General features: G+C 48.6%; 1 protein-coding gene across 1 annotated transcript; it reads left to right on the top strand.

Annotated features, from left to right (window-relative positions):
- Positions 1–14,197: 14,197 nt before the first annotated feature.
- KIAA1755 (KIAA1755 ortholog) lies at positions 14,198–52,809 on the top strand. The gene is made up of 14 exons (XM_043479975.1): positions 14,198–14,474; positions 26,691–26,888; positions 30,967–32,311; positions 32,795–32,992; positions 35,894–36,017; positions 38,893–38,986; positions 40,036–40,122; positions 41,294–41,410; positions 43,559–43,657; positions 44,540–44,688; positions 46,407–46,545; positions 47,750–47,872; positions 48,512–48,730; positions 51,541–52,809. Exons 1-14 carry the CDS (start codon positions 14,472–14,474, stop codon positions 52,237–52,239), a joined length of 3,594 nt encoding a protein of 1,197 aa, XP_043335910.1. The 5' UTR covers positions 14,198–14,471; the 3' UTR covers positions 52,240–52,809.
- Positions 52,810–71,268: the final 18,459 nt, after the last annotated feature.

The following is a 71,268-nucleotide window of genomic DNA, read 5'->3' as shown; positions in this document are numbered from 1 at the left end:
TAAGTTTAGCATTTTTTTTCCTCCTCCTCCTCACCACTACCACCCTCGCCCCACCCTGGACTCCAGGCTGCCATCTCCTCCCACCTGGACCACCATAGCAGCCTCCTCACTGGTTTTCCTTGCTGTCTGCTCTGTTGTCTAAATGGCAGTCAGGAGGACCTTTAAAATCTACATTAGGGTGTCCCTGGTGGTCCAGTGGTGGAGAAGCTGCCTGCCAATGCAGGAGACACAGGTTCGATCCCTGTTTGGACAAGATACCACAGGCTGTGGGGTAACTTAGCCCGTGCCCCACAGCTGCTGAGCCTGCAGCCTAAAGCCCACATGCTGCTCCCACACACTGACTCTTTATGCCTAGAACCCGTGTTCTGCAACGAGAAATCAACTCAGTGAGAAGCCTGCACACCATAACTGGAGGGTAGCCCTCGCTCTTGGAAACTGGAGAAAGCCAGCATGCAGCAGTGAAGACCCAACACAGCCAAAAATAAAATTTTTTTAAAAAAATCTACATTTAAGCTCCTTCCTCTGCTTAAATCTTTTGCTGATTTACAGTTTTACGAATAGAAGAAAAACAAAATTCTTAACATGCTGCATAAGTTCCTCCTTGACTTGGTCCCTGCCAGCCTTTCTCCATCTCACTTAAGCCTCAGGACCTTTGCACTTGCTATTCCCTCTTCCCAGAACACGTTCCACTCAGATTCTTTATGACTCACTGCCTTGCTTCTTTTAAATCTCCACTAATGACTGTTTTTCTTTAGGAGGACTTCTTATCTGCACCTCAGGAACTAGGAACCCCCAGCCTCTCACCTTGCTTTCTATTCCTTCACAGCATTTATCACCTCATGCAAGTTATGTGCTTGTTTGCTTACCAGTTTGTGTTTTTCTCTCCTTCCTACTAGAATGTGAGGCCAAGGAAGGCAGGGATTTTGTCTGCTTTGTTATCTATGCCCAAACCCAGCACCTGAAAAAGGTCCAGCATACAGTAAGCACTCAAGACAGATAAAACCAGTGAGTGAAATTTCTAATTCCTCCTACCTCAGATTTTGGGCTTCAGCAACACTGAGCTGGTTTTGGCTGCCCATACACATCATTGGAGAAAGAAATGGCAACCCACTCCAGTATTCTTGCCTGGAGAATTCCATGGACAGAAGAACCTGGTGGGCTACAGGCCATGGGGTCACAAAGAGTCGGACACGACTGAGTGACTAACGCTACTACACATCACGCTGTTTATCACCTCCAAGCCTTTGCTCGAGCTGACCTACCTACCTGGAGAGACTTTCTCCACTACGCTGATATTCCATAGACTCTTCCTTGAAGAGTCTGCTTGGGTTATCACCTCCTTCAGGTAGCCTTTCCTGATTACTGCCCCATTGCCTGGTTACATAGCCTTTGCAGGGCTCCTGCAGTATCTTGGATGTCTCAGTGGTCAGATTTATCACTGTGCTTTTGAAGGACCTGTTTATTGCTCATTTGCTTGTTGTGAGCATCTTGTTAGCAAACCTTCTTTCTGGTAAATCCTTAACATACAGCCTGATAGAGTCAGTGCTGAGTGAATGCTTTTATGACTGAATGAATGAATGAGTTGGCTCGGGTCTAAACATAAAAATTGCTCTGTGACTCTGAGCAAGTCCACAGCTCTCCGTGGACCCCAGTTTTTCTCGATCTGTGTAACCAGGTGTCTCACAACCAGCTGTGTTTATGAAAATACAATTTCCAGGCCCAGCCTTGGAGGTTCTGATTCTGGAGAAGAGAGTGTCTGCATGTAATGCACCCCTCTGGGTCATTCTGATGTGCCAACAGTTGGACACCATGGCTAGGCCCCCTGTTCACTGTGCAGACCTGAGATTCTGCCTTAAAAAGAAACCAGAAGGGAAAAGTGGCACTTGATGGCCCCTGGAGGACAGTCCTGGGGAATCCCCCAGGGCTGGGGGGTGGAGCGCACACAGGAAGAAAGTGACTTCCCCCCGCCCCTCCACTGACTTCCCCCATCCCCCATCAGGGCTGCAGATTGAAAGGGGGGCCAGTGGGGACAAGCACAGCTGCACAGGACAATTTAGCCCTTTCATTAGGAGCTTAGTTCTTGGCTGGCTGGTGGGGAAAGGCCGCAGTGTGACCCCAGCCCCATTGCCACACCACCATCTGCCCAGTTTTTTCTCGATGCTCATGACTTTTCACCCCAGGAAGAAGTCCCTGGGTGTCCTTGGGTGGTCCAAGGGCCTTGAAGTGGGGCCACAGAGGGGAAGGGGGCTTTCTCATGTGAAAAGAGGAAGGAGCTAGAATTTGGGGGACAGAAACATTTTAGTGCTGAGAATTCCAGGGAGGAAGATCAATCAATCAGGCTAAACTGTGGCTGTTGAGGGCATACACGACTTGGGGAAGCCCACTTCCTATTTTTTTTGCAATTCTGCCACTCCAAGGTGATGTGGAAGAAATTCTACTGACCCTTTGAACCCCACTTACCTTCTCTATGAAATGAGTGTTCTATGGTAACAGCTCTGATAATATTGTAAACAGACCTTTAGGTGCCTCCCATTTCCAGCACTCTGAAATTTAGAAGTAGATAGATCCCTGGGCTAACGGTCAGGATAGTGGGTTTGAATCCTGATTCTGCCATGGACACGCTGTGTGGCCTTGGGGAAGGCTATTGCCCTCTCTGGGCATCTTTGCAAAGTAAGTGGGAGTAGAGTGGAGTGTGCCTAAGGCAGTTTGTAACTTAATTACCTTATCCTTGTACATATCAAGAGCATTTACTACCAAGAGGGTTTATCACAGTTGATGTTGACCTTGATCACCCAGCCAGAGGTAGTGTTTTCCAGGTTTCTCCACTTAAAGTTACTCTTTTTTTTCTCTTTCCATACTGAGCTCTTTGAAACAAAATCACTGTGTGCAGCCCACACTTTGGTGAGAAAGTGAAAGTCAGTCTTACAGTTGTGTCCGACCCTTTGTGACCCCAGAGACTAGCCCACAAGGCTCCTCTGTCCAAGGAATTTTCCAGGCAAGAGTACTGGAGTGGGTTGCCATTTCTTTCTCCAGGGACCCTTTAGTGAGAAACTATGCTCTATCCCCTTGAAGGTGACGTATCTACATAAATTATTTGGAATTATTCTGCAAGAATATTTGCCTATTGTCTCCCACTTATTTATTTATATAAATATAATGCTTTATTTTCTTGCTCAAATTATTCCAGATTTGGTCTTTAAAAGCTCTTTCAGCTGGATCTTGTGTCCCTTTGACATGCTGCCATCATTGTGGATTTTTATTTTAGTGCTTCCTTACTTGCTGGGGCTTCCCTAGTGGCTCAGTTGGTAAAGAATCTGCCTGAAATGCAGAAGACCCAGGTTCAATTCCTGGGTCAGGAAGATCCGATGGGGAAGGAAATGGCAACCCACTCCAGTACTCTTGCCTGGAGAATTCCATGGACAGAGGAATGGGACAGACTGCAGTCCATGGACTCGCAAAGAGTTGCACATGAGTGTGCAAATAAGTTTCACTTTCACTTATTTGCTGGCACTGATCCAGGCTTATCTTGTGTATTCCTATCCTAGTCCCGGAAGAATCCACTTCTCCAAAGAGCCCTGGTTCTTTTATTGGAGAACGGCATTAGAAACCAGGATGTGGATGCGAGGTGTGCTCATTGCTACTGGGGTGTTTTTGCCTCAAGCCCTCTCAGCTGATGGAGCAAGGAAATACATGTGTCTAGGCTAACTTCTATGTATACACATATCCATAAAGATTTCTATCTGTATCTATCAATCTACCAACTCTCTATATCTGTATCTATATTAAGCTAAGTATGAGTTCATACTGTCTCCAGCTCTAAACCATTATTACCACCTGGATCATTCTAGTCCCTTGCTGGTCTGTAACTTCTCATTCCAATAGTGAGAAACCTGCCCCATTCTTCTTTTGATGATCAAATTGTCTGAACTCTGGCTAGTTGAATTCCCTTTAAGTTGGCTCCTTTCACTTGACTTCACCATTCTTTGAAGGCTTTCTTGCTTCCTGACACGAGACATTTCAGGTTCACCTCACACTTTCTCTGAACAATCCTGGAATCAGCCATTTCTGTAAGGATGTGAGTCTCTTTTAGTGGGGAATGGTATTGAGGGACCAAGATCCGGGCACTAGATGTGCTAATTGCTATGAGGTTGTTATGGTTCCGTAGTCTACTTAATGGGCAGAGCTAGAGAATATATGTGTGTGTATGCGTGTGAAGCGTGAGCTCACACTGATGTCTCCAACTAAACTCATAACCACAGATCCTTCTTCTGTGCTGTTTTTTATTTTCATCTCCCCTAGTGAGAACCCAGGTTCCCAAGTCATCAATATATTTATTCATTTCTTCAATCAGACAACAGAAATAGGAGTTTCAGAATTACAGCACCAATACCTTTGCCAAGTACGATAAATGAAAGTTCAAGACTTCTTTGTGGCTCTCTTTATTCTTAGAATATATCCTATTAAGAGGCTAGGAGTCAGAGTCCCGTGGCCAAACTTACTTAAATTAATTGTTTTCTTTGTGTGGTTATATTATAAACTTGACATGCAATTAAGCTCATTTTTCCCCCTTTGTTTTCAAGTTTAGGATTTAGGTTTTCATGTTTTAATTTATTTTATTTTTGAAAATGTAAAATATTTACATGGTTAAAAAGTCAAAACTGTATAAAAATATACTCAGAGAAATCTTACTCCCATCTTTTTCTTCTCTGCTGCATTACCGCCAGTTCCTTATGAGAAACTGTTTTTAATAAGTTTCTGATTTATCCTTCCTTGGTTTCTTTTGCATAATCAAATAAGTATATGTAGAAATAAATAATTTAAACTTTTTCTTACATGAAAGGCAGCATGCTATGCACAATTCTTTACATTTTGTTTAACAACGTGTGTTTTAAATCACTGCACACAGGTTCATTGAGCTCGTCCTCCCAGCTTTTATGGCAGCATAACAATCATTGCGTGTCTGTGCGTGTGTGCCCAGTTGTGTCTGACTCTTTGAGACCCCGTGGAATGTAGCCCGTCAGGATCCTCTGTCCATGGAATTTTCTAGGCAAGAATACTGAAGCAGGTTGCCTTTTCCTACTCTAGGGCATCTTCCTGAACCCAGATTGAACCCTGGGTTCTTATGCATTGGCAGGTGGATTCATCACCACTGTGCCACCTGAGAGGCCCCAAACATTCGTTATATAGAAACAAAGTTCATTTTGTTATTACAAATAACAATGAATACTCTTGTATGGAGGTTTTTAAATATTTGCGTAATTATGTCTTTACAATAAACCCTAGAAGAATCCTGAATCAGAGGGTACAGCCTTTGTCATTCTTCTAGATATTACTGAATTCCCCACCAATGATGTGTAAGAGTGCCTGTGGGCTCCAAGGCTATCAGCATGTGTCGTCAAGCTTTTGAACTTTCGCCTAATTGATGGATGAGAAATGGCACTTCAGGGCAGTCTGATCTGCATTAAAACTTAGTTCCATCTGTACATACATTTCAAACAACCTCGGTAGACTGGACTTCAGGGCTGTCCCAACCGCATGTTTGGTTGGTGGCTGTGACTCCCATCACACCCAGGGGCCAGTGGGATCTCCACAGAGATCCCCCATCTCCTCATCCCCCATCTCTGGTTCCCCAAGGCCACTGACCCTCCTCCCCTCAGCCCCACACTGGGCAAGGCAGCAACTGCTTCCTCCACACAAAGAAGACTCTGAGTGAGGAGGATGACTTGGCCTCTGAGAAATTCTGAAGTCTTGACCTCCTCCACAGCTCAGAGGGCCAGCTGGGGCTGAGGAATGATGAAGCCAGGACCTCAGGGTGTGAAGGACTGGGCTGGGACCACTCTTTGAGGATGCTAGATTGGAGACACAGGGCACCTAATCTCCCTAGAATGTTTGACACAGCGTCTTACTTACCTCTTAGACCTAAGGCTCTTTCACTCCATCCTCTCCTACCTGACTGCCTGTGTGACATGCCTAAAACTTAGAGGTGACCATGTGCACGCTAAGTCGCCTCAGTTGTGTCCGACTCTTTGCAACTCTATGGACTGTAGCCTGCCAGGCTCCTCTGTCCATGGAATTCTCCAGGCAACACTACTGGAGTGGGTTGCCATGCCCTCCTCCAGGGGATCTTCCTGACCCAGGGATCAAACCCAGGTCTCCTGTGTTGGCAGGTGGGTTCTGGTTCTTTACCATAGTGTCACCTGGGAAGCCCAGAGGTGACCATGGTACTCCTGTATTGCAAGCTTTTTTGGTTTTCTAGTTCAGATCTGATCTCTACTCACTTTCTGAATGAAATCTCCCTCTCTACCTATGGATGTCAAGGTGGAAGCTACAATGTCTTTTGTGACCTAGTCTCAGAAGTCACATATATAACTTTCTCTACATCTGATTCTTTCCAGGTGAGTCTAGATCCAGCCCACACTGAAGGGGGCTCCCCTTTGGAAAGGCAGGATTGTTAAGAAATTTGCAGGCATGTTTTAGAATCACCATTCTATCCATCCACCTAGCCAATGAACATTAATTGAGTACCTGTTGCTCACACCTGGCCTTGTGAGCAACTCACAGTCTAGAACCTTGAAAAGAGTGTCATCTGGATCATGAGTGCAAATGCAGTTGTCTGCAGGGTCCAAGAAATAGCATGAACAAATGAACCAGATAGGGACTCTGCTGAGCTGGCTACCCCATGCCTTGATGAAGGGAGAGGTTGCTGGCCAGCTTCAGAAGCTTATGTAAAGCTTCCTTCTTTTTAGACATTGACAACAAATTCAGTTTTTTGGTTTTTTTTTTTTTTTAATTCTTCTGTCTGCCTGGTTTGGTCCATATGCCACTAGTTTGCAGCTACACTGAATTTCTCAGTGTTCTTCTCAAACATTCATTTATTCATTTCACAAACATCTGTATGCACGGGGCCCCTCTCACACATTAAAGAAATGACCTGCAATCAGCCCCTGTATACCCCCTTTTCTTGGCCTGGAGTACCTTCTCATCTTTCTCCCTACATTGAACTCCTATTCCTCCTTCACAACCCAGATGCCAGTGTCCCTCCTCTGGGAAACCTCCTTGGACCCCACCTCTAGTGGGTGTTACTGGTTCTCTCCTGTAGGCTCCTAGCATATTTTCCTCCACAGCTCCATTATAGCACTTTTCTGCTTCTTTCCCCAGAAAGTGAGCTCCTGAGGGTTGAGTGAAAAGACAGGTGCTGCTGAGCAGAAGGGGGAAGATCACCTGGGGCCACTGGGCAGGGCTCCCCAGAGAAGGTGGTCCTGGGAGGATGAATGGGACTTGCAGGAAGGGGATCCCCTGGTGAGGGCAAGAGGATAAGCAAAACCACAGAGGCAGGAAGGCGTGGGTCGTGCCTGAGGCTGGCTGAGGCCCAGCTCCTTCCTCCTTGGACCTCCCTGCAGCTGGCGGGCTCTTGGCTGCCTCCCCAGATAGTGATGGGTGAGGTCTGCAGGGCCCGAGAAGCTCCAAGTAGCTGGGGAAGGGGAGACAGCTGGAACAAGAAACCCAACTCCTAGATGAGTCATCTGTGGAGTCAGTCCTACAATAACAAGACAGGGAGGGCTGGAATAGGAGGGAAAGAGAGGGGGCAGGGGGCTAAGGGGTAGACAGAGGGAAGCAGAAAGGTCCTTAGTGTCCCCACCTTAGGGTCTCCAGCCGCAGATTCCCCTGGGGCCTTGGCTTCTGGTTTCCACTGCCCTTGGAGCTAGACCCTTCTCCAGCCCTCTGCAGCCTCCTTGCTGGTGGGTCTCCCCGCAACCCCTGCCTTCTTTCTGCTGTATCTTCCATCCTGCAGCTAGCAGAATCTTGAAAAAAAAAATCTGATCTCATTACTCCCTCTGTAATTCCCTCCATGGTTTTTCATGGCTCTAAGGAGACAATTCTCATTCTCTGTGACCTGCAGAACCTTGCCCACCTCTCTCACTTCTGGTCGTGTCCCTGCCCCCTTCACTCCGCCTCTAATGTGCCTCCAATCCACTCTCCTGCCACAGGACTTTCGCATGTGCTGTTCCCGCCGACTGTAACGCTCTTCCCTGACTTCTTTCACTAGTTCCTCCTTCCTCTCTTGTCAGATCTCAGCTTAAGCCTTCAGGGCAGCCCTCACAGACCTAGAAGCCACTGGGTTCCTTTGACATGGACTCTGTTTTTCCCTTGAACAACAGTACCCACACATGTATGGTGCATTCATTACTAAGATGTGATCTCTTACCATACTATGAGCTACACAAGGGCAGGGAGGGTCTGTTGTGTTCACCACGCCACCCCAGCACACACATTGTCCCTGGAATAGAGCGGGTGATCAATGAGTGCATCTCAGAACCGCTATCCCCTGCAGGACATAAATGCACATGGGTGTTGCCTCACAGCAGTCAGAGGAGGGAGCCAAAGCAGAAGTTATTGGTTCCATTGTACAGTTGAGAAAACTGAGGTTCAGAGAATTTAGACAAACCCTCATGACCCTGCAGGGAGGTAGTGGAAAGGCAGGAACTTGAACCCAGGGCCCTTACTTATATATCAGGGCTCTCCTTCCATGAAGTGGATTTAAAATATATATATATATATATATATATATATATATATATATTGACTGATTGATTGATTTGGCTGCTTCAGGTCTTAGTTGTGGCATGCAGGGTCTTTTGTTGTGGTGCATGGGTTCTCTAGTTGTGGCTTGCAGACTTAGTTGCTCTGTGGCATGTGGATCTTAGCTCCCTGAACAGGCATCGAACCCGCATCCCCAGCATTGCAGGCAGATTCTTAACTACTGGACCACCAGGGAAGTCCCCATGAAGCAGTTTTAAGAGCAGACCTGATAGCTATCCTGGCTGGGCAGTGTGACACTGCGTGAGTCAACCCCTCTCTGGGTGGATCTCCCTGCTGTAAATTAGGACAATTAAACAAGTGAAGTTTTAAGTCTCGGGGCCACTGAGTCATTTTGTTCTCATAGATTTCCTTCCTTGTCCCTGCCACCAGATTGTGGGCATCCTAGGAGAAGGTGGAACAGTGTCTGAGGTACCTGTGTGTCCACAGGAGTCCTCCACTCTGATCCCAAGACCTGGTATCAGAGAGCTCAGTTAAACATCATATTTCCCCCCTGTAAGAAGAGAAGGTCATTGAGGGAGAAAACAATGTCTTTTTTCTTCCTAGTGTTTATGAAGTGGGCAATGATCATCATAGCTTTTGTTGACTTAACCTGTGTTTCCATCTCTCTCCTTCTGGCTTCTTTGAGAAGTTCTCCCAGCTCCATACAGTCCTGGTAGATTTGTCCTTATGTGTTCCCACTGAGGGGTGGGCATGGAATCTGTTCTGGCCAATCAGAATAGCCTTATTACTCTGGCCATAGTGATTGGTTCAGGAATAGACATGTGACATAAGCAAGGCCAATCAGGGTCTTCCTTAGAGTTAGTATATAGAGGCAGGGGAAAAAGTTGTCATTGTACTAGGACTGCTGAGCTGAGACCATGTAACCCTGAAGTTCCTGGAGACCTTCCCTGGCCACGGGAGAGAAACCACCTGAAGAATGATGACAGAGCTCTGGCACCTGTCTCACTTTTAAGACTCTAAAGTCCCTTTTTCCACTTAAGCCAGGTTGAGTTGAACTTCTGTCATTTACAATCAAGAGTCTTTGATGGGTCAGGTCAATTTCATCCAGGAGAGGCCAGGGGTGATGTTCTGTGTGCCCTTCGGCCTCCCTGTTCTGAGTCACTCTTGGCCTGCAGCCCTCACAAGCATTTCTGTGCCACCCCCTCCAGGCACCACCAGAGAAGGGGAGCAAACCACTCCTTTTCAACCCAGACTTTTACAGTTCAGTGCTGTGTTAGTTGCAGCATCTGAGAAACAGAAACTACAGACAGAGTTAGAAGTGCAAGAGATTCACTGGGGGTGATGCCTGTGAGGATAAAGGGAAGAGGGAGCCGGGAGAGACAAGGACTGTGCCGCAGGTCTGACAACTGCAAAAGGAAAGGGGGAGGAAAGGAGGACTGGGTAGAAAGAATTTCAGTCTGTGGCACAGTACTGAGGGAGTCTCAATCAGCCCAGTGGGGAGCTCTGGCATGGAAATTGTTTAGAGAAGAGTCCCACATCAGGCAGAAGGGGTGAACCCTTGTGCAGAGTGTGCTTAGCCAGGGGCTGTCCAGGAAGCATGTGGCCTTGGCCACAAGCGGTGTCCTGAGTCATCCAGGGCTCATGGAACTTCCTGCAACAGGCTCTCGCTTGAAGGGAGATGTAAGGGGCACACTCCATGGCTGACACAATGCCTCAATACATACTCATTTTATTTTTTAAATAATTTTTAAACTTAATTTCTAATTAATTGATTATTAAAAACTTTTCTGGCTGTGCTGGGTCTTCATTGCTGCCCTTAGGCTTTCTCTAGTTGTGGCGAGTGGGGGCTCCTCTTGGTGGTGGTGTGCGGGCTTCTCATTGTGGTGGCTTCTCTTGTTGTGGAGCAGGGGCTCTAGGGTGCATGGGATGCAGGAGTTGCGGCTTGCAGGCTCTAGAGCACGGGCTCAGTAGTTGTAGCGCACGAGCTTAGTTGCTCTGTGGCATGTAGAATCTTTCTGACCAGGGATCGAACCCGTGTCCTCTGCATTGTCAGGTGGATTCTTAGCCACTGTACAGGTAAGTACCCTGCTCGTTTTAATAAAGATGTGTAGGGGGCAAGATTCAAACCCAGGCCTTCTGCATCCAGAGTCTGTGTCTTCTCCAATGTCAATCTTCCTTATACATGAGGGACCACAGGTGGTAAATCAGCTTCATCTCCAATGCCAGCTCATGTTGATTGGAAGCAGTTACCTGGGATCTGTGTTGAAGAGGATTCTGAGGCGGCTTCTAGGTTCAGCAGGATGTTCCATGATTGATTCAGGATGTCTCCGGTGGGTAGGAAGGGGGTGAATGTATGCACGTGTGCCAAGTACTTCTGCTGATAGTAGGAACAAATAAATATTTACTGAATAAATAAATTCTGAATCCCATGACTTTAAAAAAAATTAGGCAACTTTCTCTTTCTCCAAGTAAGACTGTTCCCTGATGAGCTATCCTGGCACCTGGCCCTGGGAATCTCAGAACCGTAGATAGAGCTGCCATTTGCTGGAGACCTATTACATGCCAGGCACTGTGTGAAGTCCTTTCGATGCATTATCTCATTGGATTCTCACAAAAGTCTCAGGAGGAAGAGATTATAACCTGTGCTTTATGCTGTGGATACTGTGGTCTCCATCTGTGCAAGGCCGCACAGCACATCGGAGCAGATCCCACTTGCACATCCCTTCCTGGTTTACTCTACTCCACTGTATGTAAGAACGGTGATGGATTTTGTTATTTCTCCAAATTTAGTGGAGCAATTGGAGCAAGATTCAGTTATTCATTTACCAAAAAGAGAGGAAATGAATACTTGAATAGTTCTTGGAAAATCCTCTGGAAAGTTCCTGGGAGATGAACCAAATCCAATGCAGCATTTAAGCCCGTGTATTTAGAGGCTGATTTCACAACCGTTGGTCCCTAACATAAACAACACCATTTTAGTGTTGTATATTAATTCTGCCATGTACCAGACACAGTGCAAAGCACCTTACACTCATTAACTTATTTAATCCCCACCATAGCTCTATGAGGAAGTAAATATTATTCTCTCTGGCTTACAGAGGATAAAGCTGAGGCACAGGAAGGTGAACTTGCTTGAGGTCACACAGAACATGAGGCCAAGGCTGTATGGATATGTGTGTGTACATTTTTGGTTGCATGCGGAATTGAACCATAAAGTACAAAGTATTTTTGGAAGAATATGGGATGGGAATAAAGTAGCCAAGGATGTCAATGGAGCCAAGCAATGGACTTTATAAACAGCACACCTGTGGTTTATATGCCACTTCAGATCCTTTCCCACCCTTTGTATGCAACTTAATTTTCTTTTGGGTGACCAATTGATCTGACATGTTTGGGGTTGGAGAGACCTTGGGCATGTGGCCCAATGAGAATTTCTCTTTTAAGTCTTTGAAACTGTCAAGGAGAGATACACAGCTTGGGATTCATTGTGGTAGCAAAAGGGAGGTAGTTTATACCATTATTTCTAGAAATGGACAGCCTTGTCCAATTTTGGCTTCCCATGTAGGGCAGTGGTAAAGAATCCACCTACCAATGCAGGAGATGCAAGAGACACAGGTTTGATCCCTGGGTCAGGAAGATCCCCTGCAGTAGGAAATGGCAACTTATTCCAGTATTCTTGCCTGGAAAATCCCATGGACAGAGGAGCCTGATGGTCTACAGTCCATGGGGTCACAAAGAATTGGACACAATTGAGCACAATTGAGCACAATTGAGTCCAATTTTAGTTTCTACAGTTAACTCCTATCCAACTTTGAGCAAACTGCATAACCTCTCATTACCTCATGTTTTTTTCACCTGTAAAATGAGGACAATAATAGAATTTACATCGTAATTCTTAAATAGTTTCCACCTGACACATGGAAAGCTCTACTTTGGTTTGTTTTCTGTCTTGATGTAATTCCATCGGTCATCAAGAGTTTACAACTCATTCCTGCCAGGACCATCCCACTTACCTTGAATGTTTCAGAGGATGGCCCCTAGCCTTCTCACTGATTCTGTGAGCACCCCATACTCCACTAATCTTTTGCCTAACTCACAGTCAGTCTCCGTTGCCTGCAGATCCCAAACACTAGATGTCATGTCAATTCTGTTTCCCAGCAAAGCTGGAACTCTAGAACCTCCAACCTATGATACCCTCAACTTCCAGCAGAATCCTGCCACCTGATATCAACAAGTCTGTTCTCTCCAAAGCTCGAGTCTGGAGTAATGATACCAAAACCATCCAAACCAGCTCCTGCAGGTGGGAGAGGGTTTGATTGCTGAATACATACCATTAAGAGATCCCCCGGGCTGGAGCTATTAGAAATAGGAGATTCTTAGTCCCGAATGAACAATGAACAAACAGAGGTCCAGGGATGAAAAGGGACTTGTAAAAGTTATACAAGCAAGATGAGATGGCTCCTAGCTTGGGTACTTTCTGCAAAAAGACTGGTTGACCTATGTGGGTTGGGAGATGGGCTGTGAATGATGCTTGGACTTTGAACTTAAACCCTTACTACTATACTCGTCCGTTTTCAGTTCTTTGCTTAGTCCCAACTTCTTTAAGCTTAATATTACCTCAGGGCCTTTGTACGTGCTGTTCCTTTTGCCTGGAACTCTGATTCTCCCACTCCATCCCCACTCTTCACCTAATTTCTTCCCCTCTTTCAGATCTAGGCTTCTCTCCTCTTTCCTAAACCACCAGCTCTAGGCTGATCCCCCTACTGTGCCCAGCATTAACATTTGTCTGTTTCCTTCTTAGCAGCTCACACACTCAGGTATTACTTGTTTGTGTTTTTCCCCATCTTTCGCACCAGACTGTACATTACCCAAGGACAGGGGCTCTGTCCTGTTATGGCTCAGTGCATGGTACAATGTTTGATAAAGCAGTGGATGGATCCCAGAGTCACCCGACAAGAATAACTAGCTATCATCTAGTTTCCCAGTCTCCCTCCAAAACTGAAGCTTAGCTGGGAACAGTGGTTTGGCCACAGTCACACGACCGGTCACTATTTGAGAGAAACAAGACTAGTACTCACACACAACCGCCATCTCCTCCAAGCCTTGGGTTGGGAGGTCCTGGTGAAGCATGGGTGGGCTTCACAGGGGAAAGGCGTTGGGACGTATGCTTACTTCTTGCCACCAAATCTAAGAGGCAGGTACTATTGTCACCATTGTCACCATTATCATCACTACCACCATCACCATCCCCATCTTATAGATGAGGAAACTGATTTACAAGATTTCCTGACTTGCTGGAATCCCCCCAACTGGCAAGTGGACGAGGAAGAGTTCACTTCACCCAGCATCAGGACTGTGCCAGAGCCTCGTTCTGTCAGTCTGTACAATGGGCACTTCCTGGGGTGGGCGGGATGCAAGAGGACGGAGGCAGGAGCTCGGCGGGAGGAGTGAGGAACAGGGCCAGATCAAATTCCCCTTGGCAGCCCGCGGCCCTGGGCCGGGAGGGGGGCGTCTGGTTCTCATCACAGGCGGCGGCGGGCGGGGCGGGGGCAAGGCGCCGGCTCCGAGGGGCCGCCGTCGGCCGCGGGGTCCCACGCGGGGAGCAGCCCCCGCCCCGCCCGCCCCGCCCCGGCGGCCGCCCTCGGTGGTGGCCCGGCCCTCTCCGCCCGCGGCTCTCCCCTTCTGTCTGTCTCCAGTCTCAATCACCGTGCGTCTCTCCTGCATCCCCTCTGTCTCTCTGCCCGAATCCCGGCTCCCCTCGCAGATGAGGCGGGGTCGGCGCCCCAGGGCCAGCCCGCTCCGCCCGCTCCAGGCCTAGGTGGAGGGTCTGAGGCTGCATCCGACAGACGGAGGCACCAACGCGCGGACCGGACCCTCTGAGAGTCACCGGGGAGAGGAGCAGCCGTCGCCACCGCTTGTACCCCGTCACCATGGTAACGCCTGCCAAGGCCTGGACCACCTTGCTCTGTCCCCTGTTGATGGGCACAGCCCTAGAGGGGGTGTCCAAGGCAGACTCCTTTAACGTGGAGACCACCTTCAGTTCCTGGTCAGGGGTCTGTGCTTAACTGCCCCCACCAGCAGGGGTGGGGTGGAGGGTGCAGGAACCCATCTCTGGCGATGGCTTCCCCCCTCCTCTCTGGGCCTGCTTCTGTCCTTGTGTGAAGTGGATGCATTAAGATTGGATGTTTGGTAAACTCTGATACCGCACCATCCCATTGCACAGATCAGAGCTGAAACCTAGCTCTGAACCTTGGACAAACTTGGGGTCGTGTTACATTTCAGACCTGAGGCTGAGGGTCACATATGTGCATTGTTGTCGGTGTTTGGATGGGGACAGGGTTCAAGTCCCCTCTCAGCCCAGTCCGGCGCCACAGGGCAAGGTGGGTTAGGGTTCCGAGGGGAGGGGAGGGACTTGTTCACCCCGACTTGCTGTGGTGTTGCTGCTTTCCACTCAGAGAAACAAAGTCAGGTCTACTTATTGGTCCGAGACGAAGTGCTCCCATGGGAATCGGGTGGGGCGGTAGGCCTAGGGGAGTGGGAGAGGGAGGAGGGAGGGTTATACCCCCAGGCCATGTCTTTCTGAGCTGGCACCTTGAGAAGGTTGGGGTGCTGTGTGTGTGTGTGTGTTTGTGCCAATATCTGGAAACAGAATGAAAGAAAAGCTTGTTTTCAAGGAATCTCAGCCCAGTTTCAGCCAGGAGCCCCGGGCCGGTTCACAGAAGTGGTGGGGATTTGGAAAAGGGCTCTGGGGACAGGCCACAACTTTAATCCCTGACTGTGATGGATGAGGTTGAATCTGTGTCAGTTGAATTTGTGCACATGCAGACTTCTATACAGACAGATTCACACATACACACACAGAGCATCCAAACATTCTCACACCGCTGAACACACATGCCCTCTCGAACCCGAGCCTTGTATGCCTGCTCCCCCAGATTGCTAGAATATGAGCTTAATCACCTGCGTATACACCACAGACATACTGTAAAACCAGACTCCTAAATCCACACACCCCAGGGCAGGTATACACATATGTCGCTCTTGGAGCTGTTTGACAATAGTCATCATGGGTTAATGGATATTCACATCTCACCACAGGCAAGGCTCTGAGCTGGGCAATTTACATAAGGGAGATCATATAACTCACACCTCCTCTAACAGTAAACCTGCTGTATCTCCACCCCACAGATGGAGACCCAAAGCTCTGGGAACTTAAGTGACTGCCCAAGGTCACTTCTATCAGGAAGTGGCAAGTAGGACAGCCCAAATTCTGAACCTGCACTGGGTGGTCTTGACCACCCCAGAGCCATTTTTTCTGGCTTCAGACTCAACAAGTTATTCGTTTTAGAATCCAGATGCCCTGCTGAGCCGCAGACCCCTCAGATCAAAGCTCAGACACTGAGTGGCTCCTCTCAAAGGGTGAACAATTCTTTTCTGAATGGGAGTGAGGGATGGATTTTCCTCTTATCTCTGTCTTTAAATATTAAAGGTTGCCACTTGCCCATCTTTTCTGGAGTCAGAGTACTCCAGCCTCTCTGACTTTGGTTCCGAGTTTTCATGTTTCATGCTCTCTTCTGCCACAGGGCCTTTGCACATGTTCCTGCTAGGTGGAACACCTTCCTCTAAATGAATTCCTATTCATCTTGTGAATCTCCACCCGATGTCACCTCCTCAAGAAAGTCTTTCCTGATTCCTCTGCCTTTCACTCTAGCATGCTATGTATCTCTATTTCGTGGCACCCATCACAGCTGTAATGTTTGTGGGGTGATTTGATTAATGGCTATTTAGTGTTCTGGGCAGCCCAAGGTCAGAGCATCTTATGACAAGGGCTTAGGGCTTACCTAGTCCCACATTTCTGAGATTTCCATATTATTATAATAATTTTTGCATAACTACTTACTGGATAAGGTATAAAGAAATTATAAAATTTACTACTTATTGTTTACTTAATATTTTCTTGAAATCAACTACTTTGTAAGTTTAAAAATATATTTAAATAGGAAATCTTATGCCCATGAAAAATCGGTATTCATTGTCATTAATAGAAAGTAACTGTAAAAATAAATGCAATGAAAGTGAATATATATTAGAAAATTGTGGCTGGATCAAGTTGGATGTGGATGATTCTAAGCCCAGGACTATTTTCTTTCTCTTAAAAGAAGTAGTAGCTAAGTGTCTGAGAGGTGTTCCAGGTATATTGGCACTGAGCTTTCTCTTTGGTCTCATAAAGAGGACTGGGAGAGAATTAGAATAACTTTCTTACTGTGATTTTCACATTAAGTTCATGTCCTCCTCAAATCATCTCATGGGCCACCTGTGATCCCATCCCATGCTTTGAAAAACGCTGATTGAGTCCAATTCAATTCATTCAACATTGCAAAGTACCTATCTTTGCAATGGTAGGTGGTCCTCCAAAGCACCTACTGTGTGCCAGGCCCTGTGTAAGGATCAGGGCCTGGAGATGAGTCAGCCCTGGTCCCTGCCTGAGGGGCTTGTGGTCACTGGGGAAGGCAGACCACTCCCTGGGAATTCTGTGCTGAATAATGGGCAGGGGAGTCCATCACTTTGCCTGGAAGCACCCGTAGCATGAAAAAATTAAAGCTATGGGTCGAGGGAGTTCTTTGGCGGTCCAGTGGTTAGGACTCAGGGCTTTCAGTGCCCTGGGTTCAATCGTTGGTCAAGGAACTAAGATTTCCACAAGCGGCCAAAAAAAAAAAAAAAAAATGCAGGTGGAGCAGGTCTCTGAAGGGTGAGGAAGAGCTCATCCAGTCTGGAGAGGAGCTCGTGGGAGTTCAGGATGTGCTTCCCAAAGTGGGGAGCCCACAAAGGGTCCTGGAAGGGGAGACTTCGATGGCACTTAGATGAACATTTCTCCTTTTGCAGCTTTTCATCTTAATGAGTGTTAGGAAGTGGTTTAAACAGCAGGAACACATGATAATAAATACAAATAAATTCAAGTTGAGAATGAATTGACAGAAAGATGAATAGGAAGTATTGGGCTGGCCAAAATGTTTGGGAAAACCCAAACAAACTTTTTGGCCAACCCTATAAATAATGGATATTAAAGAAACAATAAACTAGGTTAGGTGAACAGTAAGAAAAACTCATGAGTGAGATACATGGGTCATTGGGAAGCCCAGAGCTAGGGTGTATTGTGTATTAGACATAGGAAGGGGATTCTGGGGAGATTAATGGGCCACTAATGCCAGGCTGAGCTGCTCAGGCAATGGGGAGCCTCTCAAGATAGTTGAGCAGTGGAAGGTTACAGTTGGGTCTGTGTTAGAAAGACCATCGTGGCCAAAGGGGAGCCTAGCCAGGTGGCAGGGAGCCTGGGGAAGAGGCAGAAGAACTGGTAGTTATGTGGGCAGGTTCATATGCTGGCTCTACCATTGACTTGGGCTCCGTTTCTTAATCTGTAAAATGGGAATAAATATACCCATCTCATAGAATTGTTGAGAAGATGAGATAAAAGAATGTATGGAAATTTTTTAGCATAAGACATGCCACAGAAGCCTGCTCAGTAGGAAGAAGCTCTAGTTATAATTGTTATTAACCTTATGTGGTTTGGTTGGGAGATGAACCCCAGGGCAGAGGCAAAAGGGCCAGGAGGGAAAGGAACAAACATAGAACTAAGGCCCAGAGAGGTGAACCAAATTGCTCAAGATCACACAGATGATACACAACAAAGCTAGACTTGAACGTGGGTCTGCTGGCTCCCACTTGCTTTTTAGTTCACTGCATCTGAGTTGTTTTTCCAGTTTCTGAAAGTTTTTTTTTTTTTTAATAAGGAGCCAATTCTCACTCATACTTCCACCCACACAAAACTAAAAAGGATTCAAAGCAGGAGAAGCTTTAGATGGATGTGAGCAATAACTTCCTGGCACCCAGAGCAACAGAACACTGGTTAGATTTTCCTGCCTGGAGAAGTTCAAGGGGAAGGTCCCAGGTAGTTGAGTCTGGCGGTCGCAGCTTGATACCCACCAGGCTGCATCAGGCTCACAGATGTATTTGGTTTGGCCAAACTTTAAAATATTCGGAGGTTTTACTAAAATGTCAGTGGACCTGGCAATGCTGGGCAAAGGCAGCACTGGGCTGGAGCTGATGAAATGGGGCATGTGCCCCAGGAGCCACAGCTCCCTACTGCTTCCCTGATTCTAAGTCCCACCATAAGGGGTCACTCGCCAAAGGGCTAGAGGGGCTATTTTCTCACACATAGACCGATTCCGTCTTCCATGTCAGCTCTCAGGCCTCCATAGGCATTTGCATCTGTGGCTGCTAGTTTACACCTTCCCTGGACCTGAGTAGGAAGATGGATGAAACAGACCTTTGTAAACTTTCTCACTACCTGTGGGTTAACTGATCCCACTGGGGAACCACATACCAGCTCCAGTCCTTCCTGGACCTGATTATACCTTGAATTCTAGAAAGGCCCCACTTGGAATGGCCTTGGAGATAGATAAGCCCAATGCCCCCATTTTACAGATGGGGAAACTGAGGCCAAGATGACTCAGTGAGTCAACGGTGGAATCTCATCTTCCCTTGGCATTTCTGCCACAGAGGAGAGCAGGGGTTGAAGGTTGTAGCCCGAGGATACTGCTTATCTCAGCTTTCCTCCGCTTTCCTCCATCCTGTCTTTTCCCAAGCTTGGAGGTGTCGATACTAGGTGATGCTAAAATCTGTGTCTGTTGGAGCAAATGGATAAAGCTGGACCTTTAAGAGTTCAGCCCACCTCTCAAAAGGCCCAGCTAGCCACATCTGGTGAGACTATTTAAAAAGGGAACCAGACTTAAAAACACACTCACAATCACACTTTTATATCCCCGTCCCCCAATTATAAAATCTCTACAGGCTGGTTACAGAGTGTTCAGAAAATCCAGCGACTGAGAAGGAAAATTAAAACTGCGACTTACAAGCCCCTGCCCCTCACAGCCCTCAGGGGTAACTACAGTTAACACTTTATTTCATGGCCTCTCAGCTTACACACATTTTTACACAGTGGATATCACACTGCATGGGAATTTTTCTTTAAAAAAAATTCCAATAGTCAGAAGAGTACTTACCGCTGGAATGGGAGAGTGGTCTGGGTGGGGGCCTCTTTCTTGCGGGGAGGGGCGTGGAAATCTTGACTTTTCAATTCGGGTAGTGGTTCCAGGGGTATGTACAGAGCTAAAAATGCGTCAACCTGTGCCCTTTATGTTGTGTTAGTCGTTCAGTCGTTTCCAACTTTTTGCAACCCAGCGGGCTCCTTTGTCCATGATGAAATTCTCCAGGCAAGCATACTGGAGTGGGTTGCCATTCCCTTCTCCAGGGGATCTTCCCAATCGAGGAATCAAACCCAGATCTCCTTCATTGTGGGCAGATTCTTTACCATCAGAGCCACCGGGAAGCCCGTGCACTTTCTATTTGCTTATTTTACTGGATAAAGACAAGACTTAAGATTACAATAATAATAGAGGCTCTTTGCAAAGACATTGATCAGAAATTTACAAACACCCATACTCCCCGTTTCTCTCATGCCCAGACAGGACTGCCGGGAACAGGCACTCTTCTCTGTCCTTTGGCATCATACAAGGTACCGTGGGTCATTCCAGAAGGTCTGTGAGCTTGGTACAGGTGGCAGCCTTGCAGGCCGATCCTGCCAGCCCCACTGGTGTTTCCATCTCTGGCACTGGGTCACAGGGGAGGGGGCTGGGGGGCTACAGACGGGCTCTGGGCTACGACACCCTCTTCTTTCTCAGCTTCAGGCTGTCTCCTGCCTCAGATTCTGTCGAGGAGCAGTTAAAGGCGCAGCCGGGCTGTGCTCACAGGGGAGGAATGGAAACATGTTGATTGAGTTTCACGGAAATCATTTTGAGGGGCCCACGTCTGGCCGACGGTGTTTGGGTTCCTGTGGTCCCAGGCTGGGCTGCTCGGTTGATTTTGAGTGGAGACTGGCCAGCTTTCCTCTCTGCAGCCGCCTGGGCCCCGTCTCCATGTGCTTCCCCCCATACTTGGACAGCTTATGAGCCCCTGGGGTTCAGGCCTGTAGCAGGTAATGCTCTGGCCAAGAGCTCAGAGTCATGTTAACTTGGAACATTCTTCCTTTTTACTGGCTGCTCCTTATATGGATAGAGTGTGCGGCAAGCTGAGCCAGTGTGTGAAAGCCAAGGCGTCCCAGGCTACAAGCCTGTAACGGTGAGAGGTAAAGAGCGTCTTTAGGCCCCACTGGAAACAGGGCAAGACAGACAGCTGGGAAGGGCGCCCCCAAATCTGGTGGCTGTTGGGGACCCCAAGGCAGACCCCCAGGGATGAGGCAGAGGGTAGACTTGACCCTCCCAGACCTAGGTTGGATCCTGGCTTTTTCTCCCCTTCTCTGTGACCTTGGGCCAGATCAGCCTCAGTCTCTTTATCTGCAAAGTGGGATGTTCCTATTTTGCCCCTAGGATGATTGTGTGTGGCCAAGCAATGTGAGTAGAGGGTGTCGTTCACAGCAGGTGCCTGGAAACTGTTATTAGTATGGGGGTGGCCCTTGTGGATTCGGGAAGGGACCAGGTGTCTTCACACAGAGGCCAGGACTTGAGCTTTGTTCGACAGGATGAGTAAAAATAAATAACAGTTAATAACAATAACAACAACAGCAAAACTTTTACTTTTCCTATGACTTCCTACATTCTTTATCTCCTTCTATGTCCAGAATAGTCATCTGAGCAAGACAGGCAGGGGACTAGAATTCCTATTTACAGATGGGGAACTGAGGCTTATCATTTTTTCTTTCCCCCAGATATTGGGATGCAGGCTGTAGTTGAGACACAAGTGGTCCCAGACTGAAACTAAGTAACATGGTATTGTGTGGTCAGAGTCTGTCTCTTTCAAACTCTCCTCTGATCTGAGCACCCAGGGAGTAAGCCTCCCTCTGTGAAAAGATGTCTTTAACACCTTTCTAGGGTGTGATGATCTCCTTTGGGAAGAAAGATGTCCTGACCTTCAGGAGGTCACCAAATGTCCCTAGAATTTAACGGCAGTATTTCTTTTCATTGTTTACTGTTTGTTTTCAATATTTTTTTTGAAATACAGTTGACTTACAATGTTATGTTAATTTCCGCTGTATGGCAGGGTGATTCAGTTATACATATATACACACTTTTATGTTATTTTCCATTATGATTTACTAGAGCATATTTTTTAAAGCAAACACTGCTTTCTTAGAAGTTTATTTACTGTTTTTATTTTTGGTTGTGCTGGGTCTTTGTGGCTATGCACAGCCTTTCTCTAGTTGTGTAAGCAGGGGAGGGGCTACTGTTTGGCTGTGTTTTCTCCCTGTAGTGGCCCCTCTTGTTGTGGAGCATGGGTTCTAGGGCACATGGGCTTCAGTAGTTGCCGCATGCCGGCTCAGTAGTAAAGGTACAGGGGCTTAATTGCCTCATGGCAGGTAGGATCTTCCTGGACCAGGGACTGAACCCATGTCTTCTGCGTTGGCAGGTGGATTCTTAACCACTGGACCACCAGGGAAGTCCTACCATAGGCTATTGAATGTAGGTCTCTGTGCTTACAGCAGGACCTTGCTGTTTATCCATTACCTTTTTTTTTTAAATTAAATTTTACTGAAGTAGAGTTGCTTTGCAAATCCATTACTCTTTCTTTTAAAAATAGTTTATTTTTATGGAAATTGAATAGTAAAAATAGATTTTATATAATAAATGTGTAATTATTGTATAGTTATATATTAAATTATTTGCATAAATATACACTTACAGAGGGGTTTTCCCAATGGCTCAGTGGTAAAGAATCTACCTGCAATGCAGGAGACACGGGCTTGAGGTCTCAATATGGTTTGAGAAGATTCCTTGGAGGAGGGCATGGCAACCCACTCCAGTAGTCTTGCCTGGACAATCACATGGACAGAGGAGCCTGGCAGCCACAGTCCATAGGTCACAAAGAGCTGGACATGACCGAAGCAATTGAGGATGCAGTTACATGAGATATATATGTATAGCTATTATAATAATACGTGTAAATATACTTATGAATAAATATAAAGAAATACATATTTAAATACATTAAAAATAAGTATATATATATATATATTTAAATAAATAAAATAATATAAAAACTACCCAATGCATCTTTGGTCTATTTTTGGAGTTACATTCTAGTTAGGCCAATTTATATTGGTTTTTCCATTTAAAGTAGTGATATAATAATAATTGTAACTTGACTACAGAAAAGGCAGTGATGGCTGTTGTTTAAAGCACTTACTAAGTGCTCGACTTCAGCAGGGAATCTATGTGTACTCTCTGACTCAACCTGTCTGAACTCTTTAAGGCAGGTAGGATGACAGTCTCCAGCTTTAAAGATGAGGAAATTGAAGCAAAGAGAATTAAGTCACTTGCCAGGTCAAATGACCAATAAATGACAGAGTTAGAATTTGAATTCAAGCAATCTGGCCACAGTCTCATAACCAGTATGGTGACATAGTCTCCATTTAAGATGCAGTTATGGGGCCAGGTTCAATCCCTGATCCAGGAAGATCCCACATGCCACGGAGCCACTAAGCCGGTGCTCCACCACTACTGATCCTGCGCACCTCAAGTACTGAAGCCACAAACCAACGGAGGTCCAGCACAGCTGAAAATAATAAATAAATGAATTTTTAAAAAAGATGCAATTATGTATGTATGTTTTTAAGAAGTAATAAGCGGAGGGACTTCTCTGGCGGTGCAGTGGTTAAGCCTTTATGCTTCCACGGCAGGGAGTGTGCGTTCCTTCTCTTGTCTGGGAACTAGAATCCTGAAGCGTGATCAAGAGATTTAAAAAAAAAAAGTGAGTGGATTTGAAGAAAAGTAGTAAATGATGATAGTACAAAAGGTATTAAAAAGAAAACATATTCAGATATGCTAACATTCATGAAGGTGACAATAAATGATTAAATTTCCAAAAACAAAACAAAACATATCTAGCCCAACTCCATGAGCCCACGAGGAATGAGGCCCAGCAAGGCAAGCGCCTACTCCGGGCAGCACAGTGGAGTAGGACCTAGGGGAGGGGAGGGATGGGTGGTGGCCTAACTTAGAGTATCTGTGAGTTCATGGATATCAGACAGGGTCCCCCAACTTCCTGTCCCCACTGCTGGCCTCAGTATTAGATGGCCGGGGAGGAGAGGTGGTATTGGGATTACTGGGTGTTGGCCAGGGGAGGCATTGAGAGAGGTCACCAGGCCAGATGAGCTTTTCCTAGTTCTTTGAAATCAAACCCCATCCCCATGTTAGTGTGAAAATAGCTCCTCCTGGGCTTGCGCACTGCCGTGTGTGGGTGTGTGTCCCCTCTGAGCTTACTGTCATGTCAGGACCCTCTTTCCTTCAGAATGGGGGCTGTAGACATTCATTCATTCATTCTACAGAGAGCAGTAGAGGGCCTCCCTTGGGCTCAGCTCTGTGGGTACTGGGGACCCAGCAGTGACCCTGACACTTGTCTAAATGCCCTGGGCTAGCATCCCTTGCTTTATCACCTCCTGGCATTGGAATCTTTCTGGGATGGAGAAATGCATTCTTCCTTCTCCTCAAAGTCTCTATTTTATTTCCCTATCTCCAGGGACCTCATTTAGAAAAATGATTTTTCTGCCCTAGATAGGCCCTCTTTATGTTGCCGTCTTATTTATTCTCATCTTCCTTTACATCCCTCAGTGATAGCGGGCACCCAATCTGGGGCAACCAGAAGGGCTTTCATCAGTCTTTTTAAGAGCTGAAAATCACAACCCACGGACCCTATTACTGTACCTGGTTGGGAACCTCTGGCCTTGTCCCACTTGCCCATTTTATGGGTGGAAAAGCTGTGATTCAGAGAGGGACACTTTACTCATCCCGCCGCATTTACTGAGCACCTATTTTATGCAGGAATGAAGGCCCTAGACGAATAGGAGCCAGTGCTGGCTGTGTTAGTTCTGGTGCTGCTGGAATAAATGACCACAAGTCTAGTAGCTTCCAGCAACATGAATTTGTTATCTTGCAGCTCTATAGATCAGCAGGTCCAACTCATTGGGCTCACACCAAGGTGTTGATGGGCTGCATTCTTTTCTGGAGACTCTCAGCGAGAATCTGTTTGCCTTTCCCAGCTTCTAGGAGCCGCCCGCATTCCTTGGCTCTGCCTCCATTTTCAAAGCCAGCAGCATGTCCTCTCTTGGGTGCTTCTTCCACAGTCACATTTCCTCCTGACTTTTGCCTCTTCTGCATTCTCTTCTACTTTTGAGGACGCTTGTTACTGGATTGGGCCCACTTGAATAATCCAGAATAATCTCCCTATTTTAAGTCCAGCTGATTAACAATTTTTATTCCATCTGCAATTTTAGTTCCTCTTTGCCATGTAAGGGGATTTAGTGACAGGTTCCACAAATTAGAATGTGGGCATTTGCGGGGAGCATTATTCTGAATACCACTCCCGTCCTCAGGGAGCCTGGGGTCCACCAAGGGAGACAAAATGAGCGTGGCATTCGCCATGGAAGCCAAGAAAAAGGGACACTTGACCCAGCTGGGATGGGCGCGGGAGGTCAGAGAAAGTCTGGAAGAGATGATGGACTGGCTGGGATGTTGCAGATGAGAAGGAGTTAGTTTAGTGGGCATGGAGGTGGGCGGCATCCCTGGAGGAAGGAACAGCATGTGCGAAGCCTGGAGGTGAGGAAGAGTGTGTGTGTCCTTGTGGCAGAAGCCTGGGGAGAATAGTGAGGCTGGAGGCCAGGCTGCCTGTGTTCTGAAGGCAGTGAGAAAACTGTGAGCAGGTTTTGAGCAGGAGACTTGCAAGGCCAGATTTGCATTAAAAAAAATTATTTATTTGGCTGTGCTGGGACTTAGTTGTGGCACATAGGATCTTCGATCATCGTTGTGGCATGCGAGATCGTTGGTGGTGGTGCTGGTCACTCAGACGTGTCCAGCTCTTTACGACCCCTTGGACTGTAGCCCCCCAGGCGCCTCTGTCCATGGAATCCTCCAGGCAAGAATACTGGAGTGGGTTGCCATGCCCTTCTCCAGGGGATCTTCCTGACCCAGGGATCCAACCCAGGTCTCCCACATTACAGGCAGATTCTTTACTGTTTGAGCTACCTGGGAAGCAAGATTGTTAGTTGCAGCATGTAGGATCTAGTTCTCTGATCAAGGATCAAACCCAGGCCCCCTGCATTGGGAGTGCAGAGTCTTAGCCACTGGACCACCAGGGAAATCCCCCAGGTTTGCATTTGAGAAAGATCACCCTGGGGTCCTGTTGGAGAAATGGCTGGGAGGGAAACAAGAGATGGGAAACCAGTGATGAGGTGATTCAGTAAAAGACGTGATGGGGACCTGGATCAAGGCAAGGCAGGGGAACAGAACAGAGGGAGTGGGTTGGTGAGCTGTTGGAGATGAGAAGACTATAGAATGCAGCTGACAGTTGCTTGTGGGCAGGAGAGGCAGGAGGAAGGGGCAAGATGATGAGCAGATTTCTGGTTTCAGAGTCTGACTGGATGAGGGGGCCAATCACTAAGGTAGGGATGTGGGGAAGGAGTAGGTTTAGGAGGGTATGTGTTGATGGTCTGTTACCAATAAACACCTAGGGAAGACATCCTTGATATATGAACATGGGCGCTTGTATCAATTATACCAACTTATATCAGTTAGTTATAGCTGTGTAGCAAACCACTCCAAACAAGTAGTATAAAACAGCAACCGCTTATTATCACTCATGTGTCTGCATATGGTTAGGGCTTGCCTGATCCAGGCTGGGCTTTGCTGATGGCTCACCTTCAACCTGCAGGCCTGCAGGCCAGCTAAGTGGCCAGATTTGGGATTGCTGACCACCCCTTTCCTTCTGGCCCTGACCTGAATGCCTTCCCTTGTTCTTCTACCCTACCTTGGACCAGCAGATGACAACCAAGCAAAGAGCTGCAGGAGGTGAGGGAATGAGGATGTCTTAAGGAGGAGCATTATAGGCAGAGGCAACAGCCAGTGCAAAGGCCCTGAGGTGAGATTGTGCCTAGAGTTTGAGGAACAGGAAAGAAAGCAGTGTGGCTGGAGGGGGTGTGCGAGTGGGAAGGGGTAGACGAAGAAATCAGAGTTAGCAAGGACCTTAGTCATATGGGGCCAGGAAGGTCCTGGGAATTATTATTATTGCTGCTATCAGTTTTCATCTTTTTCTCCTGTCCCCCACAGGACCCCCCATCCCTGGACGCAGCCATCCAGCACGCCCTGGCAGGCCTCTATCCCCCTTTTGAAGCAACAGCATCTACCATCCTGGGTCAGGTGTTCCGTCTCCTGGATTCTGACTTCCAGGGTGATGGACTGAACTTCCTCCTGGATTTCCTGATCCCTGCCAAGCGCCTGTGTGAACAAGTGCGTGAAGCGGCCTGTGTAAGTTGAAAGGGACATGGGGTCAGGGTACAAGCTCTCCCAGAAGGGCTGGAGGTGAGCAGAGAAGGAAGTGGGCTGGTATGTATCTTGTTGAAGAGCATGAACTGAGGACATGGGATGGTTTTCAGGTATTAATTGCTTGCCCCCCAAAAAACTTCAGCCCCATAGATGGACAGGAAGGTCACTTGGGCCTTTACCCTCTGATATCTAGGAGTCAATCACATTTGCACTTTGAATAACAAGGAGGGAGGCCTGGGTAAAGCATCTGTGTGGATTCTCTGGCCCCCAGGAATTGATACTGTGGGCACTGTCTAACTGTCTTGACTGAAGTGGGGAAGCTTCAGTGGAAATAGTAGAGAATGTCCCAGACTTTCCCTGAAGCCCTTGTGGCATCAGAATTCTCACTTTCTTCCCTGGATGATGAGTGAACAAATACCAACTTTGATCTATTAGTAGGGACTGCCTAGAGCACCTGTTTGGCTCAGTAAGAAGGAATTCTCTGAATGGTTAATGATGTCTGCCATGTTTGAGGGTACGATAGAGATACTAGTGCTTGTCTGACGCTTTGTGGCCCCATGGACTGTAGCCTGCCAGGCTCCTCTATCCATGGGATTCTCCAGTCAAGAATACTGGAGTGGGTTGTCATTTCCTCCTCCAGGGATCTTCCTGACCCAGGATTCGAACTCACGCCTCCTGCATTGGCAGGCGGATTCTTTACCACTGAGCCACCTGGGAAGCCAATGAGACTCCTTCAAACCGAGATCTCAGGGAGCCCTCTCCTGAGGCAAAGTGGAAAGAAAAGTGTTTTAGGCAGAACTCATCAGCTGCAAATGACAGATCCTTGCTTAGATCAGGACAAGGTGATCCCGACATGGGTCTGAGGTGATCCACTGATCAGACCCCTTTGGGACTCTGTCTCTTGTCTCTGCTACTGCTTGTCAGGATCATTCTTACAAGCTAGGTGTTTCCTCGAGGGTGGAGCCAGGGCAGCAACAGGATCAAATCCTACCCTGAAGAGGAAAATGAACTCTTCCCAGTCAGTTGCAGATAGAAAATCACAAGGGAGGATCCTGATTGGCTGGGCTTGAGTCTGGCATCTGTGCTTGGACCAATCATTGAGGCAAGGGGAATGCGGTACCAGGATTGGCCAGGCTTGGATCCTGTGTCTATCCTTGGACCAATTATTGCAGCCAGAGGAATGGATATGAGGACTCTGCAGACTTGAATCCTATGCCTACCTCTGTGCTCAAAGGGTGGAGATTGTTTTAAGAAAAGGGTGGGGAGAGGCCTTTGGAGACCAAAGCTTCAGATGCCTACTCATGGAACTTACCCACATTCTTCACAGAGTTGCTGATTCTGCCCTGCCCTTCTGTTATTCAATGCCCACCCCTAACTGTTCCAGCCTCAAGAATTACTAAGAGCATCTTAGGTCCTACTAGCCTTTCCTGAGTTGCTCGTATCTGTCAGGGACCTGGCATATCAGGAGCAGAAATAAATGGAGGAATTATGTGCATCATTTCAGTGGTAGAAGAAATTGAATGCAGCAGCTAAAAGTTCGGGCTTAGGAGGCTAGAATAAGAGATGGTTGGAACTGGAAGGAAATAGGTCATTTCATTCTAGGTGCTTAGCACGGTGCCTAGCACATAGAAATAGCTCCACACACATTCACTGTTCTTGGATGAGAAGAAAGAATCTTGCTGAAACCTTGCAGCCAATTTCCACATATCTGTGTTGAGATTATTTAAGCTGTATCCTCCCCATCCTTCCTTCGTGGCTCAGTAGTAAAGAATCTGCCTGCCAATGTAGGAGATGCAGGTTCGATCCCTGGGTCAGGAAGCTCTCTTGGAGGAGGAAAAGACAACCCACTCCAGTATTCTTGCCTGAAAATCCCATGGGCAGAGGAGCTTGGTGGGCTACCATCCATGGGTTGCAAAAAGTCGGACATGACTGAGCCACTGACCATGCACACAATGCCTCCCCATCTTTATTTCTTCTCCCTAACAAGCTATACATCTACCTGCTTCTTTTATTTGGCCATTAAAACTGCATTTGCACTGTTCCTTTTCCCATTTCTTCTGGGGGCAAGGATCAAAACATTTAGGTTTTTTATGTTTTAAATTACAAACAACTTTAATTGTAATTATAGGTGAATTTGTGTCACTTCAGAGCAGGGAGTGGTGGCATGGAATTAATGTATGTCCCCAGGGGTCAGGTGCCCCAGGCTCAAATCCAGTCTCCATTACTGTGAAGTTGGGGGATCCATGTCCCCTCTCTGAACTTCAGTTTCCTCATGAGGAAAGCAGGAATGTTAATAACACAGGATGTATGTACCTTGCTGAGATGATACACACAGCTTAGCACAGAACCTGGCATGAAGAAATTGCTCAGTAGCTGCTGGCTGTTACCTGACCACTGTCTCCTTTCTCCCTATGAAATAAGAATGCTCTGGCCTCAAAGTCTGCCTTTATAACCACCAGCACCGAGACAGATAGCCACAATCAATGAAGTCTAGGGAGACTGGAGACAAACATACGGCTGATTCTAAATATGAGCACAAGTCCTGCTTTGGCTGCTTTTCAGCTGTGTGATGATGAGGCTTTTTTTTTTTTTTTTAAACTATCTCTCTGAGCCTTGGTTTTCTCATCTGTAAAGCGGGAATGATAGTTCCCGAACTGCCTGCACTCCTGAATTACTGTGAGTCAAATAAGATGATCATAACAGTCATTTCTATGGTGATTTGCTATTTGCAAAACACCGCTCGGCTGTTTCATCTCATTCACTGAGAAGTGGAGGGAAGGGGGAAAGATGCTGTAAACAGCAGAGGACTATATGAAGAGGGTGAAATAACACACAGACTTGTGGTTTGTGGATAGAAAGTTTCTTGGAGACAGCCAAATCTGCAGTGTAACTGAAATGAACTGGCTTATCAACAAGGCAGGTACAGGTGTCGTCAGATCTCATCATTCCCCCAATTCTTAATTCCAGGAAACACCTGCTTGATTTGCAGGACGTTCAGTGTCAATTCTCCAGCTCTCCCCTACACTCATCCAAATTACATGAGATTATTGGGGCTTATTTGATCTACAGGAATCAGACTCTTTTCCAAAAGTCAGGAAGAGAAAGACCTGTTTTCAGCTTGGTGGAGCTGTTGTTTCTGTTGATGCCATTTGGGGTCACTGTTGAACACTGGGCCTGCACAGGGCCAACTAAGTGACTGAGCATGCACGAACATCTACTTATTATATTTTATGCATTGCATTGTTTTTTAAAAAACATACATGTATTTATGATCTCACTTAATCCTTGTACCAACCCAATAATACCAATGTGTGTATTGGTATCTGAGCTCAGTCACTCAGTTGTGTCTGATTCTTTGTGACTCCCTGGATTGCAGCCAGCCAAGCTCCTCCATCCATGAGATTTTTCCAGGCAAGAGTGCCTGAGTGGGTTGCCATTTCCTCCTCCAGCTGATCTTCCTGACCCAGGAACTGAACCTGCATCTTCTGCATTGGAAGGTGGATTCTCTACCACCTGGGAAAGTCCTAATTATACCAATATGCATCATTATTCCTATTTGCAAATAGGGAAGCTGAGGCTCAAAGAAATTATGTCATTTGCACAAGTTAGTAATTCAGACCTTGGAACCCATGTCTCCCTGGCCCTCAAGTGGAGCGTTCAACTTGAACTGGGTTGAGAGGAGTTTTGATGGTTGGAGAGGAGAAGGCAACCAGCAGGACAATGGAAAAGGCTCTTGCTAACTGATGCCTGGCACTCAGAACTTTTTTCTCCCTTGGCCCAGTAGGTGAGGAGGTATTGACATTTTCAAGGTCAAGGCCAGGACTAGGGGGAGCAAGAGGCATGGAGGTCCTAACGTTTAAGGAGGTGCTCCCTCTCGGGGCTGCGTGACTTGCAGGATGCCGAGAGTGGGGCCTCCTTGGATGCTGTGTCCTAGGCACCTTTCTTGCCTCACCTGAGTCCTCGACCTGTTCAACGTTCCTTCTGGGAGAGGGAAGGAAGAAACCCATGGCTGGGGCTTTCAGAACCTGATTCTCTGATGCTGTCCCCCTCCTCTTTGCAGGCCCCCTACTCACACCGCCTCTTCCTGCATGAGGGCTGGCCGCTGTGCCTGCGGGATGAGGTTGTGGTCCACCTGGCACCCCTCAATCCCCTCTTACTGCGCCAAGGTGACTTCTACCTCCAAGTCGAGCCCCGGGAGGAGCAGTCCGTCTGCCTCACGATCAAGTGCCTCTCTGTGGACCTCCGCACAGTGGACACGAAGCCAATCCCTGAGTCATCCTATCCTATACTTTTCAGCCAAGCCTGGCTGGAGGCCATCAACGGTGACTCTGAGGGCAGTCCCCTACACAACTGCCTGGTAGCTTCAGAAGATGGCATGGCCCCTGTGCCCTGGACCAAGATAACCAGCCCAGAGTTTGTGGATGACAGAGCCCCAGCAGTGAATCTCCTCTCCCCAGCCTGGGAGTCCCTTCAGTTAGAGGCACTGGATTTGAGCAGCTCTCAAGAGCTGCACCAGGCCAGGTGCCCAGACAGCCAAGTGCTGCTTGTCCGGAGTTTGGGCAAGGGCAGGACACACAGGAACAAGTACCCAGGCCTCATCAAGGTGGAGCAAGCTGGACCTGGGGAGGTGGGCTTCAGGGTGGACAGTGTGGCCAGCCAGGACCTGGGGGGAGAGTATGTGGCTCTTCTGGACTTCTCCCAAGAGAGTAGAGAAGGGTCTCCCAGTAAGGAGGTGGTGACGCCCAGTGGGTGTCCTTTGGGGGTACCAAAGGAGCTATCTGGAACCAAGGAAATCCCTTTCTCTCAAAGGATGCTGCCTCTGTCAGGGGCCAATGGAGAGCCTTCCTTGGAAAAATGGGCTTGTGAGAAGCCTGAAAGCTTGGGGGAGAAACCCTGTGTTTGGGGCTCAAGGAGAAAGGCTAATGATAAAGTCCCTACCCAAGACTCAGAACACCAGCCCCGAGAGCCATACCTCAGCATCTTTGTAAACCCACTGCTTTGTGCGTCTGGCCTTGGAACAGGTGACTCAGAAGAGCCACCGGCCTCCACAACAGAGGGCATTCTGGGAAACTCAGAGAACATGGACCAGCTCAAGCCAGGACCAAAACAAGCATCCTCTCCCCGGCTGTGCCCAGTTTCTCCTCTTGCTGCTCCAGCCTCCGAAACCAAGGTGGAAGAGATGACCAAACAGGGCAATGGGAGACTTGCCAAGCCTGTGACCAACCGCGGTCGAAACACTTCCTCTTCCGGGTCGCCCACTCCTGGGCTCAAATTCTCATTCTTAAAGGGGCAGAGGCAAGCGCCTGGGGCCCCAGAGAAAGCCTCGCTCCAGCATGACGGACCCTGGAAAGTCTTGTGTTCACTCTACTCACCCAAACCCAACCGAGCCAAGTGCTTAGGGAAAGGTAAGGTGCCCGCATACTCAGCTGGACAGGGCAACTGTTCTCTGGATGTGATCAGGTGACAAGGTGGTGTAGGATGTCAGGGCTGAGATCCGCTTGGGCTGGGTCCATCTCAGGGGTTTAGAACACGGGGTAGCGTGTCAAGAAGCTTAAGGTCTTTTGAGCCTGTAATTGAGCAAGATTCTGTGGTTGTGCTGAGACAGCCTGAGTTTATACCCCAGCTTGGCCATATACTGTCTGGGTGATCTTGATCAATGACTTAACCTCTGTAAGGCCAGGTCTCCCCCTCTGTGCAATGAGGATCTCATCTGCCTCCTCGAGTTGTTTTGAGGTTCAAAGACAACACCAGTAGTAAGGAGCTTAGCACAATGCCTGCCACATAGAAGGAGATCAATATTGTAAGCGCTTATCATTAGGCAGAATGTGAGAAAATATTTTCCCTGGGAAAATCCATCTTCTGCAATATTCTTTGTTGTTTATCCGCAGCTGGAACAACTCAGACCAAAACATCTGGCCTAGACGCTGACTCAGACCCAGTGACCAAGGAAAAGGCTGACTTCCCAGAAGCTTCTGCAGGCCTTTCAGAAAAAAGCCCCACTCTGGACAAGGACCCCCCAGGACTTGAGCCCAGGATTGGGGCCCTGAGCGTGGAGATCTTCCATTCCAGGATAGCATGTCTGCCAGGTCCTCAGGGGCTGTAAGGGCGAGTGGAGGTGAAGGGGAGGGAGCTGTGGGGGCGGGAATAGGGGTGGCTGAGAATCTTCAGATGTTGGTGGGTGTGGGGGAGGCAGGGAAGGTCCTAGATGCCTGTGTTCTGGACCAGGCCTCCCTGGAACTCAGATTCTTCATCTTTCCAATGAAGGAGGTTAAAGCAATTTCTAGGTATTCATTCATCCATCTATCCATCCCTCCCTCCCTCCCTCCATCCCTCCATCCATCTGTCTCACTTCTAGTGAGGCCATCAAGGCGGATGTCTTAGGTCAGGTTCCCTAGAAGCAGAGCTTAAGACAGGGATCCTTGGGGTAGTGATTTATTTTCCTGAAGGTTGCTCTCAGGGGAAGGGGACTAAGGGAAGCAGGGCAAGGCAGGGGAGAAGCTAGGTCAAATCAGGATGTGACCTGATTTTCCAGGGGCGGGGCAGCTCTGGAGCATGAATTACATCACAGAGATGGTTCTATCTTAAGGTTCAGGAGCTGACCTTTTGTACACCTGGATCTGTGAGTCATCAGCGGCAGGCTGATCCTGGGATGATGATGCAAGTGAACTCATGATCCAGTTCAGTGGAGGGCAATTCTTCAGACAAGGGGACATCTCTGGGCCAATTTACAGCCCGTAACTACAGCCTTTGGGGGGTGAGCTCTCTGACCTGATAAGGAGGGTCTGATTAGGGTGTCAGCGTCATCCAGTACTGAGAGTGTTATCACTCTTGTTTAACATTTATTCATCTTTGCAATAAAGATTTATTGAGCACCTACTGTGTGTCCGACCCTGGGCTTAGCACTGAGGCTTCAGCAGAGAATGAAGCCTGCTCTCAGGAAGCATATTCTGGGAGTAAATTTGACAGGTTATTACAGTAGATTATTATAATTCACTGTAAAATGTGACTATGTGGCATTACAGGGAGCTTTGGGAGGAGAGATGAGGCCCTTGGGGTGCTTGGGGTAGAGGAGAGGTCAGGCAAGACTTCCTGAAGGAAGTAATGTGAAACTCAGTTCTGTAGTATGAGTAGGTGTTATCTGTGTAAAATGGTGGGGATGGTGTTCCAGGCAGAGAGAACAGCATGTGCAGAGTTCTCGAAGCAAGAGAAACCACAGTGCTTTCTGGGACCTGACTGTCCTGCAAGTCTGTTTTATTTCACAGACATCTAAATTTCTGCAGACATGTCCTGGGGGACACCGATCTATCATTTTGTTTTGTTTTCCTTTTTAAAAAGATTTATTTATTTACTTGGCTGCCTCGAGTCTTAGTTCTGGCATGTGGGTTCTTTGTTGTGATGTGTGTACTCTCCAGTTGCAGCACGTGGGCTTAATAGTTGCAGGGCTGGGGCTTAGTTGCCCGTGGCATGTGGGATCTTAGTTCCACAACCAGGGATCGAGCCCATATCCCCTGCATTGGAAGATGGATCCGTAACCATTGGACCACCAGGGCAGTCCCTGCTCTGTCATTTTAAAACTCCTGGGGGGCATTGTCTGTCTTCCTGGTCATCTTTGTTGCAGCTCAGGCTGTTTGTTCCTATATTTGTGCTAAGTTGCTTCAGTCATGTCTGACTCTTTGAGATCCCGTGGACTGCAGCCCGCCAGGCTCCTCTGTCCACAGAATTCTCCAGGCAAGAACACTGGAGTGGGTTGCCATGCCCTCCTCCAAGGGATCTTCCCGACCTAGGGACTGAACCTGCGTCTCTTATGTTTCCTGCATTGGCAGGTGAGTTCTTTACCACTAGCACCATCTGGGAAGCCCTGTCCCCATATTAATTGTTCACAAAGTCTCACAATCCTTCTATGTTCTAGATGGTTGCACCCATGTTTAAGGCAACACTTGTGAAGGTGGTTAAGTCTGCTGAAGGCTTCATGAGCTCCAAAGGGTCTCCCACACTCCACACTGTGGAGGGTCGTACCTGCATGGAGTCCACAGTGCTCATTGAAGGGTGGCCTTGAGTGAGGTGACTCTGGGGGTCAGGGCTGTGAGCCCAGGGTGCAGGACAGGCCCAGTTCCAGTGACCAGGGCCTCTTTCCCCCTGCTATACTTTTCCTTTCCCGTGGTGTAAACAGGCTGTGCTGACTCCCTGGGCCTCAGACTCTTGACCCTTGTGGGGAGCGTGGGGCACACTGTCTGGATTCCTGGAACAGGAAATAGTCTGTGAAGAACTCATGGTTAGAAGTCTGCAAGAATAAATAGTGGGACTTCCCTTGTGGTCCAAACTCTGCAGTGCAGGGGGCATGGGTTCAATCCCTGGTCAGGGAAGATCCCGCATGCCGCGTGGTATGGCCACAAAAAAAAAAAAAAAAAAGAATAAATAGTGAGCTGTCAGCTGTGGAATGCACACTCACCACATGGGGGCTGAGATGAGGACAGAGATAATGGCTGTTACCACAACTGCTGTTTATGAGGCCCTTGCCCCATGTTAAATGCTTTTCAGGAGCTGTTTCATTTAGTCTTTGAAGTAACCTAATCTGCTCAGTATTGTATTCTCCCCATTTAACAGATGAGGAAACTGATGCTCAGAGACACACTGACTTGTCTAAGGACACAGAGCAAGTCAGTGCAGAACTGGGACTTCAATTCCTGTCCGTGTGAACCCCAAAGCTCATTCCGTGAGCTCTATTCTGCCCAAGGTGCCCAGGGCAAGGGGTGCCCAGAGGAGGGTGAGGCTGCCTCTGCATGGAGGATGGTTTTGGGGATGATTTTTCTGAAGAAGTAGCTTTTGAACTGGGTCTTGAGGGATGAATAGGAGTTTAGATGGAGAAGAGGAAGGGCATTCCAGACAGAGAGACCAGTACAGGCAAAGCCTAGAGGCCACAGAGCAGGTTCCTATAGAAGGGGCTCCACCAAAGTGCTCACTGCTCATGTGTGTGCTTTCTCTTCCAGGCGGTCGGGACAGGGCGGGGCGGCCCCTGCTTCTGGTGTCGACCACCAAGGGCCCCTGGGAGGCGCCATGGTGCACTGCCTCGGAGGTCACCAAGCTGTTTTCTTACCTGTGCACCATCCCCAGGTAAGGGGCTGGGCCAGCCTGACCACCCCATGCCCCCTCGGCCTCTCAGCCTGGAGCCCAGCACCAGGTACCATGTGAAGAGACATCACACCCTCTTGGTTCTGAGTCAGATGCTGGGAAAAAAGCAGGACAGGCCAAAAAAACAGGATAGTCCCTGCCAATGGGGTGTTCCCAGGCTGGCGGGGGAGATGGATGGTATGCAAGGAACCAGCCATGGACCAGCAGCTCAGGAGTGTTAGTGTGGTGAAGAAAACAGGGATATCGTAGATCAGTGGCTCTCAAACTCAAAAGGCATCAGAACCATCTGGAGGGCTGTTAAAACAGATGGTTGGGCCCCACCTCCAGAGTTTCTGGTTCAGTCGGTCTGCATAAGACCTGACAATGTGTATTTCTAACAAGTTTCCTGGTGATACTGATGTGGGTGGGCTGCAAACACATTTTGAGAGCCTCTGTTGTAAAATGAAGGGCGAGAGGCAGTTAGTTTCAATTGGGAAATCAGGGAAGGCTTCCCTGAGGAGGTGATAATTGAATTGGTGATGGACAGGAAAGCCTGGCATGTGGCAGTCCATGGGGTCGCAAAGTCAGACACGACTGAGAGACTGAACTGAACTGATCTGAATTATAAGTATTTGTTGAACAAATGAAGGAAAGGGTGAATGGGTGAAGGAATGAATAAGTGAGAGAGCAAGAGAACGAGTGATGAGTGACCAGGTTTATTTCTACCACCACTCCTTCCCTCCACCTCCCATAAGACTTCAGGTTGGACTGCCTGGGGAAGAGACACCATCTTTCCTCCAAGTTGCAGCGCCCAGGCTGGGGTGGGTGGGGGAGGGACTCATGGGACCCTTTGGGACCTCCACCTCCAACTCCCCCCCATGGGAGCCAACACTGCCACCTGCTGGCCACTGAGATTTTTCTACCCTTTGTCCAAAGAGGAGTGGTTTTCCCGGTCTGAAGGGGAGATGGACACCACCCCCACCCCCCACCAACCTGCTGTGTGACCTGGGAGTGGTAACTTTCCCTCTCTGAAACGCCCCCTGAAAAAGGGAGATGACCAAGTGGGCTGTGAGGATCAAGCATGATCACAAAAAGGGAAGTGAGGTGCAGTGTGAATTGCGCATTTGTTGTTTTTCAGTCGCTCAGTCGTGTCCGATTCTTTTCGACCCCATGGACTGCAGCACGCTGGGCTTCCCTGTCCTTCACCATCTCCCGGAATTTGCTCAAATTCATGTCCATTGAGTTGGTGATGCCATCCAACCATCTCATCCTCTGTCATCCCCTTCTCCTCCTGCCTTCAACCTTTCCCAGTATCAAGGTCTTTTCTAACGAGTTGGCTCTTCGCATCAGGTGGCCAGAGCACTGGAGCTTCAGCTTCAGCATCAGTGCTTCTAGTGAATATTCAGGGCTGATTTCCTTTAGGATTGCACCTGGGGATTTCCTTTAGCACTGGGCATGGGGTTCTCATATGCTGGGCTTGCCTCTCCACTCCTGTTGTGAACCTCCAAAGCTGGGCACCTGCCCTGAGCCAGGTTTCATGCTGGGCCATGCTAGGGACCCCAATCCTCCTGTATTGGGCCTTGATCTCTATGGGTGTTCAGGCTGGCAGTGGAGGCAGGCGTGGAAGTGCACTTCCCTCCCAGTATGGGCATAGCCAGAAGCAGGTGAGGGCATGAAGTCAGAGCCCTGGCCTCACCTCCGAGAGCCTCCCCTCACTGTATGCTATGTCACTGCCCAGCACCTCAGTTTCCTCTCTCAGGACAGTGATGACAGCAGACATTGACATCCCTGTTTTTCTGCACGGTCCCTTAGCATTTTACCAGAATGAATCCATCAGTCCTCACCACAGCCCCCGGAAGCCTATACTATCATTAGCCCCATTTACAGCTGGGAAATTGACTCCCAGAGAGGTGAAACAGCATGCCCAGGTGACTGCCACGGCTCCACATCCCACACTGGCCACCTCTGGCTTTGGTCTGTGACTTGGGTGGTTGTAAGACTTGAAGGCAGTTGGGGGTTACTTTCCCAGTCTGATTGAATGGCCAGGGTACTTGGAACCACCGACTGCCCAGCTCCACTCCCTACCCACTGGACACATTTCTTGGGGGACAGAGGAGGGGTGGAAGTGAAGCATCGTTATTTTAACAAGTTCTGACAATTGAGCCTGTTTGGAAAATCCCAAGGCAATCACTGAAAAGTGCACTGTGAACTGGTGAGGGTGTTTGGGCTGCAAGTAACAAACTCTAATTCAAAATGTCTTATCTGATAAGTAAATGTATCAGTCTTTGTCTCTGCCTTACATCTCTTTGTAAGAACATTATAATGTAGAAAACGCCTTTCCCAGAAGTCTCCAACAAACATCTCCTCACATCTCATTGGCCAGAAAATGTCACATGGTCCCTATCTAAATTGATCATTGGCCAGGGGAATTGGGTCAGCTGTTGGCCTCAACCAATAAGAATCCAGCCCCTGGGGGAGGAAGGGATGTGGTTATAAGAAGAAAGTTAGGTTCTTGAACAAAATGAGCCTTCTGCCCCAACAAAAGGGGTGAATGGAAGGTTGGGTGACTCACCTACTGCAACTGGGATAGTAGCATATAGTTTATGATTGTTAGGGTGTCTGAGAGGGCTGTGTGAGGTACTGTAGGAGCCCTCAAGAGGGAGCAATAAACTCTGCCTGGAGAAGAATCATGGAGGGCTCCCTGGAAGTGGTGTGTGTTGGGGGCTTGGGGAGGCGCTGGAAATTTGTCTTGCAGGATGAAGAGTTCAGTAGTATCCAGGCTTCTAGCAGCCAGCTTTCCTCACCTTCCACTGGGTTGTTCCCCTTCGAGGGCCCTGATTCATCCAATAAGACTATCAGTTCTGTTTACCACCCACAGGCCTGAAGATAAAACTAAGGGGCTGGCAGTTGTGATTGATGCTAGGAAACAGCCCCCACATCCTGGTCTCGTCAGAGCCCTGCAGGCCACCCAGGTGAGTGGAAGTGGACAGCCTCAGCCTACCAAGTCTTAGAAGTACTGGAGGCCTTTGGATATCCACAGATCCTGGGGGTTCTCAGAGCTAGGACCGGAACCCCAGGCAGGGAACCTTAGTTGCAGATAATAGAAACCCCAGCCCAGGGGATTTCCCTGGCGGTCCAGTGGGTAAGACTCTGTACTTCCACTGCAGGGAGCTTGCGTTTGTTTCCTGTTTGGGGAACTAAGATCCCACATGCCGTGCAGTGAAAGAAACCCCAACCCAAACATGCTTAAAGACAAAGGTCATTCATCGGTTGATGTGACTCAGTCTGGAAATTAAATCCAACTTCAAGTATGACTTGATTTGGGGGCTCAAATATTGTCACCAGGATCTGGTTTCTTTCCCCATTTCTGGCTCCATTCCTCTGGGAGAGTGCCATTATCAGCCAGGTCCCACTCTTTGTGGCAGTGTGGTCCCCACCATCTCTAACTTCATATGGTCTGTCATTTAAGTCCAATAGAAAAGAGCAATTCTTTTCCCAGAAGTCCCAGTAAAAGCTTTTTTGAGGGTCTTCTTTGCCCCCGTTGGCTCAGGTATCCATCCATCAGCCAACGTCTGTGGTCAGGGGACTGTGACACGCTGATTGGCTTAGGTTTAACTCACATAAATCTCACCAACTGAGAATGGGGCAGGGAGGAGATTCATGACTCACCGTACAGGAAGCAGCATAAATGGAAGTCTGGGATAAGCTCACCTTGTGTTCTGACCTCCACCCCATCTCCTCCTACTTCTCCCTTTACAGATGGGGAAACTGAGACTCAGAGAGGGCAGGGCACCCAGAAAGTTTGCAACCCAACTTGAAGCTGCTGTTCCCTTGACTTCCGATGACTCCCAATGAATCATTTGACTCATCCTCCAAATAAGGATCCCAGCCCTCCTTTCCATGTGGATCCCAGCCATGGGGAACCCTTACCCCTGTCTCCGTGGCCCATTTGCCTACATCTTAGAGGGGAGGCTCGGTGAGGGCCTAGGCAGATCAGCTCTGAAATGGTTCTTTCTGACAGGCGCTGGTCCCAGCCTCCATCCGTGCCATGCTCTTCCTGGGGGAGAAGGAGGCAGCTCTCCAGCTGGAGGCATTACCTGACATTCAGGTAAGGGGCAGGCAGCATCAGTTGAGGTGCAGAGGAGTTGGGCTTCAGCTGAGCTGGGGTGAAGAATGGTGGCCCTGGAATAACAGAGTGCCAGTCAATTAGATACGAGGCCTGGATGCTACGAGTCTCCTGCCCAGCCCCCATGGCGTGCAGGCGTGGTCACTCGCATCTGATTCTTTGCGACCCCATGGACTGTAGCCTGTCAGGCTTCTCTATCCATGGAATTCTCCAGCCAAGAATACTGGAGTGGGTTGCCATTTCCTCCTCCAGGGGATCTTTCTGACCCAGGGATCGAACCTGTGTGCCCTACATTGGCAGGCAGATCCTTTACCACTCAGCCATCAGGGGTGCCTACAAATTTCTTGGAGAATCACCAAAGTACTGATTAAGTGGTTCTGGGTTGGGCCTGGGATTCTGCATTCTAGCATGTTCCTAAAGTGCTACTGGGACTGCTGGTCCGTGGAGCACACTTGAAAAACCAGGGATGAAAAATGGGCTCCAGAACCCCACAGAATTCTCCCCACCCCAAGCTTAGGTATCTGGAGCTGTTTGTACCATAAGCTTCAAGCTTCACGACCTGGGAGAAGCAGTCACCTAGTCCCTGCTCCATGTCTTAGTGGGTACCGTTAGGATTTGGTGACCTTTCTCAACATCCCCAAGAACATCTTCATGGGTCTCCAGAAAACGGAACAAGGATTGCAGAGAAGTTTTAGGATTTGGTGACCTTTCTCAACATCCCCAAGAACATCTTCATGGGTCTCCAGGAAACGGTACAAGGATTGCAGAGAAGTTGCATGACAAGGGCCAGCTTTAATCGGTTTGTGTGATTGCCTGGACAACTGTGCTGGAAAGAGCCCAGCTCAGAGGGAAGGAGTGCCGTGATTGATTAATGACGTCTGCCTTGATCACAGGCTAGGAGAGTGGCAGTATGAACAAATAATAGCTATTATTTGCTCTTCCTTACCCAGGGTCTGGCTCTCAATTTTTACTGATCAGAGTTTCCATAGAAAATTCTTTGCCCAGAAAGCAACTCTTAAAGCCAGGGACAGCCTTACCCCTGGGAGGTGGAGAAATGCTGGGACATGGATCTGGGCAGGACCTTCTCAGACATTGGTCTCTACGTTGAGTTCCCTGGTCAGAATGACTTTTTTTTTTTTTTTTTGGTCTGCAGGTAGAGGTGCTGACCTCACTGAAGGCCCTGAGCCACCACGTGGACCCCAGCCAGCTCCCTACAGCCCTGGAAGGCCCTTTCCCCTACTGTCATGGCGAGTGGGTGCAATTCTTCCAGGTGTCTATCATCACAGCCCTCACCCCACACCCTCATCCCTTCTCTTTCTCCATTCTCTATCCTGTTCCATGGATCCACCTGAGCTTATCTGGTTCAAAAACAGTCATTCAACGAACACTGATAATGAGGGTGCAGAGTGGAGTGATGAAGAACAGCTCAGGCTTTGGGGCCAGACGGCCTGGCTCCCAACCCCAGCTCTGCTGTGTGAACTTGGGAAGTTATATACTTCTCTGAGGCCTTTTGCTCTATGACAGAATGGGGCTTAAGAAAAGTACCTCCTCTGGGGGCTAATGTGAGACTTGAGTTAAGGTGGTTAAAGCGCTTAGAAGAAAGAGTGCCTGACACATGCTGAGAGTGATGTGAGTGTTTCCTGCAAACACATTTACAGGCATCTGCTTTGTGGACGCACAAATCTCAGGGAGATGGGGGTCTGGTGGGGGAGGCAGGCGTGTTCCCTCCTGTAAGAGAGAGGAAGTAAGGAAACCGCCAGGGGTCTGCTCCTTTCCGATGTGAGCTCAGTCCCTCCTCAACCCAACCCTGCGAGGGGGCATCTCACGTCCAGCTTAGCACATGAGGACACACAGGATGGGCACTTCTGCAGCGGCACACAGGTGCTTATAACCACTCGAGGACCAGTGCAGAAAGCCGGCCCTGGGCTTTCTCTAGACCAGGGCGGCTTCAGCACTATTCCCATTTGGAGCTGGATGATTCATTTTGGGGGTGAGCTGTTTGTGCACTGTCACATGATTAGTACCATCCCTAGACCCTACCCACTCTGACAATATCATTCTCCAAATGATGACAACCAAAAATGTCTCCAGACATCGCCAGGTGTCCCCTGGCATGGGAGACCATCCCCACTGAGAACCACCGGTCTCTAGTCTCACGTGGCCGTTTGCTTATTTGCTTTTGGCCTGCGCTCTTCTTTTTAATTGGGTCTATTTTCAAACAGACCATACGTTCAAAATCCTATTAGTACAGAAGGGTATAAACTGAAAAATCTCTTACCCTACTTGTCCCACAGGCCCCCAATTCCCCTCTCCAGAGATCTCCAGTTCCTCCAGGGGCTTTTAAACTATATTTTTGCTTTAATGCCTTCCCTTTAAATAGAATCTTAGCTATAGACCCAGCCTATAGAGGCTTCCCTGGTCGCTCAGATGGGAAAGAATCTGCCTGCAATTCAGGAGACCTGGGTTCAATCCCTGGGTCAGGAAGATCCCCTGGAGAAGGGAATGGCAGCCCACTTCAGTATTCTTGCCTGGAGAATCCCAAAGAGAGAGGAGCCTGGTGGGCTACAGTCCATGGGGTCACAAAGAGTTGTACACGACTGAGTGATTAACATTTTCACTTTCATAAAGCTGATAATGAAGATGATTAAGGATGCTATTCTAAGTGCCTGGCACAAATAAACCCACAAGCTTCTAAGGCAGGAACTACTGTGCTCCCATTTTATAGAGGAAGTGGAGGCACAGAGAGGTTAAGAAACTTGCCCAAGGCCCCACAGCTAGGAAGTGGTAAAGCCAGGCTGAAGTGGGACCCAGAGAGGATGTCCTCCACCCTGCCATCTCACCCCTCCTACCATTCCCTCCCCCACCGTATCCCCAGTGGCCTGGGAGTAGGTCAGACCTGTCCTCTCTTTTTCCCTCTCATTTCCAGCATGAGTAGTTCTCAAACTGTGGTCTCTGGACCAGCAGCATCAGTATCACCTGGGAACCTGTTAGAAATGCATGCTCTCATGACCCACCCAAGAGAAACTAAGCCAGAAACTTGGGAGGAGGGCTCAACGGCCTGGGTTTTTTTTTTTTTTTTCCAATGATTCTCTTGATGTGGACAATTTTAAAATTCTTTGTTGAATTTGTTACAATATTTCTTCTATTTTACATTTTGTTTTTTTGGCCAAGAGGCATGTGTAATCTTAGCTCCCCAACCAAGGATCAGACAGACCTGCATCCCCTGCATTGGAAGGCAAAGTCTTAACCACTGGCCCACCAGGGAAGTCCTGCAGCCTGGATTTTAACTGGCTCTCCAGGCGATTCTGATGCAGCTAATGTTTGAGAACCACCAGCCTGCATGTCCTCCTGGTGGGTGGAGGGGAGCGGCACCCTCTTCGCAGGCTGACACCCCCACTCTGGGCCTCCTGTCCTGCAGAAGCTGGATCCTTTCCTTGCTGACCTTCGCCAGGCCTCCTGCCTGCTAAAGGCTTCCATCAAGGAGTTCGAGAAGGGTGAGCCCCCTGGAGGGGTGCAGGTGAGCCAGGAGTCGGAGGTGGGAAAACCACAACACACCCCCAATTCCAAGGACAAAGGGCTCAGTGCAGGAGCTTTGTTTTCATTCATTCATTCAGCTGATCTTTATTGGATAGTTACTATGTGTCACATCCTGGAGATGCAGCCTGGGCAGATCGACTTGTCCCTGCCTTCATGGGGCTCATGGTGCAGTGTGAGAGGTCATCATTAAAAAAAAAAAAAAGTAAACAGAAATGGACATGTCACTACAAGTGATGCTAAAGGCTGTGAAAGTAAGATTGAGAGTAATGGGGAAGGAGGGTACTGAAGCTGAGCCTTGAAGGATGAGATGGAGCCCTGGGAACAGGAAGGGGACTGTGCTCCAGGTGGAAGGCAATCACGTTCAAAGGCCCTGAGGCGGGGCTGTGCTTGGTATATTTGAGCAAGAAGGCCAGTGTGAAACAAAGTAAGGGGAAAGGAGGAGACCTTCTGGGTCCACAGCTGTATCAGGGAGAAGCTGGGGTGGGATTTGATTCTAAAGGGGAAGGGCGGCTGCCGGAGCATTCTATGCAGCAGTGGGATGATCAAAAGGGCCCTTTGAGATCTATCTGGTTGCCATACAGAGAACAGACTGCAGGGGGAGCCAGGGTGCTGTGGGGAAATCAGCAGAGCACTGGGATGGGTGTCCCAGTAAGACATGATGGTGCTTGGACCAGTGAGGTTGCCATGGTGATGAGAGGAAGCTTGGCTTGCGGAGATGTTTTAGAGATAGAAAGGATGGACTTTCTATAAGACCTTGAATGCCAAACTGGGGAAGTCAGTCAGGATCAGGGTGTGGGGAGCCCTGGAAGGTTATAGAAGGAGAGCGGGAACTGAGCCTCAGGCCACTTCCCTACCCTGGCAGGAGGCCTCCAGGTGTCTGAGCAAGTCCAAGGAGCTGATGGAGGCCGTGCTGAGGGACCCAGGCCTGATGGGCCTCCAGCGGGAAGGCGGAGCCACCCTGGCCAGGCTGCGACAGGAGGGCAGCAGGCTGAACTTCAACCCGGATGTCAGGTGCGGGCACCAGGCTTTTCCTCCCTTCCCCCATCCTGTTCCTTGGGCTGGGACTCAGAGCTGGGGCCACTTTGCTGAGGGGACACATAGGGTGGGCTCCGAGGAGGTCCAGGATGGGGTGTTTTCAGTGCCCATATCCTGAGCTGAGGCTTGTACCTTGGCAAGTTCCTTCTCTGCAGCCCTCCTAAGCCCAGGCATTGGAGGACAGGCTCCCCCGCTTCCGGTGACTATCATCAACCAAGCAGTATCTCTGACCTAAACCCTGGGATGAGTGCTTTCAAGAGCTTGTCTCTTCTTCCTCATAAGATTACATGAGGTCTGCATCCTCCTATTTGGCTAATGGATGCTGAGGCTGAGCAAAGGGAAATAAGAGCCAGGCCACGTAAGCACTAATCCCCGAACTGCCCTGCCTTCTCTGGCAGGGGCCTGAGAGAACTTCACGGTATGTTAAGGTCTTAGAACCACAGAGCAAACAGTGCACATTCCTAGAAAGTACCAATTTTCTTAAATTCAGGGATGGGGGGGGGCGCAAGTCAGTAATTAAATCAGCCAGTATTTGTAAAAATTTTGTCTCTGTTAGAACAAGCACAATTACAAAGTTTGCATGCGCTTCCAAGAACGTGTTGTTTATTTAACCAAACCCAAGTAGCACTTAGTATGAACACAGCATTGTTCTAAGGGCCTCAAGAATCTTAGCGTGTTTAATTCCCACCCACAAAGTGGATCCTAGTACCGTCCTCATTTTACAGTGGAAGAGCCTGAAGCTCAGAGAGGGGAAAAGTGACTTGCCCAAGGTCACATAGCCAGGATGTGAACCCAGGCAACCTGGCCCAGAATCTTGAGCACACCACCCTGAGCTGTGCCCAAAGACAGATTCATGCAGATGCGAGCGCTGGGCAGCAGCGGGCCCTAGTCCTGGAGGTGGAGTCATCTCCCTGCCCCTCACATGGCCTGGCGCGGCTGGCACTGCCTTTCCCAGCACGCCCCTGCCTCACTAGTCCGTCTCCGGGGCCCCCTTGGCTCTCCATAGGCCCCTCCAGACTGCTGGCCAGCAGCAGCTCCACCAGGGGGCGTTGTGGTCCCATGTGAGCCACTCTGCGTGGTTGTTCCGCAGCTCCTGCCTGCCCCCGACCTCCTCCCTCCCTTTGCCAGACAGCCTGGCATTTTCCATCCTGTTCACTCACCCTGGGTGCTCACCCATTCCCTGGAAGGGCAGTGACCCATGGGAAGCGGCGGTCAGATGAGGCTCCCTCCAGGAAAATGGACTCTCCTTCCCTCCCTTTTACCTTTTCCTTCTAAAGGATCGCTAGGGCGGAGGAGGGTGCAACAACATGAAGTGGGTTCTGTTATCCCTTCTTGGTATAGGTGAAGAAACCGAGATACAGAAGGAGTGAGGAATTTGCATAAGCTCCTCTTACTAGAAGGTAGCAGGCCTGGGGTGTGAACCCAGGTCTGTCCAGCTCAGTTCCTACCTTCCCAGGGAAAGAGAGGGTCATTTGGTTTCCTGCTGTGGCTCTGGTCCTCCCCGTCCCACGGAAGGCCGAGGCTGAGGCCCAGAGAGGTGTGGGGACCCGCCCAAGGTCACCCAGCAAGTCAGCAGCTGAAGCACCCAGGCCGGGGCCACAGAGCTGGAGGGAGCTAGGGAGGCAGGCCTATGCTGGGCAGGAGTGCAGGGGATCGACCTCTTGGGTTTGCTCTCACCCTCCGGGGCCTCCCAGGAGCCATCTGGCTGAAGCCACCGCCCTGTACAGCCTTGTGGATGAGCAGCTGCACATCCTGGTCACTGTGTCCAACCACCTCCTGAGAAGGCTGGAGCTCCGTGTCCGTCTGGGCCGCCTGGAAGCTGCCATCCACCAGGTGAGAGAGGGGAAGGAGGCGGGGCCAGGGACCTGAGGGTGGAGGTGGGGCTTCTGCCGCTCCAGGCCCCGCCCCAGCCGGGTGCTTTGCTCTGGTATAAAGGTACCAGGTTGGCACTTCTTGGAGAGCCAGGTGGGGGCTCTTGGAGCACACGACATGCACTCCGTAAGTGGGCTTGGTGACTGAGGACATAACATAGAATTTTGTGTATTTATTTATTTCTGCCTGTGCTAGGTCTTCATTGCTGCGTGGGTTTTTCTCTAGTTGCGGCGAGCGGGAGCTACTCTCTAGTTACGATGCACAGGCGTCTCATGACGGTGGCTTCCCTTGTCGCTGGCTCTAGGCTTGCGGGCTCAGTAGTTGCAGCTCCTGGGCTCTAAAGCACAGCCTCATTAGTTGTGGTGCACAGGCTTACTTGCTCCGAAGCACGTGGGATCTTCCCCAACCAGGGATCAAACCTGTGTCTCCTGCATCGGCAGGCAGGTTCTTTACTGGTGAGCCACCAAGGAAGCCCCCCCAGAAGCTGCATTTCTTAAACACCAACTTTGTCCCAAGCCCTGGGCCGGAGCCTTTGCGACCATCACCGCTTTTCAACCTCATCCCTTACCAGTGACACAGGGAAGACGTTAGAATTTCGCCTACTCACTGATGAGGAAACGGAGTCTGGGGGACGTTATGTCACCTGCCCTTGTCGCACACCTGGGGGTCTGATCCTGGGGCCCACACTGGGCACCATCTTGTCCAACTGCTGGGGCCTAGAACCACCACATCCCTGCATGCTCGGGGTCGTGGAGCACAGGGGGCCCGGAGCCAGACGGCCTGGATCCAGTACCAGCTCCAGCACTTACTAGTGGTGTGATCTAGACAAGTACTTAACTATTCAGTGCCTAGGTTTCCTCATCTGTTAAATGGAGGATAAAATTAGTGGCCGCATGGGGCTTTGTGAAGATAAAGTGGGTGAGTATGTGCCCTTTAAGACACCCCAGAATACAAAGAGGACTCGTGGGATCGAGAGTCATTTTACCCCATCTGTCCCTCATTGAATCCTCATGTCTCCAGAATTGGGGGGGCGGGGTTTCAGGCCAGGCCAGTGGGCCCCCAAATGACTGGAGGACAAGACCTCAGCCTCTCAGGAAAGCAGGAAGCTGGCCAAGGGATATCTCCTCAGCAGTCCGTTACGTCCAAACCTCCCTCCCTGCTCCAGGTCAGCCACTGGATGGAGCAGGAAGGAAGCCGGTGCCTGCAAGTGCTGACCCCCAGGGACGGAAGCTTGGAGACAGTGGAGAAAGCCCACGCAGAGTTCGAGGACTTCTTCCTTCAGGCTGTGGTGCGTTCCTGAGACTGAGGGACAGGATGGGAGCAGATGGAGAGGACCAGAGCAGGGTGGGGGTGGCATTGCTGGGAAAACGTGCGGAGGTGGGAAAGTGCTAGAAAGTTGCTCGAGACAGTTAGGGAAGCAGCTTGCGTCACAAAGGGTTCGGCTTAGAATTGTCTTCTCCAGGAAGCCTTTCCTGACTACCAAGTCCAAAAATGACCAGTCTCAGAATCCCTGATGGATTTCTTAAAATACAGATTCCAGAGTCCTACTCTAGCCCTACTGGCTCAGCCTGGGAGGCGGGGGGAGTCTGCCTCCTCGATGTGCTAAGCCCTGGGGTCCAGGGCAATTCAGCCCCTGTTTTAGCCCTCAGGGAACTTTCAGGCCAGTTTTTTTTTTTTTTTTTGGAGGGTAGGTTGGAGGGGCAACAGAGAAATAGTCAGAAAAGGAACACCGTGGTGACACAGATGAGAAGCTTCTAACCCAGACTCTGGGGTCAGGGAATTTCTCCAGAAGGTGACACTTAGCAGAGTCCCAGTGGGCAAAGTGAACCCCGGGTTCCCATTTTATAGATGAGGAAACAGGCTCAGGAAGTCTTGCATCTTGGTAGAGAGGCTGAAGCTGAGTGGACACCCTCCCCTCCCCGCTCAGGCCCAGTACCGCCGAGGCCTGGAGCTGTGCAAGCAGGCGGCCCAGCTGGCAGCGGCCGCCAGGGCTGGGGAGGCAGGAGGGACCGAGCTCCCGGAGCTGGCAGCCTTTGCCTTCACCCAGCGGGCCTTCCAGGCGAAGCTGACCCACTTCTACATGGCAGCTGAGCGGCAACGCACAGATCTGGAGACGCTGCTCCATCTGCACCACTTCTGCAAGAAGGTGAGCCTTCCAGCGTAGATTTCCCACCGCTGCCCCCCAACTCCTGGGAGGAAGGGTGGGGGCAGGGAGTCGGCCAGACACAGCCCTAGGCTGTCTTCATTCCATAGTCCCGTGAGGAGGGAAGAGAATTAACTGCATTTTCTGAAAGGGAAACAAGGTTTGCAAGATGAAGTTACCCTCCCAAACCAGGTGCAGCTGACCTCTGAACCCGGTTTGTCCCACTATACAGGAGCCCCCCAGGGACACAAACTCTCAAAGGACCCTAGGAAAACATCTGCTTCTTAAGTGATGGGTTTAGGGCCAGGTTGTCGTTCAGTCACTCAGTCCTGTCCCACTCTTTGCGACCCCATGGACTGCAGCACGCCAGGCTTCCCTGTCCTTCACCATCTCCCAGAGCTTGCTCAAACTCATGTCCATCGAGTTGGTGATGCCATCCAATCATCTCATCCCCTACGCCCCCTTGTCCTCCTGCCCTCAATCTTTCTCAGCATCAGGATCTTTTCTAGTCAGTCAGCTGTTTGCATCAGGTGGTCAAAGTATTGGAGCTTCAGCTTCAGCTTCAGCATCAGTCCTTCCAATGAATATTCAGGGTTGATTTCCTTTCGGATTGACTGGTTTGATTTCCTTACTATCCAAGGGACTCTCAAGAGTCTTCTCCAGCACCACAGTTCAAAAGTATCGATTCTTCAGCGTTCAGCCTTCTTTATGGTCCAACTCTCACATCCATACATGACTACTGGAAAAACCATAGCTTTGACTCTATAGACCTTTGTCGGCAAAGTGATGTCTCTGCTCTTTAATATGCTGTCTAGGTTTGTCATTGCTTTTTGGAGCCTGGGGATTTCTGAAAATCTGATCAAAGTCATAGTCTTTCCCTCCATATGTAGACCTTTGCAGGCAACTTCATGGGGTGAGAACCAGGCTGAGAACCTTGATCTCGTCCCACCTCTCTGTTGCAGAGTTGGGGCAACAGGAGGAAGAGGGGTAATGCCTCGTGGGCTAAGGGTATCTGGAAGCTTCTCTCCCTTTGTTTATTAAATTTAGCCAGTTTCAGCCCCATCAACCTTCTCTGGAGAAAGCAAACTAGCTCCAGCACTGAGGCCTTTGCACTGGCTGTTCTCTCAGGCCGGAAAACTTTTCCTCTTGACGGGCTGGCTTCTTGCCTCTGGTAACTCTCAGCTCATATGTCCCTTCCTCACAGAGGCCCTGCCTGAGCCCCCAGCCCCTGCCCCACCTTCCCCGTTCTCTCTCATCATCCTGTGCTGATGACTTCATGGTGCTGTTTGTAATCTGAGCTTATCCTCCATCACCTGCTTGCCTCTCCCTTATCTGTCACTGTGAGCTGGGCTCCCCCAGCAGGGACCGGGTCTGACTGGGTCCTGGTTCTATCAGGGTGCCCAGGGCAGGGTCAGCACCCAGAGGAGGCTCAGTAATTGGTTGCGTGAATGGAGGAAGAGTGAGGAGTCTGGTGGAGGGAGAAAGGCTGGGGGGCGTGCAGGAGGCCTGAGTCTGTCGGAGGTCATACAAGACAGGAGGGGATGGCCTTAGCCTTCATTCCCACCTGGCCTGTCTCGGTGTTCAGCCTGGGTAGGCCCCTTCTCCTCTCTGCTTTGAATTTTAATTCGCACAATAAGCAGGATGGGGCAAGATGGTTTCTGAGGTGCTGTCCACCTCTGTCTGGCTTGGCCTGGAATATCTGGTCCCAGACAGACAGACAGCCGGACGGCTCAGTGCTGGGCTCAGCCCCAGATGGAGAGCGTGCGGGTAGCAGCTTTGGCACTAAATAATAATAACACGATTGTACCGCTAAGGGAGATTTATGGAGCCCTTTCCCAGCCATGAGCTCAATGTGCTTCCGCGAATATGAAGCCATTTATCTACAGACAAGTTCCTTTAATCCGCGGAAGGATGGTTTCCTCGGAGAAAATGGTTCTTCAGTCCCCACTGCCTAACGACTTGCTGTCGGCTTCTAAATTAATGGAGAGAAAGATTATGTTTTTCACGAACTGCTGGAAATGTGTTGGCTCCTTTGAGGCCTGCAGACATTTTGTGGGTGACGTGGGGACAGGCAAGATCCCCAAAGCAGGCAGAGACCTGACCAGAGTGAGGGGGCCTCCAGGCCAGGTCTGGCTGACAGCCCCCTTGTGGAACTGCAAGGATGTGGTCCCGCCTGGGCTGGTTTCTCCTGTGCAAGGAGGTGCTTGCAAGATACCCTCTTGTGGCAGGACAGTTGAGTTCAAATCCCAGCTTCTCCCTGACCCGAGGCAAGTGACTTCACATCTGTGAGCCTCAGTTTCCTTCTCTGTAAAATGGGCCACTGGTTCAGTGAGATCCTACATGAGACACACAGAGGCTGGCAGACAGTCAGTGGTTCAATCAATAGGAGCCAGTCTCCTCCCTCAGCACCACTTATAAGGGGTTCATACTGTCTGAGAATCCACATTTTTCAGCTCCCCAATTTTCATGATTATCTGCCACAACCTCCACTTTACAGAGGGGGAATCTGAGCCCTAGAGAGGGGTGAGTCCTTGCTGGTCCCATAGTCTGGAAGACTGTGCCTGAAGATCTCAAGGGTGCTGGGGATTGTTTCTGGTGGGTCCCTGGGGAAGAAAGAGGAATATTGTCATCATCAGTAGCAGAGAGAACCACAGCCATGCCGGCAGGGGTGCGGGGTGGGGGTGGCTAACATGGATTGGGCATTTTTATTAATTCTCTCTAGATAGATTCATTCTTGAATCCTCCTCTCTGCTCAGAGGGGGTACATCCCTATCTTCACGGAGCCCCCACCTCCCTCTTTTCTTGTCTCCCAGGTGACCTGGTTCCACATGGACTGTCAGGACCTGATGGCCCAGCTGAGGCTGGGCAAGGCCCAGAGGACCAGCCCTGGGGACCAGCGCCGTCTCCACCGCTACCTGCAGCGCCTGGTGTCCGAGTTTCCTGCTGAGAAGCTCACAGCCATGGGGCTGCAGGTGGCCTCGCTGAGCCGGGAGGGCCTGGGCCGCGACCTGTGGGAGGAGGCCCAGGCGAGACACGAGGACATCCAGATGCTCCTGAAGAAGGCGTTGGCCCACTGTCCGTGCCCGGCTGGTTCCCCGGCTCACCCCACGTGCCCGGAACTCAGGGGAGCGGCCGCCAAGGACCAGGGCCTGAATGGGGAAGTCACTTCCAAGGGCAGATGGGACCTGCCCCTCCAGGACTCACTGGGTTCAGATCGTTCGCCCAAATCCCGTTGGCCTCCTTGGGGCCCCAGGCGCGGACAGAACAGAAATTTCCAAGCAGCCCCTCCCACCCAGGAAGCTGGCCAGGCTGTCGAGGCTGATGAAGGCAGAAGCCCCCATGGGCCCCTGGACCCCGCTCCTGAGCGTTTTCTCACCACCCTCTTCTCCTGGCAGCGACTCCCCAGGCAGACTCAGATCCCCCGGCCTGCCGGGGACAGCTTCTCGGAGGGGACAGGCTCACAGACGTCTCTGGAGGACTCGCCCCACACGAGTCCCCCTGCATCCCTCTAGCTGGGAGTTCCCGTCCATCATACCGGGCTCCCGAAGGCTTGGGGGGTGGTTGGGGTGGAGCCAGCAACAGATGGGGAGCCCGGGACGATCCCTCAGAACATGGCTACTGAGTTTGGCCCGTGCTTGGAGGACGAGAAGCCGGTGCCTGCTCCTGGCTCCAGGTAGCTCCAGGGAGCCCGACTCTCACATTCAGAATAATGAGAACGCAGGGCAGGGCAGGGCAGGACATGGGGGAGCGTGGCATTGGCTCCAAACCCCAGAGCCTCATCGTGCAAAGAGCTGATGGTACAGACCTTTCCAGAGGTCTCTGACTTAGGCGGGCCAGATGCCCACCTGGAGTTCTGGGGTATGCCAGCTTCCTCTTGGAACACAATGGGTAGAGCTGCCCTCATGATGGAACCCAGGCTGGGGAGATTGGGGAGTGGTTTCTTGTCTTAGGGGCCCACAAGGAAACAGACCCTATGTAAGGGTTTAAGAGCACATTTCTTTGGCTTTGATCCCAGGAACTACTGGCAAAGGAGCAAGGGCAGTGAGTCTGGGAAGGGAATAAAGGGTGTGCTGTCAAGGGAATTATCGCGTGTAATTTATTCGCTGGCACCCCTGGCCTCAAGCAAAGAGAATCACCTGCTGCAGGCCAGTTAGTGCACGAAAGAGGGATAGGGAGGTGGACTGTCTGCCGCGTCTCTGTCACTTGGCTCATCCAACCCACATGAGCATCAGTCTCAAGTTCAAGGAACCCCAGAGAGGACCCCTTCCTTCTGTATCTCTGTCTTCTTCCCCTCCCCAGCACAGGTCCTCAGACCCTACCATCTGCCCTCCCCACCCCCAAGCCCCACCTCTCTTCAGGCACAGCCTCTGGTGTCCAGAGCCATCAGGTTTTGCTGTGGTGGGGAGCCACTTCCCCAGCCAGCAGGTGGTGCAAGGAGACAGTGGGAAGAGACCCAAGAGGCTCTGATCTCAGAGCATCCAGAAGAAAGCGAGCCTTTCGCCCTGCCCGGAGTGACCCTGGCTGGCACCTCCCCTGAATGTCATTATCCCAAGAGCGAGCGCCTGTCTGTCCTAGGATGCCTCACCAAGGTGGCCTCTGGTAGCTTAGCCCTGGCTCTGGGATGAGGGTGGGGCACACGTCCTCCCACAAGATGAGGCTCTAGAAGGAGGGGGAGAGGCAGGACTGGAGAACAAACAGGGTTTCTCAAGAGCCGTCTCAGTAGAGAGAGCCACACAAACCTCAATGCCCAAAATATCTTCGGGCATCTTCTGGGACTCAAGATTCCGTCAAGAGTGATCTGAGGCCTTCTCTCTTGAGAACCACAAGCAGAACTGATCAAAGGCAGCTTCCTAGGGGATCCCACCCCAGATGATCAAAACCAGACCCTTGGGGCGGGGTGGCTGGAACTTGCATTTGTAACCAACTGCTCAGGCAACACAGTGAAGTGTGGGTGCTGTTGGGAAACACTTGGAGCTGAGACCTGAACCGGTCCCCCCACCCCAACCCCAAGCCAGCTCTGATCTTTCATTCCAATCTCCTGCCTTCTGTCCAGACAGGCCTGAGGATGCAGGAGGCATTTGATTGCCCATCTCCCTCCATGCCTGTTGCCTCAGACGGGGGCTGAAGGCTCTTAAAATGCTGTTGCCATAGCAACAGCATCCAGCCAGTGGGGACCACAGGCAGGGAGCCAGGGTACCTGGGGTGTAAGGATGAAAACTGAGTTCTGAGAGACTACAGCTGCTGCTAGGGCTGAGGGGGGCTGAGGAGGGGTATGGGTAATCCAGGAATCCTTGGGAGGGAGGGGGCTCCAAAGCCATCTCGTACATCCCTCTGTTTCCAAAAAGAACCGAACCCCAACAGCTTGTTTATTCACAGCAGCCCAAAGGAGAGAAGGGGGTGCAGAAGTGAAATATAGTAATTAATAATAATAGGGCTCTCTGGTGGCTTGGTAGCAAAGAATCTGCCAGCCAATGCAAGAGAAACAGGTTCAACCCCTGGTCTGGGAAGATCCCACATGCCAAGAAGCAGCTAAGCTGGTGCACCACAACTATTGAGCCTGTGCTCTAGAGCCCAGGAGCTGCAACTACTGAGCCCTAGTGCTACAACTGCTGAAGTCCGTGTGTCCTAGAGCCCATGTTCAGCAACAAGAGAGGCCACCCCAATGAGAAGCCCAAGGGCCACAACTAGAGAAAATCCTGCATGTAGCAACAAAGACCCCAGCACAGCTAAAAAATAAAAATTTTAAAAATAATTAATAATAATAGTCAACATATATTCTGCATTTTCTTTGTGCCTGGCTTGGTGCTAAGCACTTTAAAAGCTTTGCTGGCCTTGCTGAATTTTTCACAACAATCCTATGAAGCCGATACTGATTTCACCCCATTTTACTGAGGAGGAAACTGAGGCTCAGAGAGGTTTGGTGATGCCTTGCCCAGTGTCACATCACGAGTGGCAGAACTGGGACTCAACACAGCACTGATGCTTCAGACTCACCCTCAGACAAGCTGGGCTGGTTGCTAATTCTGCAGTGGCCATGGGCTTTGTCCATTCAGCAGTCCTGCTGTGTCTGGACACTCCATGTACCCAGGGACTTTGGCTGGGTGAGACTTGGCCCTTTAGGCAGCACTTTCTCTGGTCTCCAGTAGCATCCAAGGCAGTGTGGTTTGGTGGTCAGTCACATGAATGGACTGGGTTCCTGCCCAGGCTCCATAACTCACTAGCTGTGAGTCCTTGGCCAGATTAGGCCACCTCTCTGAGCTTTGATGTCCTCATCCTTAAAATGAGAATCACCAAACCTCAGAGGCTTGCTGTGAGTATTAAGTGAGTTACTACATGGAAGGTCCTTAGAAAGGCTCCTAGAACCCAGTAAGTGCTCATTAAGTGATATGTAGTGTTATACTCTGGCACCAAGCCAGCCCAGCCTCTGATTTCATTATCCAACAAATCAGGGAAGAAATTCCTCTAGAGGACATCAACGGATTCCCAGAGAGTCTTTTGCTCTTTGAATCGTGTGGATTCCCTGATTAGTATCCCCAGTTAGTAGATCCCCTGCTGTCTCCTGAAAGCCAAAGAGAGCTGATTGATTGACTTTCCCCTGACCTTCCCGCGGAGGAGGCATGGTATGCCCCTCCACCCCAAAAGATTCCCTACTAATCCCCAAATTCTGTTCTGAGGCTGAGGAGGGGCAATGTCTCTCTGTTGGATCTCTTAAGAAAGTTTGCAGCCTGTTCTGGTGGGAAGAAAATGGGGCTGAGGAGGAGCCCCAAGTCTGCCAGTGACATGACTGTGATTATCCCAGTGTGATGGGAGACCCTTTGCAAGCTCCAGGGGCGGTGGACAAGGGCTGGTAGAAGGAGCACAGCCTGGGAGTTAGGGACCTCATGTGACCCTTCCGCCCTGCTGCCTGCTGGCTGCCTTCGTGACCCCACGCAGGTTGCTTCCCCTTTTTGGCAGTTTACTCCGTCTGTCCCACTGGGTCACTGAATGGATAAGGATCTTTCTCGTCTTTGGATCAGAGAGCCCAGCCTTTGAATTCAGGCCTAACTGTCTGGTGACTCTGAGCAGATGGCTGCCTCTCAGTTTTCCCCATCTGTCCAGTGGGTATGTCAAGCCTGCTGGGCCAGGATAATAAGATCGCAGGATCCTTGAGCTCCACATTGTGTCTTTTCCTCCCGGGAGGGCTGAGAAATCCAGACTGTGAAGTCTGAGAAATCCACTGGGCAGTGGCTGGAGGCAGAGGTTGGACTGAGCCCAAATAGAAGTCCAGGCATTTTACAGTTTACAATGTGGTTTTTTTTTTTTGTCCATCCATTTCTTCTTCTGATATTCCCTACCACTCTGAGTGCATGAAATTCACACTCTAGGATGTTTCCATTTTACCGATGAGGGGACTGAAGACTGGGGAGGAGAGGTGACTGGCCCAAGGTCACACAGCAAGGAAAAGAAGGACCAGAAAAGGGGAACCACAGAATTTGGATCGAGCTCTGGTGCATGCCCACTCCAGGACAGCAGATGTGAGCAACTCTGAGGTGGGCACCCCACACCCTCAGGTCTTCAAGTTACCCACATCAGACCAAGACAAGGCAGCTGGCAGCACAGGCCGCCCTCTGGGTACAGCAACGTTCTGTTCCCTGCGAGCTGCGAACTGGCTTTCGGCCCAGGACAAACCCATCAGGCCCAAAACCCCACCCTCTCCCAGCTGCAAAATAGCTCCCTGAGGCCAGAGCCAGTGGGCCCCCTGGAGAATAAACAAGTCCTCAGGCCAGGTGGCAGGACCCCTGGGTCCCACCCCCTCCAGTCTGGGGCATGACGGGGATCTGGGTGAACTGCTGCACTTCCTCAGGCTTCATTATCTCCATCTGTGAAATGGGGAGATTGACTAAGACCAGAGATGGCAAGGGGGTGTCATCTGGCCTGTGGAACCGTCCCAACTCTGCCTCCTTCTCTGAGTACCATCCATCCAGGCACCCTGGCTGGAAACCTGCAAGTTGTCCTTGAACTGCCCCAGAGCCCCCAGATCCACCCTCCTCATCTCTCTCTAATCTACTTCTTTCTCGTTCCATTCTCCCATCCTCATCCCAGCCTTCATCTTCTTTCCCCTGGACAGTTGTAACAGTATCCTCAATGGTCCTCCTGCAGCCTCTTGGGCCCTTTGATCTGCCCTCCGCACAGACATTAGAGGGACCTTTGCAAAATGTAAACTGACGCTAGTCCCCACTTAACACAGCCCAGCGGCATCTGATGGCACTCCAGGTAACTCCCACTCCACCCATCACTGGGATCTACAAAGTTCTGTGTGGTCAGGCCTCTGCCCATCACTCTAGCCTCACCTCACTCCCCTATCTCCTTGCTGTCTGAGTTCCAACAACACTACCTTCCTCTTAGTTCCTGAGCTGTTCCAAGCTCTTTCAAGTTTCCCTGGAAGCAGACCTGGTGACAAGGACTAAGATACTGGTGATTTTCTGAAGAGGAGATGGTGAAATCATGGAAAGGGGAAATAGGACAGAGAAGGGAAGCAAGCCAAGCTACAGTTTCAGATCTAGCCTCAGCCTCTGCCTAATCACATGGAGATTGCTGGAGGGTATTTTCCCACTGCAGGCCTCTGCAAAAGGCTGCTGCACGAAGCAGTGCCCAGGAACCGTAGAGCAGTGCTTGCTTGGAGGGTTATAAGTGTGGGCCCATAGAAGATAATATTCTGTATTACAATACACAGCAAGTTCTCACCACTAAATTATAAATTTTTTAAAGTTCAACTGAAAAATAGATAAAGGAGGGACTTCCCTGGTGGCCCAGTGGCTAACACTGAGCTCCCAAAGCAGGGGGCCTGGGGTTTGATCTGTGGTCAGGGCACTAGATCCCACACGCCACAACTGTGACCTGGTGAGGCCAAATAAATAAATAAAAATATTAGAAAAACAGGTAAAGGATCTGAATAGGTATTTCTCTAAGTAAGATACACAAAATTTCAATAAGGACATGAAAAAAATTCTCAATATCATTAGTCATCGAGGAAATGCAAATCAAAACCACAATGAGATATCATTTCACATTTACTAGGCTGGCTAGAATTTAACAGTCCAGTAATGTTGGCTGAATGTGGAGATATTGGAACCTTCATACATTGCTGGTAGGAAATGTAAAATAATGCAGATGCTTTGGGGAAAGATCTTTAAATAGTTAAACATCAAGTTACCATATGATCCAGCAGTTTCCTTCCTAGGAATTATACACCCAAAAGAAATGAAATCATATGTCCACACAAAAATTTCTACATGAAGGTTTAGAGCAGAATTCATCATTGTTAAAAGGCAGAAGCAATCCAAATATTGGTCAACCAACAAATGGATAAACAAAATGTAGTATATTCATACCATGAGATATTATTCAGCCATAAAAAGGAATGAAGTCACTTCCAAACTTATTCTAGGAAGCAAGCATTCTCCTGATGCCAAAGCCAGATAAATATGTCACAGGAAAAGAAAATTACAGATCAATATTACTTTATGAATATAGATATAAAAATCCTCAACAAGATACTAGCAAACCAAAGAAAATAGCACATTAAAAGAATTATACAGTGTGGTCAAGTGGGATTTATCCCAGAAATGCAAGGGTAGTTAAAGATAAAAGAAAATCAATCAATACGATATACCACATCAACAGAATAAAAGGAAGAAATGCATGATCATCTCAATTGTCTCAGAAAAGACAGTTGACAAAATCCAACAGACTTTCATGATTAAAAACAAAATAAAATAAAAACAAAAAGAAAAAATACTACTCTGAAAATAAAAGGGAACTTATTCAACATGGTAAATGGAATTCATGAAAACACAACAACTAAGATCAAACTCAGCGGTGAAAGACTGAAAGTTCTCTCTCTAAGGTCAGGAGCAAAACAGGATGCCTGTTTTCACCACTGCTATTCAATATTGTACTGGGAGTTCTGGACAAGAAAATTAGATAAGAAAAACAAATAAAAGGAATTCAATTAGACCTTAAAAAGAGCAATTAAACCTCCAAAAGAAAAAAAAAAAGGCTTCCAAACTGAAAAGAGATGAGTAAAATTGTTTTTATTCACAGATGGCATGATTCTGTGTATAGGATATAACAAATAATCCACAAGAAAGCTACTAGAGCTAACAAACAAATTTAATGAAGTTGTGGGTTACAAGGTCAACACACAAAGATCTGTGTTTTTACACACCAGCAATGAGCAATCTGAAAAGGAAATTAAGAAAGCAATTTCCTTTCCAAAGGCATCTGAAAGAATAAAATACTTAGAAATAAATTTAGCCAAGGAGATGAAAGACATCATATTCATGGGTAGTAAGGCTTAACATTGTTAAAATGTCAATACTATCCAAAGGGATCTGCAGATTCAACATAATTCCTATCAAAATTCCAATAGTCTTTTTTTGGGCAGAAACAGAAAAATTGTTTCTCAGAAAAACAATACTCAGACTCATGTAAAATAGCAAGTGGCCCCCAAGTAGACAAAACAACTTGAAAAAGAACAAGCTAGGGGGACTCTCAGTTTCCAATTTCAAAACTTACTACAAACCTACAGTAATCAAAAGAGTGTGGTACTACCATAAGGATGGACATCTAGACAGAGGGAATCAAAATAAACCCGTACATCTACAGTCAATTGATTTTCAATAAGGCTGCCAAGTCCATTCAATGGGGAAAGAATGAGCTCTTAAACAAATGGTGCTGGAACAACAGAATTTCTTCTTGTAAAAGAATGAAATTGAACCTCTTCATTTGTATCAGTTTCACAGCATACACAAAAATTAACTCTAAATGGATCAACAACCTAGACTGTAAGGGATAAAGCTATAAAACTCTTCAGAGAAAACATAAGGGTAGATCTTCATGAGCTTGGATTTGACAATGAGGTCTTAGCTATGACACCAAAAGCATGAGCAGCAAAAGTAAAAGTTGATAAATTGGATTTCATAAAAATAAAAAACTGTACATCAAAGCAAATTATCAAAAAAATGTAAAGACAACCTACAGAGTGGGAGAAAATATTTGCAAATCTTATATATGATGAGGGTTTGGTATCCAGAATATATAAAACACTCTTACAACTCAGCAACAAAAAGACAACTAACCCAATTTAAAAATGGGTAAAGAACTTGAATGAGACATTGCCCCAAAGAAGATATATAAATGGCTAACAGGTACATAAAAAGATGCTCAACATAATTAGTCATTAGGGAAATGAAAGACAAAACCACAAACAGATACCACCTCACATTACTAAGATGAATATAATTGGAAAAGCAGAAAATGAATATTGGTGAGGATGTAGAAAAATTGGAACACTTGTACATTGCTGGTGGGAATGCAAAATGGTGCAGCCCCTGTGGAAAACATTTTGGTGTTTCCTCAAAAAGGTAAACATAGAATGACTCAGCAATTCCAGTCCTAGGTATATATCCAAAAGAATTGAAAACAGGGACTCAAACAGGTACTTGTACACCAATGGTCACAGCAGCAGCGTTCATAATAGCCAAAAGGTGGAAATGATCCAAATGCCCATCAAAATGTGGTATATACATACAATGGAACAGTATCCATCTGTAAAAAGAATGTTCTGATACATGCTACAGTATGGATGATCTTTGAAAACATTTTGCTAAATGGAACAAATCAGAAAAAAAGGAACCAATATTGCATGATTTCATGAAATACCTAGAGTAGGCAAATTCACAGAGACATAAAGTAGGTTAGAGTTTATCAGGGGCTGGGAGCAGGGAGGAATAAAGAATTATTGTTTAATGGGTCCAGAACTGGCAAACCTATAGAAACAGAAAGTAGATTAGTTTAGGGTTGGGAGTGTGGGGTGAGAGGATATGAATCCTTAAAGAGCAAAGTTTTTTGGTTTTTTTGAGGTCATAAAAATGTTCTGAAATTGACTATGATAATGATTGCACGTATCTGTGAATATACTAAAAACTATTGATTTCTATACTTTAAACTGGTGAATTGTATAGTATGTGAACTGTATCTCAATAAAGTTTTTTTTTTCCCCTTTAAACAATCAAATAAACAAAAAAGTAGACAGAAGCCAAAGGAGGTATGCAGAGAAACAAACAATGATCATAGGAAATCTGGATGTAGCACTGACAATTTCTGCTTACAATCTATTTCTTGTCTCAAGGCCTGGAACGTTCTTCCCCTATCTTTTCAATTAGCTAAGCCTTCTTTACCCTTCAGATATCAGCAACAGGCCCAGACTTTCCTGGGTACCCTTAAGGAGTCAAAACACCCCCTTTATGCAGACCATGTAGTTCTTCTTCATATAAGTAATCTCAATTTCTATTTTGCAATATTTTATTTATTTATTTATTTTTTTATTTTGCAATATTTTATTAAAGCTCATATCCCCCACTAAACTCTTACGAGTTTCATAAGAACAGGAACTGAACCTGCCTGCTCAATGTACCCACACATTATGGGTACATCTGTGCTAGGCACAGAGAAGAAAATCAACAAAATTTATTAGATGAATGAATACCAACTTTGATTGATTGGTAGGGACTGCCTAGAGCACCTGGTTCTCTCAGAAGGAATTTTATGATTGATTAACGATGTCTGCCATGGATGAGTATGTGATGGAGATACCAGTGTTTGGTACTCCTGCTTAGTCATCTGACTCTTTGCATCCTCATGAACGCCAGGCTCCTCCATCCATGGAATTTTTCAGAATACTGATGTGGATTGCTATTTCCTACTCCTAGAGCACTTCAGGACTCAGGGATTGAACCCGTGTCTCCTGTGTCTGTTGCCTTAGCAGGCAGATTCTTTACCACTGATGAGTTCCCAAATATTATCCCTGAGCTACAAATGGCCATCCCTCAGGGTCTCCCATCAGAGGGTGCTCTAGAAACAGTTTCATCTCCCTCAGCTCCCAGGAGGAGAGTGCAGTTGTCATCCCAGCTGGCCTTGATAATCAATCACACAACCATGCGATGCCATTAGAATTTGTCACTGAGTCACATCCAGGTGCGCCAGGCAGGAGCAAGCAGCCTCATTTGCATCTCATCTGCATGGAAATTTGCATACGCCTCCACAGCTCTGTCTCCTTGCAATTTTCAAGTTAAAATGTCATTATCACTCCTGTGAAGCCTGTTAGTTCTTAATTTCATTCTCCCTGCTCCTCTACCCGGACTCCCTCCTAAGCCTCAGACATTCAACCCTGGCCTGGGAGAAGAAAACAGGTTTGAGCTTTGGTTCTGCTGCTGATTCACTTGTGATTTCCCTCTCCAGGCCATGTCTGTGTCCCTCCTATGGGAGCTGCCCTTTAAACAGTTACAGAAGGGCTGCCGCAAATTTAGGCACTAGAACTGTCCCCGCGAAGCCTCCAATTCCCCACCTCTAAAAGCCTTTGACCTTGCTGTGCCCTCCTCCTAGAAAAGCTTTCCCCCTTTTCTTCAGGGTGAATGTCCAGCATCCCACCCCTTAGTTCTCAGTTTATACTGTGCTGCAGCCCCTCAGTCATAAACTGATTGGATAAAAAGATGGACATGTGACACAAACTCACCCATAAGATTCCTTTCCCAGGATTTGGATTTGGGACTCAGAGATGCTAGGCAGTTTCTGAACTGAGCATGTGTCAACTTGAATTCAGAGGGTACCTGTGTCCAGCTGTGTCCAGAGAAAGCAGAGAAGTAGTCCTGGGGAGGGAGAGGGAGGCCAAAGCTGATGGGCCCAGAGCCAGCCTCAAGAGACCCAGAGTCAGCAAAGGACACAGCTCCCGATCCAGTCCCCTACCCCAAGCCCCAGCCCTGAGGCCAGGCTGCCCTGCTCTCTACTGGTTCCACCTCCCGTCTCTTTTCACACTACAGCAAGCTCTAGGGCATTGTATTTCTTGCGACCCAGGGGAAACAATAAGGAGATGAAATGGAAGCTTGAGGACCCCAAAAGGAACTTTCAAGGGAAACAAATTTGATACTTAACATTTCAAAAAGAGCACAAGCTGTTGTGAAGATAGAAAGCAGAACTTAAAATTTACTTTCTTTTTTGATGTTTATACTGAGAAAAGGGGGCATCATAAGTTCTTTAGAAACAAGAGCTATGACTTTCTCTTTCTTTAAAAAAATTTTTATTGAGGTATAGTTGATTTACAATATTATATGTTTCAGGTATACAACATAGCAGTTCACAATTTTTAAAGATTATGCTCCATTTATAGTTACTATAAAATATTGGCTATATTTCCTGTGCTGTATAGTGTATCCTTGTAGCTTATTTATTTTATACACTGCAGTTTGTACCTTTTAATCTCCTACCCTTATCTTGCCTCTCCCCGCTTCCCTCTCCTCACTGGTAACTGCTTGTTCTCTGTATCAAAATCTATTTCTTTTTTTGTTATATTCAGTTGTATTTTTTAGATTCCACTTATAAGTAATGTCATACAGTATTTATCCTCTGTCTGACTTAATTCATTTAGCATAATGCCCTTCAAGTCAATCCATGATGTTGCAAATGGCAAGATTTCATTTTTAATGGCTGAGTAGTATTCCATAATATATACATATTTGTATGTATGTATATACCCCATTTTCTTTCTCCATTCATCTGTTAATGGACATTTACATTGCTTTCCTAGCTTGCCAATTGTAAATAATGCTACTGTGCACATTGGGGTGAATGTACATTTTTAAATTAATCTTTTCTTTCTTTCTTTTTTTTTTAGAAATAGGAGCTATGATCTTAATCTTCCAAAAAGCTTGGATCATCACCCTGCCCAGAGGTTACCTCTTCCAGGAAGTCCACCCGGATGACCCCAACCAAATCAGAAAGGCTGTCCTACATCTCTGAACCTCTCAGTCCTCAGTTTACCCTTCATGCTGAGCACCCATTCCCTTAATCTGACCTTCATTCCCTTGGGACTGTGTATAACCAGAGGGCCCTATATGAGGCCTGGAGGTCTGCTCGTCTCAGTACCTGACATTGTTTGTTACTAATAATAAAAACTAATACGAAATGACAATGACCTTTTATTTACTGAACATCTATTTTGTGCCAGATTTATTGCAGGTGATTTGCCTGAGTTATTTCATCATCACAGCAGGCCTTGGCAGGTACATCAATTTTGTAAAAGAGAAAATTAAGGAAATCAACCCTAAATATTCATTGGAAGGACTGATGCTGAAGCTGAAGCTCCAGTACTTTGGCCATCTGATGCGAAGAACTGACTCATTGGAAAAGACCCTGATTCTGGGAAAGATTAAGGGCAAGAGGAGAAGGGGGCGACAGAGGATGAGATGGTTGAATGGCATCACTGACTCAATGGACATGAGTTTGAGCAAACTCAGGGAGATAGTGATGGACAGAGAAGCCTGGTGTGCTGCAGTGGAAGAGTCGGACATGACTTAGCAACTGAACAACAACAGCAAAGGGTCAGAGAGGTTGGGTAAAACATAATAGCTCACACAGCCCCTAACTGGTAAAACCAGGATGTGAACCCAGGAAGTCTCACTTCAGAATATGGGCTCTGAACCTCTCCATGTAGATTTGAATTCCCCTACGGATGCCCCATGACTTGAAGAGTTCTCAAAACTGTACCTGCTCCAGAAGCCTTCTGCCCTAGCTTGTGGCTGTTGCCTCCGTGTCTGACATTTATGCTTCTAATACTTTGAGTTAAGTAGTGATCCAACCATTGGGTAGCCAGACATTTGCCTGGGACAGTCTCAATTAGTTCCTACTGTCCCCACATAATTATTAATAGCTTTCCAAAGTGTTCCCATTTGGCCAATAAATTACATGGTCACCCTACCCATCTGGTGTATTTCAGTGAAGAACAATGCCTCCCTAAGAACAGGGGGTGGGGATGGGCAGGTCTGGTGCCCCCCTTGCTGTTGGAGAGCAAGGCTGGGGCAGGAAGGTGGAGGCCAGGGGAGCCTCAAGGCCACTGGGATGTGGGGATGAGTCATGGGGACCATCTGCCCAGTTGAAATCTGCAGGGAAGGAGCTGCTGGCTTGTCCCTGTTCCTCTATCACTCCCACACATCCCATTCACCCTGGGGAAGGAGCCATGGGCAGGATATCAGCTAGGGTCCAGCTGCAATTTCTGCTCCCCACCCTCAATTCCCTCAGAAAAGGGGTGACCTAGTTTCTCCTCTGGAAGTCAGTTTGCCCATCTCTTCAAATGGGAGCAATTACCCTGGTTCTAATGGCCAGGAAGCTGAAATAGGATAGCTGGGGATGAGATGCCCATGAGGACCACCTGCTTTCACACACACCCCCACCCCGTGAGCTCCTGTGGACACATCTGGCTGGGACTCTTGGGAGTTCCAGCTGCCAACGACCTGAGGCAGGAAGCTTCAATGTGCCTGAGCAAGGGCTGGGAATATCCCAGCGTCTCCAGTACTCTCAGAGAGGGCCACTTCCCTCCCCCACCTAAATGTGCAATTGAGCATTTAGGGTTTCATCCCACTCAATCATTTATTCCCTGTAAGTTAGTTCCTCCTCTGGAAAGCGAGGATACCAGTAAGAGTCCATAGCCTTCAGGGCTGGCATAGGGTTGAAGGAAATGTGTGTAATTCTCAGGCTTTGAGGGCCATGCGTGGGAGGTAGCATCATTATTAATGACCTATTTACAAGGGATTCTGAACCCCAAGAAGCCTCTGCTGGGCCACCTCCGTGGAAGGAGATGGGGCCTCAGATTCAAGTTCCAGCTCGGCCACTGGTGAGTTGCCAGGAAAGTCACTCCCTTCTGTAAGCCCTGGATTCTCCTCCAGTTGCTGGGGAAAGTGTCAGATGGTGGAGGAGGTGGAAGTCTGGAATCATCTGGATCAGAGAGCCAGCGCTAATCTACCTGAAGGCTGGCCTGCCTCTCATGTCTCCCCGTTGAATTTCAGTAGCCCTGATCTCAGTGCTTCTTTCTCTGAAATCTGCTCATGGCCCTGTGCCCCTGGGGCACCCTTGATCTCTTTCAGGGGGCCAATTTTTACCATCTGCTCTCCAAGGGCCCCTATTCTCTGGGTTCAGGCCAGGATCCCAGCTCCAGCCTCCAACCCTGAACACATAACCACGTCCTGTGGCTCATGGAAGGATCTCACAGCTGATTTTGTCTCAACGTTTCCCCATTTGCTTGGCCAACCATCCTGCAAAGCTGGGGTCAACGGGGCTATTGTGTGGGTGGGGGTTTTGTTCTTATCTCCTTCATTGTTTGTAGGAAAAAGGCTTAGCAACTCTGTTAACATGTTCCCAGTGCAGGAAGGGCCCCAGGGTTAGCTCTTCAGGGAGATCCGAGACTGAGCATGAGCCGGATTTGACCAGAAAGGACGTGATGGGGTCTGAGAGAGGGATCTGAGCAGCGTGGGCTTTCAGTGACCGTGCTGACGCCACGTTGACGCAGGAGATCCCAGGCTCAGACCCCACACGGGGGCCCTTACAACATGTGTGGAGGGCAGACTGCATTTCCCAAAGGCGGCTGTGACAGCCCCTACCATCTCACTTGCTTTTCTTACCACGTGACCCTGACTCTTCTATTGAGCACAGATCAGAAAAAATGTAAATCTAGGGACTTCCCTGGTGGTCCAGGGGTTAAGAACCTACCTTCCGATGCAGGGGAAGCAGGTTTGATCCCTGGTCAGGGAACTAAGATCCCAGATGCCGAGAAGCAGCTAAGCCCAAGGACCACAACTGGAAAAGTCAGCGAGTGCCACAGATACTGAGTCTTTGTGTTCTAGAGCCTGTGTTCTGCAACAAAAACCCAGGGCAGCCACTGTTAATGGGTGCAATGGGTCCATCGCTTAGGGTGCTTAGCCAATGAACACACCAAGTACTTTCAATTAAAGCAGAAGCATTTATTACTTGTGACAAGTAAGGGGACAAGGAGTTAGCTCTCAAAGTACCATCTCCCAAACAGCAAGATTAGGGAAGTTTTAAGCTAAGGGGGCAAGCATATTCATAAAAGGGCAAATGTGACCTTCCACACAGAGGTGGAGTTTGAGACCCACTTGCGTGGTATGACAACATGCTCAAACACACACTGCATGTTCAAAAAATGGTGGTAATCCCCACCCTTGGGCTGGAGATTTTAGCATTAGAATGATGCCAAGCTTACTCTAGGTTGACAAAATCCAGGCAGTTAGTTGAATGAAGTCACCAGGGTCAGCAAAAGTCAGTATCATCATTCCTTAGGCTCTGGTTAGTCTGGTGGATGAGTGCTCAAGGGGAGCTGGAGCCTGCAAAACAACTCAAAAATGTGCTTCAAGCTGATCCCTACCTTTGAAACAGAACCATGAGTCTTTGTGGTTGATTTTTTTAAAATAATTTTATTTATTTATTTTGGGCTGTGCTGAGTCTTTATTGCTGCCTGGGCTTTTCTCTAGTTGCGACGTGCAGGCTTCTCCTTGTGGTGGCTTCTCTTGTTGCAGAGCGTGGGCTCGTGGGCTCAGTAGTTGTGGCTTCTGGGTTTTAGAGCACAGGCTCAATAGTTGTGGCCAACGGGCTTAGCTACTCTGAGGTATGTGGGATTTTCCTGGATCAGGGATAGAACCTGTGTCTCCGGCACTGGCAGGCAGATTCTTTACCACTGAGTCACCAGGGAAACCCTATGATTGATTTTTTATCTTTGCTGAAGTTATTTTTTTCACCTGATCACAGTTGTTTGTTCCTGAATTCTTTTTTTTTTTTGGCAGAAGATCGGATTCCATCTCTGGGTTGGGAAGATCCCCTGGAGAAGGAAATGGCAACCCACTCCAGTGTTCTTGCTTGGGAAATCCCATGGACAGAGGAGCCTGGTGGGCTACAGTCCTTGGGGTCACAAAGAGTCAGACACGACTGAGCAACTAACACTAACTACTGAGACCTAGTCTTTGTTTCCACGTGAAGACCTACAGGAGGCTATAGTTTACCTTTCTCGCAATCATCAGTAAAGAGAACACAGAGGAAGGGGTTCTGAAATTCACACTCTGGTTCTTGAGTTTATCCAGGGCATATTACACTTTCTCTCTCTCTTTTTTTTTGTAAGATTTTTTTTTAAGTGGACCATTTTTAAAGTCTTTATTGGATTTGTTACAATATTGTTTCTGTTTTATTTCATTTTTTTGTCCACGAGGCATGTGGGATCTTATCTCCCTGACCAGGGATCAAACCAGCACCCCCTGCATTGGAAGGCGAAGCTTTAACCATTGGATTGCCAAGGAAGTTCCTACACTTTCTCTTATTGTCTGCTCTTCTGCTTCTGCAAAATATGACATAGTCTGGTTTAACCACATCCTTTCCTTATCACTGTCTTGCTAACATCTGGGAATGCAGCCACCAGACTATAAGGCGGCCCCAAACTATCCACCTAGAAAGGGACCACCAGGAGGGGCCCTATGTAGGGGTTTTGGTGACCGCCCCGCTGAGCTCCTAGTTGACAGTTGGCATCAGTTTCCAGACCTGTGAGTGAGGTTGCTTCCATGTGATTCCAGCCTCCAGCCACTGAATCAGCCTCCAAGCACTTCCAGTTGACAACATGGATCAGGACAAACTGTCCCTAATTGTGCCATGTCCAAATTCCTGGCCCACAGAATCAGGAAGTATCATAAAATGCTTGTCTTTGACCACAAAATTTTGGGTGGTTTGTGATGCTGAGATAGTACTGGAAAAACCGGCCCCGCTAGGGGTTGCCCCACCCAACATCCCGAGCCCTCCCCCATGGTGTGGGTCTCATCTGCCTCGCTAAACCTCACCCAGAACCTTTCCCAGAATATCCCGTCCTTATTCAGATGGAGAGATGGGCTCAGGGGGATCAGGGACTTGCCTAGGGTACTGCAGACCTCAGTGACTAGCTGCCCTGCTGCAGGGGAGCTCTGATTAAACCACATCTCTTAAAGCAACTGTAAACAACGGCTGTGGGTTTGGCCCACTGTCTGTTTTTTGTAAATAAAGTTTTATTATCACATAGTCATGCCCATTTATTTACGTATCTCCTTTGGCTGCTTTAACCCTGCAAGGGCACAATCAAGTATGGCCCACAGAGCCTGAAACATTTAGTAACTGATCCTTTACTGAAAGTTAGCCTTCCTTAAAGCCCTGAGAAAGCTGCTGCCCCTCCCAGAAGCTCAAACCTCCCCAAGGGATGAAATGGAAAACTTTCAACGGGAAGTTTAACCCCAAGAGACCTGGGTGCTTATCTCCTCTCCTCTCCAGACCTTACTTTTTTCTTTTACAAAAGAGAGCAATAACTGTTCCTGCCTCTGGTAGGTGCAGGAAGGAGGCAGGAAGTAAGGAAGGTAAAGACCCTCAGTCTACAAGCCTGTAGCCTACAAGCCTGTGAGCTCAGTCTTATGAGCACCTCCCTTCCACCCTGAGAAGTTTCTGGCTGGCGGGGAGGGGCACAAATGGAGCTGGAGCCCCCAGAGAAATTAGTTTCTTCTGGCCCCAGTGGCTTCACCTCATTTGTGATGTTAATTGCATAGATTTGCATAATGTGCTCACTGAGATGTTATTTCACTTGCACTTTTAAATCACTTAATCATCTGTCTTCCTCCCCACCCCTGTAATCTTGAAATGTCAAGATGAGGAGGGGGAAGTGAAAGAAAGACAGACGAATGGGAGTTTCTAGGTTTCTCTTTTTCTGACTGTATCTCTGTCTCTCTTTCTGTCTCTCTGTCACATAAACATACATACACTCTCAGCCTGACAAAGTGCACTCCCAAATGCAACTCTGATGTTTAACACTCTCCCTCTCCATCACTGGGCTCCCGTCACACTACCTCTTGCTCTTCCTGATTCATCCCTGCCTTTAGGACCTTGGCACATGCCTTCTCCTCTGTGTGGTACCCTTTTTCCAGATGTCCACGGTTCCCACTCTTGCTTTATTCAGTTCTTGCCTCCTCAGGGAATTCTTCCTTGACCTCCTTGTCATATTTAGTAGCTTCTATCCTTTTTGCATTTTTCTGCAAAGCACTTGTTACCACTTGACGTTGTGGTACATTTTTTTATCAACTCATTTACAGAATGTGAACTTCACAAAGGCAAGGGTTTTGTTTTTCTTTTCCTGCTTGGTTTTTGTCTACTGCTGTCTCTCTAAATGCCTAGAACAGTGCCTGGCACATAGTAGGTACACAGTAAATACTTGTGAAATTCATGAATACACAGTGAAGGTTTAAAAGCCCTAAAAGGATAAGATGTAATGACTACACAGTCACAAGCTGTCCAAGGCACTGTCAACTCTGAACACAGGACCCAGGTTTGCTATCCCTGAGGTCAGGCTTTCTCCAGAAATGGAGCTGTTTCTGAAAGAGCCCTTGAAGCAATGACCCCAGGTCAGCATCTCCTGGGGGCTGACATTTCCTGGGCAAGCAAGAACAGCTGTCTGGGGTCTGAGCCCAGGGAGTCTGAACTGGCAGCCTTTAGGGGAACTGGGCAGTTGTTTCACAACCCTAAGCGTCATATGTGGCGGAATTCAGCAGTCAGACTGATAAACCCAGAGGTCAGGTCTCAACCCCAGAGGGCACAGGAGGAAGGCTGTGGGTCATATAGTAAGACGTCATTGAGAGTCCAGAGAAAGCTGCTGCTCCCACTGTTCAGTGAATGTTTTGAGCCAGGGATCAGAGCGGGAAATCCAAGCCTCCTCTGCACCATTGTACAGATGAGGAAACTGAGGCTCAGCCCAGGGAACTGACTTGTTCAAGTGTCCTGAACAAGACCCATCTCCCAGGAGGAAAGGCTCTGATCCCACTGCCTGTATTGTGCCCCTTCGTCCTCCAGGTCCTCCTTAGGCATCCCTTCCTCCAGGAAGCCCTCCTTGATACCCTTTGTTTAGGTCAAGTTCCTCTGTTCTCAGAGAGGAACACTCTCTCCCTTCAAGGTCCACATCTCTTCAGTGACAATCTGGCATTTTCGTCCCCAGCCAGGCTCTAACCTCCAACAGGGCCATGCAGAGCTGTCCCAGTCACCCCTGTTACCAGAGCCTGGCACACAATGGTCCTGTCACAGGGACTGGATGACTGTTGGCTGATTGAACGCACACAGCACGTGCCGAGGTGTGGACGAGCAGGAGCATTCTGTAGATGACAAGGCGCCCACAGGGACTGGACCAGAGGCTGGGACCGTGGCTCAGAAGCTCTCAGGATATGCTCTGCCCACATCCTCAGATCCCTTTTCTGCTTCCTACATGCCAGCTTCTGGTGTATGCTTATTCCACAGCCATTACCTGGGTCTCTGTCCTGGGCTGTCTCAGGCTGCCAGAAGCCCCATTTCTTGGGTCTGGGAGGGACTTGGAAGAGACTGGAAGAAATTGCCCAGCTTTCAACTTCCCATCTCTGCTGAGTGTCCTTGGTCCTGACCCTGGCATACCCACAGCATCCTCTTGTCCCTTGTCTGGGTCAGAGCAGGTCTTAGGGTACTCAGAGACAAAAGCATCAGGGATCTGCATGGGTTCCCCAAGCCTTACTTTAGGATGACTGGCTTTCTGGCTGTTCTTTAAAGAAGCTGCACTCTCCTGCTCCTCCAGGCCTTTGTACCTGCTGTTTTCCTATACCTGCCCAGCGAACTCTTACACATCCTTCAAAGCCCAGCTCCAA

This window comes from Cervus canadensis, chromosome 10 (assembly GCF_019320065.1).
Source record: "Cervus canadensis isolate Bull #8, Minnesota chromosome 10, ASM1932006v1, whole genome shotgun sequence".
NCBI lineage: Eukaryota > Metazoa > Chordata > Mammalia > Artiodactyla > Cervidae > Cervus > Cervus canadensis.
This window is presented reverse-complemented; position numbering and strand designations above follow the sequence as displayed.

Excerpts from the sequence above, each read along its gene's own strand:
- KIAA1755 (XM_043479975.1), top strand. Across the intron at positions 40,123-41,293 it reads AGGCATTACCTGACATTCAG|GTAGAGGTGCTGACCTCACT; the intron begins GTAAGGGGCAGG and ends TTTGGTCTGCAG. Across the intron at positions 44,689-46,406 it reads AACTTCAACCCGGATGTCAG|GAGCCATCTGGCTGAAGCCA; the intron begins GTGCGGGCACCA and ends GGGGCCTCCCAG.